Source organism: Hermetia illucens, chromosome 1 (assembly GCF_905115235.1).
Source record: "Hermetia illucens chromosome 1, iHerIll2.2.curated.20191125, whole genome shotgun sequence".
Taxonomy (NCBI): domain Eukaryota; kingdom Metazoa; phylum Arthropoda; class Insecta; order Diptera; family Stratiomyidae; genus Hermetia; species Hermetia illucens.
The window spans coordinates 136,677,494-136,748,895 of NC_051849.1; the positions used below are offsets into that span (position 1 = coordinate 136,677,494).

Sequence of the window (71,402 nt, forward strand, 5' to 3'; positions counted from 1 at the left end):
TTGCTGCTTTTCTATGAAATTGGTTAAAAATAAATGGCCAGAGAGAAGACAGATAACATTTTTACAAATTTTAGTCGTTCAGAAAAATATAGTTTATAGACTTCGGTATCTTTCACCGCCTCGATATTGGAGGCATACTGTTCAAGTACAGGGCCTGCTATACGATCAATTGGGTTCCGACTGATCTGCAGCAAATTTGGGAGTTGTATAATAAAAAAGGAAAAGGAACTCGTCCTGGAAAGGAATCATCATCTTATGAACACTTACTTTAGCTTGCGTATCGTTACTTCGTCTACCCGCGGAGTAGCAGATTGTAGGCCCCTGCAAATCCAATTGGCGCCGCCTCACGAAAAAGTTTTCAAGTGGTCGTAAGCCTTTCAGTGGTCCTGGAAAGGAGGTTCTAGTTGAAGAGCTGGAGGGAGCATGGTAATAAATCATAGAAAATCCGGTAAAGTTCCACTTTTTATGGATGTTCTGGTATGCGTAACAAGCGAATGCGGACTACCCCTCTAAACAGAAGTGAAACTGTCCTCGTAATCAAAGCTCTCAAACTGAGTAAAGCTGCCAGAGACTAGCCGGTCATACAGGGTGCGGCAGCATAACTTCCTTTTTTAAAATGCGCGCCACTCAGTTAGTTGATGTCATAGCGGAGCGCTAGTGGTCTCGTTCAAGAGGGGATACTGTAAAGTTTTGCCCCGACATGGTTCAGTCGCCATCATGCGTTGGAATAGTGAGGAGCGTGCCTTTGTCGTTGAGGTTTACTTTTCAAGCGGATGTTCGGTTGTTGCAACACAGCGTGCATTTCGGAATCGATTTAATTTAGCCCCGTTGGCTCCCGTCCCAGACCGCAAATCAATTGTTACATGGGTCACTACAATTAGACAAACTGCAAGTGCGACAAAAGGAAGAACTGGAGTCCCTCGGCCCGTTAGATCACCTGAGAACATTGAAGCAGTGAGAGCGTGAATGTTGCGATCGCCACGGCGTTCTGCGCGCAAACACGCATCTGCCCTTGGACTATCCGATCGTTCTGTGAGAAGAATTCTTCGTGATGATCTTCATTTTCATCCCTATAAGATGGCGATAATGCAGGAACTTTCAGAACGTGACTTCAATTCTCGGATGAACGCGTGTGAGCTTCTTCTTGATGTCGTTCCCGAGGGTGCTATTGTTTTTTTTAGCGATGAAGCCCATTTTCATTTGTGTGTTTCGGTTAACAAACAAAACATGCGCTACTGGGCTGACACCAACCCTCGAGAATTGCATCAAAAGCCTTTGCATTCACCCAAAGTCACAGTGTGGTGTGCAATTTCCTCAGCTGGAATTATTGGTCCCTGGTTTTTTGAGGAAAATGAGGTTACAGTGACAGTGAATTCGGACCGGTATGTAAACATGCTACAGAATTTTTTTTCCCACGGCTAGAAAATTTGGATTTGGGGGACACTTGGTTCCAACAAGACGGTGCAACAGCACACACTTCAAAGGCATCGATGGCTGTTTTGAGGGAACACTTTTCAGAGCGCCTTATCTCAATCGATTGGGAATGGCCGGAAAGTTCTCCCGATCTGTCCCCTTGTGATTTTTTTCTATGGGGTTTTTTGAAATCCCGTGTTTATGTGAACCGTCCAAGAACCCTACAAGATTTGAAGACCAACATCCAAGAAGAAGTTGCCAACATAACACCTGCTATGCTAACAAGAGTCATGACAAACGCCAGAAATCGGTTTACGCAATGTATGGAGAATGGGGGACGTCACCTAACAGATTTGATCTTCAAAACAATGTAAATAAAAACTTTAGACATGTACCTACATTATAAAAAATAAATAAATATTTTCCGATGCATACAGTGGTTTTTATTGAGTTTTGAAAAAAGGAAGTTATGCTGCCGCACCCTGTGTTAACACTTTTAGGATCATTGGTGAAACAGTGTGCGGAATTTAGATCACCGTCAATAAAACTAAGGCTCACTGATGGATTGGCCATCGAAATTTTCATATTTGTATTAGGGCGTTGATGTGTTCATGAGAAAGAAAAAGTAGCAGTGTATAGGTTACAAATCAAAGAAGATTGACCACTTCATTGCAGGTTATGCCATGGGAACTCACTATCCTAGGAAGGCTGAGAAGAGGATCGCCCTAGAACTACGTGGCGTAGAACAGTCGAGGATTAGTGGAAGCTTTTCGGCAAATCATGGAAGGTTTAAAGCACCTTACACTGATAACAATGACGCATAGATGTGGCTGGTGCGTCGTTCTCAAAATAGGCATTTATGGCAACAGAAAAAGGTGAAAATATTGTAAAGTTTTTGAAAACTATTATTATGGGAGGGCTTTAAAGCTTACGAGGTTTCAAATACAATTTATATTGTTTAAACGAAGAAGATTTCTGCTAGAAAAACTCCGGCTCATTTGGGTATCAAGTTGTGTATTGAAGATACGAAAACATTAAATTTGGAGCCTTTTATTTTTTATTTATAATAATATTTCTTGTGGCTTTTTCCTTCGGTTAGTTTTCCTCTATTGAGTACTCTCAATGGGTAACTACCTTGTACTAATAGTGTTATGGTAAAGACTTTTGGCTCCCCATAGATTTCATACAACTCATTCTTGTGCATGTACCTTTCCACAATGTTCGGTGTAACACTTTTCTCCCGAAGACAGAAGTATTTTCATTTTTATTTTTGTATTTTAATTGCTGCTTGAATTAAAGTCCCGCTGATGATCTATGAATAGCTTTATCATATTTTATATCCGAGGTAAAAATTTGGCATAAAACTTTATAGTAAAATATTGGAAAAATTCTGAATTGGAAACGGAAAGGTCTGAACTTGAAATGGAAAATTCTGAAACTGAGTTGGAAAAGTCTGCAGTTAGTTTGGAAAATTCTGAATTGGTTTGGAAAATTTTGAATTTTCACTTCACCTACAATAGCGTCGATGTCTGTACCCTGTAGAATTCCGTGTTAAATCTGTCACACCAAAATAGCCGCGAACCAAGAAGACTATACACATGAGCGGAAACTCGAATGAAAAAGCAGGACAAAAAATGAATCATCCGGTATGAGACCGAGACAAAATCGCAGTGGATTCTGCCCATCTGTTAATGTATTGTGTGTCGTGTTTCTATCATATATCTCTTCTGCGTATGCGAACCCATGTAACCAATCAACCAGTCAAAAACAACGATTAGGAAATTGATAGGATTGATTGATTTAGTTACCAATTTGAAAAACAAACAAATGCCATGCGCACCAACCTCATCATCAAAATGCGGACCAATACCACAGAAGCACAGAACGTAACTACGGTCTTGGTTGAAAAGTCCTGCCCTCCACACGCCATATTTTTTGTCCTGGAAAAATTCAAGACCGCGAACAATAAATTCATTTAGCTGATTTGTCCAAATCACACGACGCGTACTTTTTCGTCCCTGGTGGTTGACTCTGGCGTTGTTGAGCGACTCTCAACCGTGCTGGGTAGGAAAATCAAATGCGATGATAGAGAGCATGCAAACACCCCCATTCAATTGTCGCGCACAGAACAGGTGCGTTCTCCAGGATTTTTACGATCGTCGATTCGATCATTTCTTCTACTCCCTGGAAAAGATCTGATTCTTAGGAGTTACATATAAGTGGTACTAGTAATTCTTCAGAAAGTGCAAGGGCTTAGGGAAACAATTAAGGACCCTCAAGGACAGCCATATAGCCCACTATCGTGGATGGGAAACCTATTGTTAACGTCCATTACAAGACAATGGGATGATCGCCTGCAAGCTCTTTCGTAGTATGGTAATTGGTAGTGATATTGTTATTATTTGCTAGAGCTTCTGCTCTTCTAGCCGACTTAATAGCGAAATTCCTTTTCCCACGCACATGATTGCTACACATCTCGTACTTTGTTACGGCAATGGAATTCGAACGCGTCGCGCTCATAACCATTCACTGCGGTCAACATAGCTCTATAATATTTTCAGGCGGATTGTTCAAAGTTGCCTCCGTCCGCCTATCAAGAAAGTTTTCCCTCTGCTCACGACAGACGAATTGCGGAAGCGGTGCATATTGAATTTTCGGGTTCGAGGCTCTGTGATGTGTACGCGGAGGTAGGAAATCATGCCGGAGCAGAGCGATTATAAAGTCTTTAAGGTAGTAGTACAATGTGACGATTTTTAAGGTTTTGTGTAAAACAAAACCTTCTCAAAATCAATTCAATGTCCGTCTGTCTGTCTGTCACACGCATTTTTCTCCAAAACGGCTAAACTGATCCGAACGAAATTTGGTGTACAAATGGGAACTATGAAATCCCACGCATAGAACGAGTGGCATAAATTTAGATGGAGTTTACAGGAGGGCTCCCCATACATGCAAAGGGGGATTCAACAATTTTTTTCACCGGATATAGTCGCGTAAGGTATGGGTATCAAATGAAAGGTCTCAATTTGTACTTCCCGAAACTGATATTAGTTTTGGCGTGAATTGCAAAGCGCGTGAGTAAGGAGTCAAAATGTACGCACTTAAAGTGAGACAGGACTCATTTTCGGAAACTACTCAACTTAAAAATCCGAAAAAAATCAGGCTGGTGCGCTTAGATGAAATCTAGGCCTCAAAATATGTCCCATTCCGATATCTGCTCAAATAAACTTACTAATAGTATATTACTACTTTTTAGAAATTTACTGAAAAACCCCCCTTAAATTCATCCTAGGACTTCCGAATTGTACCAGCATAGAGGATAATATTTCGTATATATGTGCTACATTTCGTGGAAATCTGGCCATTGACGCCAAAGTTATAGCAGTTGAGGCTTAGAAATTTCGCGCGAATTTACTGCTTCCAAAGCCATGCAAATAAGACGCTGACATCATAATTAACCGGAATAATTGACATTCGCGTGAAATATTAAGGAATGAAGAATCTAGCCCTTTTTAAGGTTTTGTGTTAAACACTTATGTGAAATCTAATCTTCGACAGATGCCCCAATCCGGTATCTGCTCAAATAAATTTACTAATAGTATATTATCAACTATTAGAAATTGACTAAAAAACTCCCCTTACGTTTATCCTAGGTGTACCGTTGAGTGCTCCGACATAGAGGACAGTCTCGTGCATACACATGCCAAGTTCCATGAAAATCCAACTACTAGTGTCAAAGTTATAGAAGTTCAAACTTATCAATTTCGTGCTAATTGACAGAATCCTAAGCCATACAAATAAGATGCTGACGTCATAATTAACGAGAATAATTGACATTCGAGTGAAATATTAAAATTCTTTTCAAGAAGAATCTATTTCTTCTTTTTATACTTTTTTGATGTTGGTTAAATTCTTGGCATTTGCTAATAATATTAAACTCAGAGTGTGAAGCGTGTGAGGTTGACGATTATCAATACAGGGCTTTCCATCAAATGATTGATTTAAATCGCTTTCTAGAAAACAGAGGGCAATGGAATTTTTGGCTATGTGACATGGAGCTGTCGCGCACTCGCCGGTCCTTACCTCTTTTTCTTTTTCTTCAGCCTTCAGTTCACAAGCGGGGTCGGCTCTTCGTGATCGCAAAGCGCGTGAGTATTTAATTTTATCAAATGCCTGATCAGGATGTAATCGCGAGACCTATAAATCCTCATCCAGTGTATCAAGCCACCATTGTTTTGGCCAGCTTTTTGGTTGCTTACCATTGACTTCGATGTTCTGACCAATACTGGTTATTGAATGACGTGACCACACCATTGAAAACGCCTCTCTCGCAGTTTTTCCACGATCGGTACAAACCCATATCGATCGCGGATATTCTTATTTCAGACGTGATCAAAACGTGTCACGCCACCAATGCAATGCAACAACTTCGTCTCCATTACCGCAAGACGCCGTTCATTGTCCTTTATAGTCGGCCAACACTCAGAACTATAGAGAGCGGCAGTCGGACGGCATTGCAGTAAATTTCAGATTTGGGACGTGCGCTGATACGTCGATCACAAAGAACACCATTTGGGGAATGCCACTTCATCCAAGTAGCGTTAATGGGTTAAACCATTTTCATTACGCAGTTCTCCATTGGCTGATAGCATTGACTCGAGATATTTAAATCGCTGAGTTCTGGCAATGGCAGTAACCTGCCCCTTGAGATATTTAAATCACTCAATTCTTTCAATGGCAGTAACCTGCCCAGAACTGAGCGATTTCAATATCTCGGGTCAATGCTATAAGCCAATGGACAACTACGTTATGTTCCTCACATAGGGAAACACAAAACCTTTTATACCTGAAGCGTCAAGCTTCCGGTTTCCCGATTTGTTTTTCTTTACTTATTTCGAAAGTATAACATATTGAAAATTTAGAGTCAAATTCCCAGATTAAAATACAAAATACAAGTTATAGTACAAAGAATGGGGCGCGCCGCAGTAGACATAGAAATGGAAATCAGCCAACTGTTCAAACTTTAAGGAAATTTCAAAATCAATTTTTCATCTAAATTTCAAAGTGCAATATTGAACGGTCCTTTAAACTTACAAGTCTGTGACAAAAGTTATCCCAATCTATTAGCTTCCGAAAGACATAAAATGATGGGCTTAATTATGAAAAATTCACGAATATTCGAAAGCACGTTTTCAAAGTTTCGGGTAAAAACAAAAAACTACTTAGCCGATTTAGTTCAAATTTGAATTCCTTGTTCTACACACCTACGCCCCTATGTGAGATATTTCATTCTCTAATAATAATTATGTTCAAGTAGAATAGAAAAGAATACAAAAAAGAATTATTTTTTTATTTTCGGTTCACCACAGAAGGCTGTGTACTTTCCCGAGTAAGAACAGCTTTTTTGCAAGGAGACTGCTTTGTTCATAAAAAACATATATAGATCAATAAAAATTAAATAAAAAATAATTCTGTTGTTAAGCTTCCATTAAAGTCAAAGCGTAGTATAAGTCCCAGGGCGAAACGTGGATTGGTCCACACGATGGAGCCACCGGCTCTACTCAAAGCCCGTCCCAAGTATGATATCAAAATTATACTTGGAGATTTCAACAGTCAAGTAGGGACGGAGCCCGAATTCAGGCGTCGGCCCCCACAGCTGACACAACGATACCAACTATAACGGACTGCGGATTATTCAGTTAGCAGTATCGCACGAAATTAGTTATTGGAAGTACCTGGTTTTTGCGGAAAGCGATCCACAGACAAACATGGGCCTCTTCATACGGCATCACTTTCAACCAAATTGACCACGTGGTGATCGAACGCCGCCACCTCTCAGCCTTGATGAATGACAGAACATATAGGGGGGCCAATATAGACTCGGATTACTATTTCGTTGGCATCGTGCTCCGAGCTCAACACCATCTACAATCCCCTCTGGCAATCAGGTGAGAGCGAATAATGAAGCCATTCACAACACAGTCCTTCGTAACACCTATAAGGGGTAAATGGATGCAGCAATAACCGTAGCTAACAGATATCCTGAAAATGAAGCATCAACAAATGATCATTCCATTCCATTCACAACCACCTGAAGAACGTTATCATTAATACGGGCACAGATATACTTGGCCCCAGCCGCGGAGATCACGAACTCCGACGAACAAAGAAGCGATTTCATAAATGGAAAAAGGAAGCTTGGGACAACCAACAAGTCAGTGAACTCGAAAGTACAGGGAGCAACTGCACCAGGCGCGGAAATTTTACCAAAAAGTCAGCAGGGTGAACCCGTATACACCTCGATGCTCATCCTGCCGAGGCAAAGAGGGAAATCTGATTTCCGACAGAATGGGCATATTGGTGCGATAGGTTGAGTTCTTTGATGAGTTACTGAACAACCAGAACATCGGCGAGTTGGAGGTCCCGCCAACTGAAGACGACCGACAAATGCTGCCACCACCAAGCATGGAAGAAACATTCCGTGCAATTCATCGGCCTAAAAATCATAAGTTGCCAGAAACCGTTGGAATTACAGCCGAACTGGTTAAATATGGAGGCGACCCATTACACCAAGTGGTTCATCAACTGATGCTCAAGGTGTGGGGTAGCGAATCAATACTTAACCACTGGCAACGGATCATTATCTGCCCCACATATAAAAAGGGGGATATCACACAATGCAGCAATTATAGATGTATCACGCTCCTAAGTACCATCTATAAGATATTCTCCGCTATCTTGCTAGGCCGGATAGCCCCATACGTCCAGAACATAATTGACCCATACCAAAAAGGCTTCACTCCACGCAAATCAACAGCAGATCAGATTTTCTCTCAGTGGCAAGCGATGGGAAAACTGCTGGAATATGGCCATCAGTTGCACCATCTTTCATCGACTTTAAAGCCTCCTATGATAGCATAGCCAGGGTAAAACTGTACGCGCCCTCGAGAGAATTCGGTATTCCAACGAAATTGATAAGGCTGACTAGGCTGACCCTGACCAATGTGCGAGGCCAGATAAAAGCAGCAGGATCACTCTCAAGACCATTCAAAATCAACAACGGTCTAAGACAAGGGGATGCCCTACCATGCGTCTTCTTTGACCTGGCCCTGGAGAAAGTGATTCGCGATGCAGATGTAAATGCCAGAGGCACCATTGTCTTCAAGTCCACTCAACTACTAGCCTACGTTGACGATATTGGCATCATGGGGAGAACAACCCGAGATGTACAGTCTATCTTTATCCAGATCGAGCAGGCGGCCATTGGCGCGAGATCTTGGGTTGCACATCAATGAAGGCAAGACAAAATATATGATGGCAACGCCAGCGCCAAAAACAAAAGAACGAAGAACACGATTCGCACTGGCCAAACGAAACCAATAAAGATAGGAAACTACAACTTTGAGATCGTTGAAATTTTTTTTTATTTGGGGTCGAAAATCTCAACCGATAACAACTATGACGATGAAATCCGCACACGGTTGTTGGCTTCCAACAGAGCCTATTTCAGTTTACAAAAACCGTTTCGCTCGAAACGTTTCACCATAGGGTCAGAGCTCTTACTGTACAAGACAATGATCTTGCCAATCCTTATGTATTCCTCGGAGACCTGTGTCCTTAACAAAAAAAAACTGCGAACTCTTGGCCGCGAAGAGAAGAATCCTCCGAAGAATTTTTGGCCCCCAACATCAGGATTGACGATTCCGTAGCCTACATTACGACGAAATCTATGAGCGATACCACGACCGTCTGGTTGTGGATAAATTCCGGCTGAACAAGTTGCGGTGGGTGAGATGGAGCGATGGCGTGGGTCAGGACGCCAAACAGCTTTTAGGTATATCGAATTGGTGGACCTCGGCACAAAACCAGGGTGCCTGAAGTTCCTTATTAAGGCAGGCCTAGACCGGATACCGGTTGTTGCGCCGTTGATGATGATGATCAAAATCAAAATAAAATTCAAAATAATCGTGTATTGTGTTATAACGTTGAAATTTCGAGCGTCACACTGTGTGCTACCTTAAGAAGCCTCTTCACAATCTTATAAAGAACGTCCTTCTACTTTATATCGGAATACTTCCTCGTGAAATCTATTTGTAATCTAAAGACAGCCTTTGAAAATGTTAATCATTTGATTCACTCCCAGATTCATTATACATGGTTGGATAAGCAACCACCTCTCCCATATTGTCTTTTCTATTAAAAATGCGTATTTGAAGAAAGAGCATCAAATGCATCGTAGTTCTTTTTGGCTTCATATGTTAAGCACATTGGCTTCGCAGTAGGAATGTTTGTTAAAGGAATGGTGCCATGCACAAAAGTTTCTTACGACGATTTATGCCTAGTGGGCTTCAATATGAGAGCTCAAATAGCCGGATTTGCAAGTGAAACTAAGCAACCTGACCGAGTTAACACTATTTACTTTTAGGAAACGGGTTTTCTTCTTTATTATTCATTTCTCCTTCCCTAATTTATCCTTGTGAAATTCCCATCGGGACGAATTAAACTGGCAGCAACCCCATGTCATCAAATACTCATCAAATGTTTACACACGCCAGCGCAATTTATCACATTTGCCATGGAACTTGAAAATCGAAAGTCAACCGACTCTTCTGGTCTACACGAGATTTTTCAAAAACTGGATATTATCAAATTATTACACTTATCAGCGTCATCATCTAGTTCCGCTCTTGAACCCACCAAACATTCGTCGCCTACAGTCATGTCTGTCGAAGGATTTTCAACAAAGGTTGAATACACTGAGATTCTGAAAAAGTTAAAAGTGGAATTTTTCACAAAATATGACTCAGCGAAACCATCACCAAAAATAGACTTCCAAGAGTTCGAGCCAGTTATTATTGTAGGTAGTGGTTCGTTCGGTACCGTGGTAAGTGAAAATCAGGGGAAAGAGGCACAGCCCTTTATTATGGGATTGAAATTACGTTTTCGTGTTTGATTTTATAGAAATTATGTAAGCAGAAGAAAACGAACAAGTATTACGCGGTTAAGGTTCTTTTTAAGAGCAATATTGTTAAAAACAAGCAAGTTGAGCATGTTGTATCGGAAAAGAAGATTCTGGGAGCACTGAATTTCCCATTTGTCATCCATATGGAGCTCTCCTTTAAGGATAACGATTGTTTGTATTTAGTGATGCCGTTCATCAGCGGTGGAGAACTATTTACATATCTTCGAAAGTAAGTACTAACGTTTAATTTTTTCAGGGTCTAGTCTGTCCGGTTCGTTATATAATTGCTAGCTTCTTACCGAGAGATTTTAGCTTTATTTCACACATTACCGTGCCATCGCATACCATATATATATTATAACTATTAATTTTTTTCCAATTAAAGTTGCAGACTTCAGCAATAACACCTTATATGAGTGAACCTTGCATGGTGGTGCAAGAAAAAACGCTATATAGCCTCTAAACCAGTGTTACCAGTTTAATGGTCTAGATTAATCTCACGTTTGAGTTCAGAACAGGGATGACTTTATTAGCATTTCGAACTGTCTTTTATAAAATACCAGCTGAACCCGAGAGACATTGTTCTGGATGTGTTATATAATAGCCAACAACACATCATTCAAAATCATACATGAAATATATACATAAACGATGCTTTATAATTGATGATCTGTAGTGAGTATCAATCAGATCTTTAATTCTTGCACCGTTACCGAATTTAGATAAAGCTAATACTCCACGTCACTGTTTACAATCCTGGTTCCTCTGGCGTCTTAATCAGCGGTGGATAATTAACCTGGCCGGTGCATTGCACAATTAAGCCATTAGACCAATGATATCATCTCATTTCCATTTTTTGAATCATATGGTAATTGAAGGATGCTTTATTGAGGTCGATTCTCATTATTAATCGAATCTGCCATAAGCATTCAAATGTTGCAGTAGTTCTCAAAGTAGCTTTTGTTTGGAAATTTGCAATTTCGACATCATGTTGTTGAAATGCTTCGACAGCTCTTGAAGTAGAAGCTCGCAGTCGCAGGCTTGAGGAAATTTAGTGTTTCTTGAAATAGAAATATCTTGCTCTTCTGATTTTTCGGCAGCTCCTGAAGTAGAGGCTTCGATTCGTTTTGTTTCCAGTCGCGATATTTCAGCAACTTTACTGGTTGACACCTGCTGCACCTATCTGGTTGATGTTCCAATATTCGGCTTTTTATTTGGCATTTTAAATAGTTATCAGAATATAAAGTCTGTATTTAGATAACAGTAATAGACCAAATTTTTACATAGACGATATCCTTAAAACATTAAGCGGGTTTTCCCTCGATATTTTTTAAATTCTTCTTCTTAGCGTCTTGAATTATGATACAAAAATTTCATTTAAGATATTTCATAATCGTTTGTATTTGTTTTTGTGTGGGTTCCTTAAAAAGGTTAGTGGCTGGTGGGAAGCATTTATCCATTTTTAGTAATTTGGAACCAAAAATTTAAATATCTTCTTATTCTCTATACTTGCCGCCATTGTCCCAAATACGTTTATAGTTTTTACCTTAAAATGGTGGAATTTTAAAGCAAAATATTCAAAAATCGAGTCTAGTTTTCATTGAAAATACGGAATAAAAATAAGAAATTTTTTAATGAAAATACATAATCTTGCTTCCGATGATGGTTACAGCCACTGACACCAAATTTGGTAGAAAGCTGGGAACTGTGAACGCTCATGCATACAGTGAGTTTCATCCTTTTACAATGAATTTAAGGGGGGGGGGGGGGGTCCCATACATGCAAAAAGGGGGTGTACGTTTTTTTCCATCAAATATAGTCATGTGGGTTATCAAATTAAAGGTCTTGGTTAGTACCTTTTGAAGCCGATCTTAGTTTTGACATTGGTTGGAAAGGTATGGAGTGCGGGGTGTTGAAAATGATCATTCATTTCAGGGGGCCATTCTCAGAAACTACCCAACCGAAAAATCTGAAAAAATCAGGAGCCTAACTTCCATACTGATATCTGTACAAATAGAGTTAATAATAGTATATTACTATAATTTTTAGTAATTGGCTGCAAAACTATCCTTAAGTTCATGCATCCACCACGAAATGTAACAATATAAGGTATAATATAGGGCAAGATCTTACCAAGTTTGGTGGAAATCGCACTATTGCTAACAAAGTTGTAATACGTCAAAGTTGTCGCTTCTTTGCGAATTCAAGACTATGAATGTCAATATCATCCGAAAGTGGATATTCTCAAATAATATATGCATATATTACGTGCTACGTACTAAGAAATACACAAAACCTTTCGTACTTGAAGCGTCCAGCTTCCCGAGTTGTTATATAATAGATTAGCTGAACCCGGCAGACGTTGTTCTGATTGTGTACATATATTTGCAAAAACTGCAAATTTTCTTCAGATACTGGAGTGAAACCATTTGATGATGCACCTGTCCTTTCACTTTGAATCTGGGTGTAAAATTACCACATTTCACAATATTCGTTGATCCAAGCGATACCATTTGAAAGCATGCATTGCATTGACGAATATGATGTAAAAAGTGTTTGGATTCCCAAGTAGCTGCTGGATTTTCTTGCTTTGTAGATAGAGAAAAATTCCGGGTCATTATCGATGGGGATTTTTTCGGTGAGATTGCGAATAATAAGATCTCATCGTCACACCTAGATATAAGAAGTACTACTACTAGTTGTCCCTTTGGAGCATAACCCACAACTTCACCCGTACTAGAGATAAAGATGCTTTTAATGTCAGCCCAATGCTTATAAATATTCTCGAACAAGTTCTACAGGGTTTGTATCATTTATGCAAGAACAAAGTTTCCCCATTGCTAGAGGACAGCTGCGGAGAAGTCCGATATTACAGTGCGCGAAAGTAAACGACCATCAGAATATGATCCCTTTTGAGACCAGCGCAAACAATGCTTTTGTTACGCACATTTAGAAGACAACTACTAAACCTCTCAAATGCTCATGCATGCATGCAATCATCTAGTGTTGGAAGAGGTTACGGTAGTATATTACGCGCAGTATTAGAATCATACTATGTATATTGGAGGACTACATCAATGCTGATAAGCCTGACACCAAAGACCTGAATGTGACGCTACGCATTAAATTCTAAATGCTATCTTCAATATTTTCAGGTCGAAGCATACAAGACATTCATACATAGGTAGGTCTCTAAATATTTCACTTCGCTAACAGCGAAAAGGTGGCTACTTCATTGCTGGCTGTGATATATAATAGACACCATAGAATCCGATATATCCTAAGGAAAGTTGAAGCACGTTGGTGGCGAGAGAACTTGACAGAGGAAAAGTATTCCTTTTGTATAATGAATGCAATTTTGGTCAAATCATCTAAAAAGGACATTGAAAATTGACGAAGTAATTACCTAGTCTTTGAAAAAATGAGGAAAGAAAAAACAAGTAACTCAGTAAACAAAATTAACAAAGTAGTAATTAGTAACTTACTTTAGTGGTATTAGCATATATGGTAACCGAAAGTTCGCCTGAAATTCTGCTAACGGTAGTAAAGAAGTAGTTAATTGCCGTAGTTGACTTTAGCTTGGAGACCTTCGATTTAGGGTCTGGCAAAATGTCAGCATATTCTTTGAATGCTACTTTGGAATGCAGTCGACGCCTCATAATAGCTTCGCTGTTTGATAATACTAAGTTTCTCCAATGCCTACAACTTGTTTACTAACATATATATAATTAGTGTCCTGAAGTTTAACACAGGGGAAGGGAAGGGATTCAGAGGCTACGTGTATACATGTACAACAAATTTTCAACAATTTGTTAGACATTAAGTTCATCCGGGCTGTTTCCCCTCTGGAATTAATACAGAATCTCTTTCACTTAATTTTTCAGAATAACTCGTAAGTCTTATTATTATTTCTTAATTTTTCTTTCGCTTTTAGGATGAAACGGTTCGATGAAGTCCAAGCTAAATTTTATGGTGCTCAAGTATTTTTAGCCTTTGAGTACCTTCACTATCTAAACTTAATTTATAGAGATTTAAAGCCTGAAAATATTTTACTCGATCAATTGGGTTATATTAAATTAACTGATTTTGGCTTTTGTAAGGTAATTACGGCATCTAACAGTACACATGTGAGTACCATCCAGAGACACATTTAATATGCATATGCCTTTTAGCACATTGAAAGTCGGACTTGGACATTATGTGGGACACCTGAATACATCGCTCCGGAACTCATAAAGACCAAAGGTTACGGACAGAGTGTAGATTGGTGGGCATTCGGTGTACTTATCTATGAACTAGTGGCCGGTGTATCGCCCTTTTACACTGCCAACACCGATCCAATGGCACTATTCCGCAAAATAGTTGATTGCAACTATAAAATACCAACATTTTTCAGCCACGATTTACGACATTTGGTCTACAATCTCCTTCAAGTTGATACTTCTCGACGGTAATGTTCGGTTTTTGTATATTGCACACATTTGGAAATTTATTTTCGAATCTAAAAATCACAATAATTACAAATTTTTCGCATTGATTTTAATATTTTATAGTTATGGTAATTTACGAAACGGTGCTCAAGATATTAAGACACATAGTTGGTTCAAGAACACAAATTGGATTGGCCTTCTTAACTATGAGATCGAGGCTCCATATGTGCCCAAGACGAAAGGTAGTCATGATACAACCAATTTCGATAAATATCCAGAGCAAAAGTTCGTTCCATCCAAAACGAATCAATATGAGAAGGAATTTGAGAATTTTTAATTTTTATATAATTTTAAAAGTTCATTTTATAGTTTGGAATAGACAATATATGGTATTTATGACAATTGTAATGTTTGAGCTATCTAGAAGACCATCAAGTCAATATTATACATTAACTATTAATGTGCATGTCTCATACAGAGCTTCTAGAATTATCACATAAAAAACTTCAAAAGGAATGAATTATTTGAGAATATTACAGCTCATCTTTTGCGATGTGGTTGCTCTCCCGACAATCACACTTTACGTCTTGCTTGACACGCTCCATTCCAGGTAGAACGGTAACAGGACTCACCAGTCTTTTACTCCACTCCTGCGCGATAATGGACCAAACTTGCAATCATCAAAAGGTTAAATAAGTTCATTTGTTACTTACGTTAAATAGCTGTACATGGTAGCAATATATGTTCACTGGCATCAAATTATCTTGTACGAATTCTCGTGCCGTCTCCATTATTTCTTTTGCACGATTATCATGCGCCTTAGCCCATCTCAACTTGTCCACTAAATCAGACAAATCACGTTTGAATGGAACGAAATGCTTGTTCGGAACCAATTTATAATAGAAGTGTTCATAAAATGGCGAATTCTGCTTGAAGACAAGCGAATTTCCACCTAGAAGATAGGGTAAACGGTACGCCGCCACAGTGCCGTCAATGTTCAGCTGATATTTGTACTGTAAAGAGTAAATATATTTTTTAACTTTTTTGCGTTCACATATATTCTTTACCTTACTTTGAAAAAATCGAGGAATGAAATGTGCTTAACCGTCGGTCCGAATTCATCCTCTCTATCACGAAAGAAAAAGAAGTTGGTTATAGAGGCATTAAATAAATCTGGGTGCTTTCTTGCCAACTCGATCAGATGCAGTCTTTCATATCTAGAGTCCCGTCCCCGCCAAAACGCCTTTTCTTTCTTTTCAATCCATGGATAAATTTCTTTCTGCACAGAGATCATGTCCAACATTACTCTTCCCATGTTTTCTAAAGTCGCCTCAGTTATATCATGAGTTGGCAGCACAATGTCATATGAGTCGTCACTGCCACACCAAGAAATTATAGGGTAAGGCCCGGAAGTTCTTTGGTGACCACCTTTTTTCGACAGTGGCCAATCTCCAAGGTTGAGGAAAAATTCAATATCAGGCAGCTTTACCACTCGTGTCAGTGATAACAATGTTGCATCCATAAACATACTGTAACCCACGTACTTTCCGTAGCATTTTCGATAGATTTCATTGTTTTTCACCACATAATTGCAAATCGATACACTTCCAGGCATATCATACTTTTTAATCAGATTCTCACGAATATTACTGAAATTGACTTGTTTGAATGGTTGTAAATCTAGCTCAATACGCTGATCATTGTTTGAGCATTCATTATTATACAACCAGGTGGAGAGGTGCTGTGGGCAATAACATTTTTCCGGATAGATTGTATTTTCAATTATGTATGGTGACTTTGCGACATGCGAACCATTATATTTGATATGAAGCTCTATTTTTTCACATACTCGTACGATTTTATAACGTACGATTGCAGATCCGTCACCTCGATCGATGAAGTTGATAGTGGCCGGACATTTTCCAACTCCTGATTGTCCCTCTATGAATACCTGGTATGCATACGGCGGGGATTTTCGAAACCTGTAATATGTAAAAAACACTTATAGTTTCATCCCTCGTTTACTAGATGTTCTAAAATCTGTATTAGTTTATATTAGGATTAAAAAGAACTTCTGTTAATTCCTGGCCTGCATTCGGAAGGATAAGGCACGGCATTGACTATACCGCAAAGAAACTAACCCATAACAAAAGGTATTGAGGAGAATTTTGAATGTGCTTTAAAATATAGAATATTCACAAACGTGCATCAATCCACAGTAAATAATTCAAAAAGGTTTATTTCATCTGGTTACCCTCATCTTACTCCTGCTAGTACCAAATTAATCTAATGAATATGTTCTAACATGTCCCTATGTGGGGCATAAACCGTCAAGCACACCTATGTGAATCTTGCACTTCTCTGGTGTACACCACGTATTTCTAGTGCAACCCACTCGTCGACCATCCTAAGGCAGTCAGTCCGTGTCTAAAGAAGATCGTGGGATTATGCCTATATGGCAGGTACAAATGTATGTATGTATTGTATAAGGTCAGAGTACCGCGATGACACAGTACAAAAAAATATTAATGCAGGTTTGGAGCTTCCGTCTCCAATGTACTACTCCCACATAGAAACACAGAAAGGGTATTGGCACGAAACAATCTCAATTTCTTTGTTGTTGTTGAGATAACTGCATTCTAGGTTTTTGGACAAAACAGCGAAAGCAGGTTCAGCGTTATATGGTAAATGCGTTGAGAGACATTGAATTCAATGCGGTTGAAAGCAGAAGCGATGTTTCAGGGACTCGATAATAGAACAAGTAGCTACCATTAGCGTTATTGTGTATGAGAGAAGATGAAATGATCAATTAAACACCTTCGCCTCCTCCGGATAGCGCGCACACTACAGTGAACTTCCCGAGACTCCGTACGCTATTGTGGCCCAAGCACATCACGCTTCGCAACCGCTCGCAACGATCAATTAAATTTTCAATCTCTCCCATTTATCGATCACGATCACAGCCCATGATTCCCCTATCAGCAGGATCTTGTGATGCTCTTACGGCACGCGGTCGACGATCTGAGTAGCACCCGAGAAAAGAGCATTTTCAATTTTCAAATGGATTAGTCAAGACATCTACCATTTGATTGGCACGTTGTCGAACGATGGTTGAATTATATAAGTGGTTAATGTTGAACTGGAACTTGGACAGCTCTCCAACCCTGCGAGAAGTCCCGAGTGCAACATGCAAGCGAAGGTAAGCAACTTGTTACGCATATCCAGAAGATAGCACCTAAATCCAATATTGATCGCAATCCGGTCGGTTGAATACCTACTGGCCCTATAGCAAACTCTGTGTTTGAGCATTGTTTTACTAATGACGAAACTATCGAAGCTGTAGAAATCGACAAACGTTCCACTCCCATCGTAACGGTCGCCAAGCCCGTTAAGCTATGTTTGACAACTTACATAAACCGTGCAAAACTCTTCAATAGTGATGACATCTTCAATAGATTAAATTCTAATAAATACTGTTGTGGAAACTGATAGAAAGAAAGAATGAGTTTATGGGCTGGAATGCGGCAAATCTCAAAATTCATTGCATTAGTGAAGCGGATAAGGACGAATTTTTCTTTACCAAAGAAGCACGAAAATGGGAGTTTCGTATGTGCGCACTTTCCTCAGCAACGGTATTCTACAGCGCTTCTCTCCCTCGTGTGGCATTGCATTGTTGAGTTCTGGTAAGCCTTGCGATAGGAGACGCGTATCGCAACGCTTACCACGACGCTGTATATCAACGGAACTTAGGAGAGAATGATGCTTTCTATAAACAACTGCAAGCATTTCAGGAGGGGCTTTCTAAAAACAGTGCTGTGATCGTAATTGGCAACCTGAATAGCAAGGTAACCTCTGACAAAGATATGGTCTTCGTAACCGTAACAATAATGGTGTGCGATTTGTAAATTTCTGCAACTTTCATTATTTCATCTTTCGCCCAACTTTGTTTGTGAGACTAAAAGCACACTTGGTATCTATACTGGATATATCAAGTCGTGGTAAGACCTGAACTGACCTATAGAGCTTGAGTATATAGGTAAAAATTTGACCAATATATCATCTTCCTCAAACACCTCGACTACACTGACATCTTGACCAAATGGTTCTGGATTTAGAGGAAAAGGCAAGCAGAGTCAAACTGAAATGAAGACCAACAAAATCAAAGTTCAGGTAGTCCCGCGCTAAAGTTTTTTCTGTGTTGCTATACGCTATGAGGGACTACTTTTTTCACCAAATAATCTTAGTTTTGATATTTGTAGGATAGGCGGGGAGTGTGAGGAGTCGAAATTGATCATTTCTTTCACGGACCCATTTTCAGAAACTACTCATCCCAAAAATCGGAAAAAAAATCGAGAGGCTGCCACTATATGGTGCCTAGGCTACGAAATACCGTCCATATCGATATCTGTTCATATAAAGATAATAATAGTATATTACTATAATTTTTGGTAATTGCCTACAAAACTAAATTCATCCTAGAATCACCGAATTTCCCAGTAGGCTTTAAGATAGAACATGATCCTAGCAAATTTGTTGAAAATCACATATTACTAACAAAGTTATAATAGGTCAAAGTTGTCGCTTCGGTGCAAATTCAAGACTATCAGTATCACGCAAAAGTGGGTATTTTCACATAATATATGCATATATTACGTGCTAGGTACTAATGGGACAAATGTCCATCCAAATGTTTTTATAAAAGAAGTACACAAAACCTTTCATACCTGAGATGTTCAGCTTCCGGTTTCTCGACTTGTTTTTCTTAGATAATGCCCCTATAGCTAGCGGTAGAATGTACCAGAAGAGGGTAGTCATCGCAATCTGATATCAATAAAGAAGGCACGCAGCCAATCGCGAATATTTACCACATGAGATAACTTCTCCTCCGGTATGTGTAGCTTATTTTGAGGTTTTGTGTCAAACAGAACATTATTAAAATCGATTCACGATCTGGCTGTCTGTCACACGCACGTTTCTTCAAAACGGGAAACTATGAATACACTAGCCGCGTTCTATTTAGCGCTCGCGACGCACGCTACGTCTATGAGAGACGACCACACGTAGCTCGGGACAAAATATCTCTGCATGAAGTTTAGGGGTCCGGTGCGGTTTCGGACAATTTGAAAAAGTTTGTAATATACAATTATTAAGTTTATTTGTGCAGATATCGAAATAGAACATATTTTGAGAACTGGATTTCATAAACGCTCATTGCCTTGATTATGTTCAGATTTTGGATTTCGGTGCCCACTTGCCCATTTTATATTTTACGACAAAATTAAAATACTAATTAAGACCTTTCATTTGATACCCCACACGGGTACTTTAGGTGATAAAAAAGTTCACCCCTCTTTGCATGTATGGGGAGCCTCTTTTAAACTTCACGCAAATTTATGTCATCCACTGTACACGTGGGATTTTATATTTCCATATGACTACAAAGTTTCGTTTGAATCGGTGTAGGCGTTTTAAGGAAAAGTGTGGGTCACAGAATTATTTTCTGATATCAATAAAGTTTTGTTTTACACAAAACCATCAATCCGGGAAGGATTGACCCACGCCTTCTCCCTGAAACACATGCGACTAGCACCATTTAGAATGTAGTGATCCTTTCTTCTTCTCTCTCAAACAAGATTCACGTGCATCGACCACATCAACATCCTGCACATCATCCTCTTCATCGATTTCAACATGGATTGCTCTGCGAAGGAGGGACAGTCCGCAGAAGCTAATTACGATAGTGATATATGATGGCGCAAAATGTAATGTACCGCATCAAAGTAAAATTTCTGAGGGGTTCGATACTACTCTTTCTTGTTATCGGCGACGTTATCCATACTGCCTTGTGCGGACGGCATGGAAGACTTCAATGGATCATAATATCTTCCTTCAAACACATCTCTCTGATCTCCCGCCGAGTTTTGGACCTTAGCCAAATGGTTCTGGAATTCGAAAGAAAGGCAATTAGAATCGAATCGAGAAAATAAACACCGCACCCTTTCTATCTGTGTTAAAAAGCCGAACATCGGTCAAACTGTCTATCTTCGCAGCGTTGTTTCTGCTCGCAATGGCATTGAGTTTGATGTCACCCGACGGGCTAGATTTACCTTCACTGTTTTGACTAAAATTTGGAAATGCTGATATCAATTACAGCAGATTGTTCCGCGTCAATATTTTCGGTGTGCTGTTAAATAGGAGCAGGATATAAAAAGTAACCATCTCTACCATTTAAAGGCTTCAAGACTTCATTAACACGTCTCCCCGCAGAGTCATCGCTGTTCTCTTTCGTGAGAAAATCACGACCGATAACCTACGTCAGCGTACGTGTTGATTAGAGGGCAGAAATGGCAGTGGATAGGTCACACTTTAGAAAAGATCGACGAATACATTGCCGGCTAAGTAATACAATGGAATTCACTTTCACACTCCCCGACGAGTGGGTTGCCCTAGAATCACATGGCGCAGAACAGAAGAAGAGAAATTTACGCTTCGCGGGAAAACTTGAAGAAAGTTAAGCACATTTTCTCGACCCCCATCTCACACACACAAACATTCGCTGGTTAGGTTAAGATTGGGTTAAGTAAGTAATTTTAGGCCTTCGCAAATTTGTGGTCCGGTCGCAGTTTTAGAAATTGTTATAGTTGAATTTTAGCGCGCTTAATAAAATATTGATCGCCTGTGAATAAAATTATATTTACGTATAAGCCGCCTTTTTTGTCTTTTTGCAGCGATGAAACCTTTATGGTGTAAAGTGATTAGGGCGCGGAATCCCTGCCACGGCCATGGGTCAATTATATTTGTAATTGTGTAAATTCTGTGCACGTTTTTCCATTCAAAATATTCCTTCGCATTTTTTCAAGCTCCTTCTCCAACTTTTAAAGAAGACATTACAGGGATTTGAAACAGTGCAGAACATATGAGAACGATCAGCAGATTCCTGATAAGATGCGTTCGAAGAATTGCCATGGCCAAATATTAAACAAAATGAAATCCCAAAGCTGGCAGCCCTATGTTTTGTGATGGTAGGTACGCAGCCTCTTGCCCACGTTCGAGAGAAGAATCCCCCTGAGAATTTTTGGCCCCTATATGAGAATCGACGATTCCGTAGCCTACATAACGAAGCAATCTATGAGCGATACCACGAAGGTCAGGTTGTGGATAAAATCCGGCTCAATAGGTAACGGTGGGTGGGTCAATTAATCCGTATGGATGAGGATGATCCAGCCCGCAAAGTCTATAAGGGCAATATCTATGGTAGAAAAAGAAGACGAGGCAAAGCCTGCCTGAGATGGAGCGATGGCGTAGGTCAGGACGCCAGACAGCTTTTAGGAATATCGAATTGGTGGACCTCGGCGCAAAACCGGAATGTCTGGGGTTCCTTATTAAGACAGGCCTAGACCGGATACCGGTTGTTGCGCCGTTGATGATGATGAGCTATGCAGCCATTAGCAACAACACTAGCGCAACTCAACTCAGCCATTTGCTTTGTTATTTTCTCTGATGTCTAGTATATCACTCTCATTGTTTTGTGTCAAAATCAACAATTTTCCTGCGAAAGGAACGTGCTCGGTTCACGTTAACATTGTTCATGAGATTAAAAATAACGAACAATATCCTTATCAACTTGCAATTTGGGGTCCACGGTGTTTGTAGAAATATCGCAATGCTTTTCTGTTGTGCAGTTCCTTAGAGCAGAGCCTGCCACAATCTGGAGATTTTTAATTAGCTCCTGCACTCAACTTTTTTCTTTGGAATTAAATAAACCCAGATAAGCTTATCATTAAGACTCACTGAGAAGTTTTTGTCACCTTTTTAGCACAATAGATCTTACGTTTCAGGTAACACAGCTTGAAAATCTTCTTGACATTTTTTAAATATGAATAAATACCTAGCTCTCAGGAGCTTCCTGTATTAGCACTAATTGAAGCATTTTTTCGTAAATAGTAAACACACTTGTTGACTTCTAAACAATTTCCAATATTTCCAACATCCGAACCAGACGGTAACCGTGAAGATGGCTTAAAATTAACCCGACTCTTGTCGCCTCTGAAATTGATCAACTTACCTAACTCCATCGCGGTCCACGGCATGAATGAAGATGTACCTGGCGGGCAAAACTATTTTATCTGGTTTCAAGCCAGGTCCCCAAACTAAACTTTTCGATGGATCAACCAGCTTTGAACTGCTCCCATATTTCAGCAGAATGAACAAAATGAGCAACTTTATAGACGTCCTGGCACATTCATTCATACTCGTAACTTCACTGAAAGAGACTTTATTCAACAAAGCACACGCCTCGCATCCGGAATGTAAACATGAAATATGCGAGGAAGCTGAGAAAACTTGTCAACTGTCACTGCCGCTTGTCCCACTTGTTTTTCCTTGGAAAGTAGTGGAATTCTCGTGTTGCTGTAAACAGTGGAGAATTAGTGAACATTTCCAAATTTCGCTCTTGCTGAGAGCATGAGAAAGAGTGAAGCGAATGAACTAAAATAAACAAAAGTAAGGAGAATAACGTCTTGCCGTTACTGCCGGTTGCGAGGGCTTAGTAATTAGTGGTATTCCTTGATTCCAAACCAACGAACTGGGATTGCTGGTATTCGGACGCAACAAGATAAAAACTTGCTTTCCTTTTTGTTATATTTAACGTGCACACAAGGTGACATTCGTCGTTGTTAACGGTTAAAGGTAAAGTATGGTCGGACCTTCTATGACAGAATAAATACGATTCGATGGGCCTTTCGTTGTCAAATTCTCGATACCCATTTATTCTGGATGACGATGCTTGCCTGCATATTATCTTAAATGTTCTGAAGGGGTTCCAGGATGCTCTGACTAGACATCTTCTATAAATGTAGGCCTCACCTTCCACCTTGGCACGATTTCAGTATTTCGATAAATTTGCGAGCTAAGCAGACATGTACTTTTGCTATTATCTGTTGCAGTGATAAACCATTTAGTAGAAGGAGCTGCGTCGTCCTCTCTATTGCATTGAATGCCGGGGTTGGTGACTAGTTACATTTATTACCATCAACAGTTTATGCCACAATGTATCTAAGAGACAGTATCCACACTAAATGGTCCGGACTTGTGAATGATTTGGAAAAGTTCAGCCCCTCAACATGCAGCCGTATCTACATGTGGTTTAGTGCCCAGAGGGTGTGTGGATAAGCTTCCCCAAAACATTCGCAAGTCCGGTCCATTGAGTGTGGGTACTACTTATTAGATGTACTGTGCTCTATGCCTCGCTATCTGTTTCAATATTATTTCGTTTTTGGCCTTCAGAGTTTTAAGACCTACCATTCAAATGTCGTTCAGATCTGCTTGAGGTGATGCGATAGTTTTTAGTCGCTCGACTAACAGAAAGAATATGAATATTAGTACGTTTGCATTTGTTTCGTATTCCACCGGGCCCGTAATAGCAAATTCAATAAAAGAAGAATTATTGGAGGACCCACATAATTTCTACCCCGCGTCCAGTTTTTACGCATAATTTTCACCATGGACGCGGATTTTCTCTCTACAGCCCTGATCTTAGGATAATGGAGGGCTGCTTCTAGGTTCGTGAGATGTCCGACAGGAGTTGAACAAATTGAAGTCATCAATGGTGATGGGTAATTGTGGTTAATACAATCCGTTCGATATGCGGGCTTATGGTAACAATATATTGCCTCCGCTCCTCTTTAATACTATATATTAGCCTTCTTGGTCGCCATACTTGTGCTCGGCGATCATGCCGTCTTGATTTGTGCAGTAAACCATGTATGATTTCAGTCCCCATGCCTTACCTATTGCTTTTCATGCCTTGCCTTGCTCATTCGCTGTCACTTTCAGATTTTTTGCCACACTTAATAATTGGAACTATTCACATTTTGGACACTTCACCGCCTTACACAACATATACAAAATTGTAGTAGGAGTGCGGCAATAAAAAATGGAGCACGTCCTCATCAGAGGTCTCTTGTGCTTCAAGAGTTGACCAGTTACTGCTTTTGGACTTTGCTTCCTGCATCGGCATCTAGTCACTCCGGCGAGAATTGCATACTCATCGCCGGAAATTTTCTTTTATAAATACTCAAACATAAAAATATCTAAAATTTGTGTCTCAACAGCTTTCACAGCCAGAGTAGAACAGTTGGTGCTGTCCGACTTGCCGGTGCGTGTATGGTTTTTTTCAGTCTCACAGGCGACCGGATGGATTTTGGACTGTTTAGGTATAATTGAGAGGCTTGCCAGATTGTGTAAGGCACGCTTAATAGTTCATCCACTGCATTGTCTGACGGTAGAGGTGGCAGAACTCCACCAGTAGAGCTCGTCTGTATATGCCGCCGCACAAAGTCACAACACATAGATATGCTTGAGCCAACCTGCATCTCAGTAAAAGTGTGCATTTGTACATGCTATATTATGCTTTCTGCCAGCTAATTGCAATGATACAAGTGGAAAATAGTCTCACGTCTGCTATATGTATTATGACTACGATAGCCATCTATTTCATGTTCCATTCTTTGTCATTCTTTAATAAGGTCATAGAATGTCGTCTCACAAGATTTTCCCGATTGTTAAGAATGCTGATTGTGGTGCAGGAAGAAAAGTATTAGCCTTTAGACTTTGGCCTGTGTTTGACCCCGTCCTGGCTTTGCTAAAAAGGCTACCATAACCTGCCCCCAAAATCGTTACAGCTTAATCCATTGCTATAGAAACATGGGGTCGATTTCATTTCGGCAAGGCAAATTAACTGTTTCAAATGATGATTTATGTACAGGTAGGTAGGTAAATATTACCCTCAGAAAAAGGGAGAAAAGGAGGAACTTTACCCTTAAAACGTTAATGGAGCCGGACTAACCTGTATTGCGAGAGATAGGTTACAAGGCTCCCAGGCCCGGGACCGGTGATGGGGAAGTAAAATTTGAGCGAAAGAATCTCCGAAAAAAATTGCACTAGGGGCTCTTCACATTCAGAACGCGATTAGTAGTGTTCTTAAGAATGTGATTTCTTAAAAATGAAATAACATATTGATTTGCATTTTTTCGCCATTTTGAAGATAAAGAATGAAAATAAAATAATACAAGTAGGAAAATCGGAAGCTGGATACTTCAGGTATGAAAAGTTTTGTGTATTTATTTGATAGAAACATTTGAGAGAACATTTGTCGCATTAGTACCTAGCACGCACCATATGCATATATTATGTGAGAATATCCACTTTTGCGTGATATTGACATTCAAAGCCTTGGATTTGTACCGAAGCGACAATGTTGACCTATTATAACTTTGTTAGTAATAGTGCGATATCCACCAAACTTGGTAGGGTCATACTCTGTTATAGCCTTCATTGCTGCAATTTGGGGATTCCAGGACGAACTTAAGGGCGTTCTGGAATCAACTACTAAAAATGATATTCATTTACTATTATTATCTTTTTTTGAACAGATATCGGTATGGAAGGTATTTCGGAATTTAGGCACCATATAGGGGCAGCCTCTTGATTTTTTTCAGATTTTTCGATTGAATAGTTTCTGAAAGTGAGTCCCTGAAAGAAATGATCACTTTCGACCACCCTCACTCCCCACCTTTCCTTCAAATATCAAAACTAAGACCGGCTTCGGAAAGTACTAACCGATACCTTTCATTTGATATCTCGCATGACTATATTTGGTGGAACAAAAATGTACATTCTCCTATTGATTATACGGGGAACCCCACCCCCTTCAAATTCGACGTAGAATGATATAACTCCCTGTATACGTGAGAGTTCACGGTTCCCACAAAACAAATTTGTTTTACACAAAAATTTACACTCCCCTTCTATATGTATGGGAAATTTACTGAAAAACCCCTCTTAAATTCATCCTAAGACTACCAAATTTCTAGCATAGAGGACCATATTTCGCACATACGTGTCAAATTTCATGAAAATCTGGCAATTAACGCCAAAGTTATAGCAGTTCAAACTTAGCAATTTCGGGCGAATTAACTGCTTCTAAAGCCATACAAATAAGATGCTGACGTCATAATTAACGAGAATAATTGACATTCGAATGAAATATTAAAATTCCCATTCGTGAAGAATCTACTTCTCCTTAGCCTTTCTAACCTTATTAAAATCGGTTCAATGTCTGTCTGTCTGTCTGTCAGTCTATCACACCCGATTTTCTTAGAAACGGCTGTACCGATTGACACGAAATTTGATGAGAAGGTGGGAACTGTGAACGCCTAGACACGTAGTGAGTGACATCCTTCTACGTTGAGGCTTAGGGGGGGGGGGAGGGGGGGGCATATATGTAAAAGGGGGGTCTACAAATTTTTTTCACCGAATATAGTCATGTGGGGTGTCAAATGAAAGGTCTCGATTAGTACTTTTCGAAGCCTCTATATGGTGTCCACGCCACGAAATACTCTCCATATCGATATCCGTTCAAATTAAGTTATTAATAGTATATTACCATATGTTTGGCGAGATTGAGTAAAATCCCCCTTAAGTTTATCCCAGAGTTACAAAAGTTGGTAGTAGTATAAAAAGCATATTATCCCTAAGTTTGATAAAAATCATAATGTTAGTAAAAAAGTTACAGTAGCTCAAAGTTGGCCTTATCTTGTAAATTTACTGCAACTGAATATCAATATCACACTAAAGTGGGTAGTCAAACATGCTAAATGCATATACATAACGGGCTACGTACAAATGAGATTGTGGCGCAACAGGATTAACAACGTTCGAAATTTATTTCGAATGTTGTTGATACGAGCGGGTGGACGATGCCACCGCCGCTCTCCGTGGCTTTTCTAGAACTCGCCACGAGGGTGGAGAGCCAGCGGTGAAGGAGTCCGCATCTCTCTTCTGCTCTAACCGCCGGCATGATCACACGCACTCTCGCGTAGTGAAGTTGAAAAAATGCGATATGAAATGAATTTGCGAATGAGTCTGCGTTAAGAGTCAAGAAACCATGGTATAATTATTTTGAATAGTTTTGTTGCATTTTTCTAGAGAAGCTAGTTTGATAAGGATTTTCGTAATTGAAAGTAGCTGCACTATTGTAATAATTGTATTCATGCTTAATCTTGATATGGACATACAATTTTAAAAGAAAGAATTTACCCAGAAAAGGAATTTCCATTAAATTTACCCGGAAAAGGGATTTATTTTAAAAAATTTAAAGTGTTCATTAAAGGATAGTTCTATACTTAAATATACTCACAGAAGAAGCAAACAAAACCTTTCATACCTGATAACTAGAAGGCAATGGAATTTTTAACTATGTGACACTGTCATGCGCTCGTCGCTCCTCACATCTTCTTGTTTTTCGTCAGCCTTTGTCCCGTTCACAAACTGGATCGGCTCGTCGTGATCGGTTTCGTCATTTTATTTTATCAAATGCCTGATCTGGATGCAATTTCGAGGCTTTTAAATGCCCATCCAGGGTATCAACATACCGTTGTTTCGGCCGGCCCTTGACTTCGATGTTCAGAGCAATCTTGGTAAGTGATTTCTCGTTAACGCAAATTACATGATCATACCATCGAAGACGCCTTCCTCAGAGTTTCTCCACGATCGGTGCAAACCCATATCGATTGCGGATATCCTCATTTTGGATATGAAAGTACTGGGAGTCTAACGTGAGTACCTGCCGTGTAGGCATAATCCCACGGTCCTTTTCGGACACGGATTGATTTGGGGACCACATTCAGAGCCCCGCCATGACTGGCACAGTGGTACTGGTTTATATTGAGTGCAGGCTTAGCATTTATACCAGTGGATGCAAGACCTATCTATCATCTCTGCACTAAGGGGTACGGCACCTGAGTTGTACAGCGCAACTCCACGCTTGGGGTCCAGGAATTCTCCTGGAGCATATGCTCTCAGAGGGCTGTCCGGGTTCCCATGATACCAGATAACCTCCGGTGAGGCTTCTTGGCCAAAGCCACTTCAGATGAGTCCCTTGCAGACTCGGGTCTGATCGCCCACCTCGAGTACATGGGGACGGTACTCCCTAACGGGTTAACTGGAATTATCATTTTCCAAAACTATGCTATCAGCCAATGGAGAAGTGCGGTATGGTCCTCACAAAGGGAAACACAAAACCTTTTATACCTGAAGCGTCAAACTTTCGGTTTTCCGACTTGTTATATTGTTTCATATTACGGAAGTCAGTGTTATTGCTTCTCTGACTAGCGCAAAGGTGAAATCCCTTTTATTACACCATAGACTGCATGCAGGTGCATTTCTGGTACTTTCTCATGGGCACGGAATTCTTAGTCCCTGGCATTCATCGATCCGGCCCTGTTTTGTTAGTTGATCTCTTTTTGAGGTTTGCTCGGTTACTTAACTCATGTTAAAGATGAAGGTGCTTTTGATAACAATGCTCATGTGCCGGATGTTCAATTCCTGTCGTCTACGAAGCAAGATAAGTTTCCCATGGTAGCCAAATCGGTAGACTCAGCTGCGAGTTGAATGTTGATTTCCTTTGATATCAATGTCAACGCCCTTTCTTTTGTGCACATTCGAAAGAAAATTTCTGGATCTACTGTCGACTGCGATGCCGATGAGTTGAACCCCAACTGACCTTATGGCAGGCTCTGTGCTCGAACACTATACTGCCGCGAAAGTTGCAGAAATTTACATGTATTTTATGGCCGCCGAGATCGTGCCTTTCTTCACATGTATTCAGATCAGTCATCACAATAACAATATTGCCTTTAGGAAGCCTAACTTGAATTCCGTACAGTTGTTCGTAGAAAACATCATGCTACTTTTTGTGGGAAATCTCCGATTACAATTGTGATACTTCTTAATCTGTACTCAAACTTCGCAGTGGAGATCTTGCTCTAAACCAGATGCGCCTCCACTGCTTCTAGGATTACCAGAATGAAATACCGGAGTCTTGCAAAATTAGAGTATTCCACAAAGGTGCACCATCTTACTTCGTTGAGGTTCAAAACGTCAAAGCGATGTCGCCAAAATTCCCGCTCGAGTTGAAACATTCAGGAGTTTCCAACATAATTGTCGGGGAGCATGCGCACATTCCAGAGACCGATCGTTTTTGGGTTCAATAATCAACGGCCGATTTATTTTTTCCCTTTTTTAAATTATTTTTATTATATTCACATATTCATGAATAGGTCGTTTGTCTTTTGCTGAATACATACACCCACTTGACCATTTGTTTTGTGGTTCCCTTGCGAAAATATTATTTAGCGGAGATATCAACCTCTCGTAACAAAAATTATTAATCTTTGAAATAAGACTGTTTTTGCTTTTCCGCTAACATTATTTATTATATTTGCAAATGCGATATTTCGGGAATAAGTTCTATAGAGCATTCATGCAAAATATTGCTTTACGGGGGTAATCCCATGTGAAGGCCGTTTTTTCGCTTTTTGTGAAGAACTGGATGAAGATAGAAATGCGTTTTTTTCGCAATATATTTATAATATCTAAAGGATACGTAACAATTTTTTAGACCAATGTCATCATTATTGAAGTACGCGGCAACTTATCCACCCGTTTCCAAAGTGTTCGTCCTGCCGATCTTAAAGAAAGAAGAATTAACGGTGTTTTAACGTGTGGAGCATGCCACGATTCGCAAACTAGGATTATTAAAAAATATTGAAAGTAAATTGTTGGTGCCTTGTTAAACTTTTTTTGTAAATTATGGTGTTTCGCCTTCTTTAATGTATAAACAAGTCGGAATAACGGAACTTGCCACTTCGGGTTCATCTTGTGTGAGAAACTTTCTACACACATTTTTCCATTCGTATAGCTAAAAACCCAAAATATTCTGTCATATTTTTTTCAAACTACAATATATACGTAGGTATTGCAGACGTCAATATTATGCTCACCCTAAGAAAACATTGGGTATTATCGAATACTATACTTTTATATGCACTTATAAAAATTGATCTTACACCTATAACGGATTTACTTCGTACTAAAAGTATACATATGTATATATTGGGTTGGGGGAAAAGTAATGTCGTATTTGTGATCGAGTTTTAACGCTTTATTTAACATACTTAGAATTATCCGATTTAAGTCAAATATGCGCCGTTTTGTTCGCAAACTTGTTGCCATCTATAAGGCAACTTCATTATCCCCCGCTTATAAACCCCCCTCCTTATTTACAAAAAACTCAGACAGTAAGTTTTCGTAAGCCTCTTTTGAGGCCAACTTAGTAACACCAAAAACTTTTTGCATGGACCAGAAGAGATGGTAATCACTTGGTGCCAGGTCCGGACTATACGGTGGATGCGATAGAACATTCCATCCGAGTTCACGTAGGTTCTGGCGCGTTATCAAAAATGTGTAAGGCCGAGCGTTGTCGTGGTGGAACAGAACACCATTCGTATTGACCAATCCTGGCCGCATCTGATCAATCGCCTGCTTCAAACGGTCAAGTTGCTCACAGTAGAGGACCGAATTAAGGGTGTGACCATAGTTGAGCAGCTCATAGTGGATGACTCCCTTCCAATCCCACCAAACACACAGCAAAGCCTTCCGGACCGTCAATCCGGGCTTGGCGATGGTTTGGGCCGGCTCGCCGCGCTTCGACCACGATCCTTTTCGCTTGAGATTTTCGTACGTGATCCACTTTTCATCACCAGTCACCATCCGCTTCAAGAATGGGTCGAATTCGCTCGGTTTTAGCAGTGCATCGCAGGCGTTGATTCGGTCCAAGAGTGTGTGGCGCCCAAACATCCAGCTTTTTTTGGAATCCAATCTTCTGCAAATGGTTCCAAACGGTTTTATGGTCCTTACCCAGTTCCTGGCCAATCGAGCGAATGCTCACATGCCGGTCTACTTGGATGATTTCGATTTTATCGGTTTCTACGACGATTAGCCTACTAGTACGGGATGTATCTTCGACATCCACCACACCAGAACGAAATCGATCGAACCAACGCTGTGCTGTGTGGATCGTTACAGTATCGGGGCCATAAACCTCACAAATTTTTTTGGCCGCCTTCGTTGCATTTTTATTTCTCAGGTAGTCGTAAAATATGACGAATTTCTTGCATGGTGGACTCCATCTTTGACGCGCTATAAATTGAGACTGAAATGTACGATCATAAAACTGTCAGAGAGATACCTGTAGCCCACATTGTCGTATGATCCGATATGATAAGTACAACACAAGATATGTTTGAGTGTCACCATCTATTGACAAAATACGACATTACTTTTTCCCCATATATAAAATGATTAAAAAATTAAAACGAATTGTCTCCCTGCGCCCCCCATTCATATGACGTTTTAGAATGCACGAAATTCACATAAAATGTGAAAGTTTCACCTTCTACAAATTTATTAATAATAATTGGATTTCATTCAAACTATTCCCAAATTTGTGTCTTATATTATCCCTTATGCTACTGCCAAATTTTTTAGTTCTAACATGAACTTAAGGGGGGTTTCCGGCAAAATTTCTAAAATATGCTAATATACTACTATTAACTTTATTTGTTCATATATCGAAACGGGATGTATTTTGAGGCCTAGATTTCGTTTAGATACATCAATGTGATTTTTTGGTTGGATAGGTCTGAGAACGAAACCTGTTACACTTTTTGAGGATCATATTTTCAGCCCTCACTATGTTTCACCCGAGTTTCAACATGGGAGTTTTCTAAAAGTACTAATTGAGCCCTTTCTTTTGAAAACCCCACATGGCCACATTCTGTGAAAACATATTGACAACAGTCCAGCCGTTTCCGATTAAATCGGGTGTGACACGACGAGCCGACCCCGCTTGTGAACGGGACAAAGGCTGAAGAAAAAGAAGAAGAAAAAGAAGAAGACAAACAGACATGACTCCATTCTAATAAGGTTTTTATTTTCACACAAAACCTTGAAAAACGTCCCAATGAATTGCAATTATCCTAGTTTGCGAATTGCAAAAATATGTTTTGAGCTATGGTGGCACCCAATTTTCGATATGCAGTTTCGAGAAAAACGTATTTAAAAATTAAAATGTGACTATTGACCATAAAAACTGAACTGACAATTAATCTGCTATTAGTAGTCCATGAAAATTCGGTTTCTTAAAAAAACACATGTAAAGCTTTGGCTTCAATATGCGCTGTTTGAGCAACGTCATTCGAACGTCATTCGGACCGGTAAATTCGTGCTTCATTGCGGCGAACGACATAAACCTGACGACTTCACCTGTTTGATATTGTAATTTCCAAACGACCGGAGTATTGAAAAATCACTCTGCTCAAATATTCTACACTATGTCTAGATACAATCGATGTAAAAACCACGGATCCGGCACACGGCATGACCCCCTTAAGCTGCCAATTTATAATTTACATTTATTAAAAATATTTCCATACTCCTACATTCATTATTTGAAAAGAACAATGACTTCTTCATCGCCTGAGAACAATTGTCCAATAAAAATGCACATTAAATTGGAAAGGAGATTGGCAGACAAAGAAAACGACTATAGCTCATATATAGCAACTAGTGATACAACGAAACAACAATCCTCAAGTTCTGTTTCCAAATCAGCCGAATCGACTGATCCTGATGAGAAAAGTCTTTACATTTACGACGCTATTTGGAAAGAGGTAGGTAGGCTTATGTGTAACCATTTTTTGCTATATAAGTTACATCTGCAATTTTTATAGAATTATTTCTCGACATCAATTGATTTACACGAGCCACGTGGTCCAAAATATTTGTGCATGGAATGTAACGAATACTTTGTAACAAGGTTGAGTTTATCAACTCATTCGCAGATGCATCGAAAATTTTTCTGCATAATTTGTGCCATGTATTTTGAGAATAAACAAGATATGGTAGGTACTTATATTCTTAAATACGTAAACATTTGTGCACTCAATACAGCTTGAGTATTCCTTTAGAAACCAATCATTTTAATTTTCCCCATATCCTGATGTTCAACAGAACAAACACCTTACATCTTCGCATGCGAATCTTGTGAAATTGATCATGCCAGGAACAAGGACTCTTTTGGAGGTTGTGAAGCCATCAGAAACTATCTGTGCACTCGATGATGCGAGACCAATAGTGCAAAAGTCGGTAAGTGGTCGAAAGTTACCAATTCCAAAGCGATCTCTTTCACAACGTAAGAAAAACAAAATCGAGGCCATAGAATCTGCTGTTGAAGTACCAACAAGGACACTGAAATCCCGATTTGGTCGATGTATTACTGTAAAAATGCCAAATTATTGAAAGTTGATCTTCACTTCACTCATCACTTGTCTTTATGATGATACGCTTATTTTGAATTGAGAGTCTTTATTTTATTTTATTTTTTGTCTTTTTTTGAATTATTTTTGTAAAGACCTTGTGAGTTGAATTGATTTCATTCCATATATTGAAGTAACATGAAGTTTATTTTTTACTTATTATTTTGTTTGTGATTTTGAATAAGTTCAAAACATCTGAAATAAAATGAACGTTCATGTCGTTTAAAAATGCTTGTTGCTTTTAATAAGAAACTATGAGGTTTTGAAAGGTTCAGTAAAATCGTATCTGGCGCAAGGACCTGACGAGCTGGGACGTGGAAAAGGACGATACCCCTCCGCTCCGGGTTTTTTGGAGGATTTGGGATACCATATTGTCTCTGACTAGCAGAGACTCCTCCACAAGATGATGCTAATATTCAACAAAACATATGAAAATCAAAATGACTTGGGATACAAGATGAAGTTCTTCAGAAAATTAACGAAGAAGCTGAATAACCCCAGTGATGTGTTTTCCACGAGCACATCTAATGGTACGAGTGTTACAGCATAATGTTCAAAGCATCTCTAACTGCAAAGATGATGCTATCCACTTGTATAATACAAGGGAAATAGACATTATAGCACTCCAATAAATATTTATTTAAAGAAGTTAAATACGATAGTGACCAAAATGTCATTATTGCGGAAACGTGTAACGTTCAGCCTAACATGACTGTAGCATCGGTCTATTTTCTCGCTCAAAAGAACGCCTCGTCCTTTAAAAAAGAAATTAAGAAACTAATTACGTTTCTATCTAACCGTCCCAATCCAGTGATCCTTGGCGACCTGAACGCCAGCTCCACAGCCTTTGGATATGCTGCTAACCAGGCAAAATGTGGCATACTATTAAGCGAGCTTTGTAATTGTGACTTTCGAGCACTAAATAACGGTGGTAAAACCTTTGCAGTAAAAATCCCAACGCGGAGTTTTAGGTCCTCAGTCCCGGATATCTCCCTTACCAAATCTCGGGTACTATCCTGGCACTGGAAAACCTTAGATGACACCTACTCAAACAGTCATCACAAGCCAATTCTCCTACAAAGCAAATCATTCATTCATCCAACCAGGTTTCAAAATTGCCAGAAACTGGAAATTGGAAATATGCAACCACAGGACACCATTGAAGGTTTCACTCATAGTATTCAAGAGAAAATCAAACTTGCGGAGAGGTATGAAACCTAAGACTTGGTGGGATGCGGACCTAAAACCATACCTATTAGAAACAAGTCGGAAAAGCGAAAACTGGACGTTTCAGGTATGGAAGGTTTTGTGTGTTTTTATTTTATAAAACCATTTGAGTGTGCATTTGTCCCGTTAGAACCTAGCATGTAATATATGCATATATTATGTGAGAATATCCACTTTCGGGTTATAATGAGATCCAAAGTCTTAGATTTGCATAGAAACGGCAACTTTGACCTGTTAGTTGTTAGTAGATTTTCACCAAGGCAGGATCATGCTCTATACTACCGCCTACATTGCTACATTGCTTGGTGATTTTAGGATGCCCCTTCAGGTTCATGGTTTTTCAGTCAATTACTAAAATTTTAGTAACATACTATTATTAACTTTATTTGAACAGATATTGGTATGAAGCGTATTTGGGAGTCTAGGCACCATATAGTGACAACCTCTTAATTTTTTTCAGATTTTTCGGCTGGGTAGTTTCTGAGAATGGGTCCGTTAAAGAAATGATCACTTTCAACCCCCGCGCTCCCCACCTTTTCATCAAACGTCAAAACAAGGCCCGGCTTCGGAAAGTACTAACCAAGACCTATCATTCGAAGCCCCACATGACCATATTTGGTGAAAAAAATGTGCAAATTCAATGTAAAAGGATGTAACTCACTGTATGCGTGAGCGTTCATAGTTTCCACCTTTCCAGCAAATTTGGTGCCAATCGCGACAAATGAGTGTGACGGACTGAGAGGCAGACAATAAACCGATTTTAATAAGGTTTTGTTTTACACAAAACCTTAAAAATGAGTGTGCCATAAGGGATTTCAGGCGGGGGCCTAACCCCAGGAACTTACTCAGAACAAGAAATGCCTTAGAAAACTGGAGGAAAGAAATTAAGAAAGCAAAAAAGAAATATTCGGATGAGTTATGGGAAGAAATGTGTAACAAACCAGACATTTTGGAATAAAATAAAGAATTTCAGGAATTTCCAGAAAGAGCAAACAGCTAACAACAGAGGATAAGGAAACCAAAGAGAATTTCTTATAGGAAACCACAGCACAATACAAGGAATGTCCCACGTTTCTGAATACCGAGCCGCCTTTTACCAACAGGAAGATTTCTCAATGGGAGTTCGCTTGTGTCCGCCTAAGCGAATGGTTCCTTCTACCAATTGCTGTCGCCTGTGTTCGGATCGGGCTTTTGCGCCGTTGCCAAGTTTACGAACATCGTTATTCAGTTGTTTAAGCGTGTTTTGTTTAACGGTGAAACAGTACCACGATAACAAAGTGAAACCGGTACAAGCCTCGCGCCTCGAGTGCGGAACTCATCCTTACTCGGCCATTTCATTTGGCCGACAAGACCGGTATGGCCGAAGAAATGATTAGTGACGACTGGCCTGTCATAATCATCGACGACGACCAGAGCTTCCCTCCTGGGGACCAGCCCGACGCTCGGATCGGTGAAGCAAATTCCTGTGTCAATTACATACAAGGATTCCAAGACGAATTCAAACTTGCTTCAGGTAAGTCTGTCATCAAAAGAAAACAAACGGATTTGGGCATCACGGACAACGAGACCCCAGCGAACAAAAACCGCTTTTATCTTTTCTCTGACAACGAGCATCGCTCCGAAGCGACGCACGCACGTCCCGGGAAATCGAAATCTGTTGACACGGCCAACCCACCGTTAATTAAAGATAAGAATACAAAGTGAGAAAACTCCGAGTTTCTTGTATGGATTGACTGCCAGGCTGACTAGACCTTATCATCAACAACATAGACAAAAATGCCAAATTTGAAATTACCCACCTACTGGCCACCAGACTCAAAGTTCGGCTCGTTTGCCCCAATATCCATAAGAAACTATTCCACCTCATCAAAATCACCAAACTGGAAGGTCATTCTCTTACGCTGAAAGAGGAGAGGAAGCCAACCCTCATCCTCAGAGAAATCTCCCCCCATGAATTCACTCCTGAAGACGTGACTTCGGAAATTAAGGGGCTAACGCAGATTACGCCTGTCCGTGGTAACAAGCAAATCCAGCGCAAAGAGAGAGCCAAAAGCATCCCGCACTCCCGATCTGCTTCGTTCTTCCCCAAACTTGACAGACCCTCGTCTGTTCGTGTATCTCAGCCTAGCACTTTGCCTCATGCCAACTGGTCCGCCCCATCCTTTCTGACCCCGTCTTTCGCCGCAGTGGCTAGGGGTCGAGCAAGAGAAATATCTGGCAGTCACTCAAGATAAAAAACTTCTTTGGAACAAACATGTAGAGGTGAAAATGAAACGAGCTCTCACAACTTATGAACTGTGCAGACGTACCTTTGCTTCGACATGGGGACTCAGGCTTCATGTGGTAATGTGGGTATACGTTTCCGTTCAAGCCGAAGTTTATGCGATCCTAAGGCGGTTGAAGGGCAGGCACATCGCAATCTGCAGTGATAGGCAAGCTGCATTGAGGGCGTTGAATAGTCCTTTGGTCACCGCGAAAATCGTTCATGAATGCAGAAACCGTTTGAACTCTGTCTCTAGATTCAATACGGCTATATTGGAGATCGTCTGCGAAATTGAGAGTTCGAACATCCAAGAGACAAAAGTCATATGGGTTCCGGCAAAGAGTGGAACCCACCTAAATAGAATGGCGTACTATGCGGCTAAAGGGGCCACCTATAGTGGTTCCCAACTAACAACCATCAGCCAAAAGGAGACTCCGCAGCGCAATAAACGCAATAAGCAAAGTTCGCCACTGGCAAGATCTGGTCGACGAGGTGAATGGGGATCCGTGGGGACTCGGTTACAAACTGGTAACCCGAAAAATCAGGCCTCTGCGGAAACCCTGTTCACTTAAGGCCGAGCAGATGGACCACATTGTAAGGGCACTATTCCCTGCGCACCCCGTATGGGATGATGACGTCGGCGCGGAGAGCGCAGAGGACTGTCCACTTTTCTCTATAAATGAGTTGGCCAGGCGCCAGAGCCCGATGGTATTCCAGCAGAGGTATACAAACTGGTATTCGATCCGCGGCCAGACCTACTGCTTGGCGCATTCAACGCTTGCCTGCAAGAGGGCATTTTCCCTGCTCGTTGGAAGGTTGCGAGGCTTGCGCTGATCCATAAAGGGAGAGGCGACCCCGAATTGCCGTCTTCATACCGCCCACTGTGTATGCTTGACACTGCTGGGAAAGTGCTCAAAAAGCTCATCAGAAGTAGACTCGCTGAAGCAATACGCGCTGCCGGAGATTTATCTTCCCCGCAGTTTGGTTTTAGAGCAGGGAGATCGACAATTGATGCTGTCATGCAAGTCGTGGACGCCGTTCGACGAGCAGAGGCACATAGCCGCCGAACTCCACGGGTGGTGCTCCTCACTCATTTGACGTCAGAAACGCCTTTAATTCCATAAGATGGAAAGACATTCTAGGCACACTAGATAATACTTTCAACGTGTCGAACTATCTCTTACGGATATTGAGGGACTATCTGAGGAACCGCTCCCTGCTCTATGAAACACTAGAGGGTCAAAGGTGGATGGAGGTCACGTCGGGGGTAGCACAGGGATCCATCCTAGGGCCGGGCCTCTGGAACGCTACCTATGACAATTTACTTAAACTCGACATGCCAGAAGAGTCGCGCCTGGTCGGCTATACAGATGATGTCGCAGCGCTTGTTGCTGGACGCACTGTCGAACAGGCGCAAAGCAGACCGGCATATTAATGCGATGGATAAGTGGATGGATGACTGCTCATGGTTTCAACCTTGCACTGAAAAAAACCGAAGTAGTCATCTAGACTAAAAGGAGAATTCCGACCCGGCGAGTCGATAATCGAGTCAAAATCAGCGGTAAAGTACTTCGGGTTGACTCTTGACTCAAAGATGAGCTTTTCTGAGCAAATCAAAGAAGCAGTGAACAAGGCTGCGGCTGGAGTTTGGGCGTTAAGTAGGCTAATGGCAAACATTGGGGGTCCTACGTCAAGCAGGCGACGTCTCCCGATGAGTTCAACACAGTCTATCCTGCTATACGGCGCAGAGGTATGGGCTGGGTATATCGTAAACGCCTCGCGCAAGTACAGAGACGGGCAGCTTTGCGGGTGGCGTCTGCCTATCTCTGAACCGGCCGTGATGGCGATCGCGGGAGTGATCTACGTTGCTCTTCTTGCTAAGGAGCGTCAAGCCATATACAAGCGCAAGGGAGATGAGCCAAGGGAGGTGGTTGCTCGCGAAGAACGGCAACGCACTCTAGATGAGTGGCAGCTCTCGTGGCAAAATGAAATTAGAGGCAGATGGACTGCGCGGCTCATCGGTAACTTAGGTGCGTGGCTGAATCGGAAGCATGGTGGGACTGACTATTTTTTTACCCCCTTCCTTACTCCTTTAAATGGGCATGGAAGTTTTCAGTCTTACCTGCCCAAGATTGGAAAGGCGCGATCTCCGGATTGTGTGCTTTGCAATGGAGTTGTGGACGACGCCCACCATACTTTTTTTCTTGTGGAAGGTGGGAAGGGCTTCGTCAGCAGCTCTATTTAAACACAGGGGATCTCTCTCCAGACAGCATTATCGAAGAGATGCTGAGGACTGCTGACAGGTGGAACCGTGTTGCCCATTACGTTCGGGCCTTTCTCGTTGCTAAGAAGATAGAACTCGACCGGTGGAGGAGCCGGATGGCAGGGGGTTCCTTGAACTGACAGTTCCCTTCCTCCTCTCCCCTCCCGTTGGTGAAATGAATTCCCTGATTTGAAGGCTCTGCAAGGCTGGAGAGTTCGGGGACTACCCCGAAGTAATGTGACAAATACATAGTTCCAGGCTAGCTCTCTGACGATGGGGAGGTGTTTAGTTGGTAGTCCGACGACGTACCGAACCGGGAGACCAACACTGTGTGCGTAAATGCATTCACTTACCCAGGCAGGGTTTTTGCTAGCTTCTTCCCCACACTGTCTCTGAAACTACCAGAATTCATTGATTCGCAAACAGCTCCCACAATCAAGACTTTCAATAGACTCTATTAAAATTAGTAAACTAAGCAATGACTTACCTCCAGAGACAGTTGATCACATATTCTTCTCATGTCAGATCTTTGCCGCTTTTAGGAAGAATTATAATTGAAGCAAAGTTTTCAACTCTGTAAACATCGAAAAAGTTGACTGACGGTTTCGTCCAGGGCAGAGGCAACTCATCAAAGGCTGCCTCACCTCTGCCCTGGGAGCAGCGTGACCGAAAGTAACGACAGATGGTAATCGCTCCATTTAAATATAATCGCAAAATCGTAATGAATACGAATAATATTCAAGTGAAATCCGTCATAAGTTCAGACCTAAACAAGGCCGAAGTAATTTTTTTATTGTGGATGCTAGGAGTCCTCAGTGCGCACCCCCTTGGTAAAGTAAACATGTTGCTTAGAAGCGGAAGCAAGAACCACATTGAAGATTTAATAGACTTTATTAAGAAATCAGGAGTTAAATTGTCTCGAACAGGCACAAACATTTGTCTAATTGTGTTTTAATACGCGTATCCTGCCAATATATCACGCAATATTCTGTCGTGCATTTGTTATAATTTCTTTCACTTCCTTCTACTGTTGCGAATCATAAAATTGCAATCAGAATTGTAAGTTAGAAAACATTATGTAAAACACTTCTTCTCTAAAAAAGGAATATTTTTACTTTTGGCTTTTAAAAATTTTGTTACGTTCCGGAAGGGTTTGCTTTCTTTCTTCACATCACTCCATATTATATTTCCATCTTTTATTCCTGAAGATTAGGAGCATCTGAACTCATTTGTTTCCACCTAACTTTCGAGTAGTGTCCCCATTCCTCTGCCAATCGCTTATACAGACATTTCTTGAGAATATCATTAACTTTTCATTTTTTACCAGAAACACTCAGTCCAGCCAAATCGGCCTCAGCCTCAAATCTATTTAACGGAGGTCTTCGTCCGTTTGCCATAGTTCCAATTCCACGTCATATACAATGTTGTGTCCTATTGTAATTTACAACAAGTCCAAGGTTATAAATAATGAAATGGTTGTAAATACTACTTTCTATCAAGGTTGTGTTTAATGTTACTACAAAGACCCCAGAACTGAATACCAAAACCGCAAACTTTTCATTATACGCTCTTTAACCAAGGCAGGCCTTTTCTCTCGGTTTTCTTCTGCTCGGACTAAGGAACTTCAAATAAAAATATTAACAAATTTCAAAAAAACTCTCCAGTCTTACCTCGTAAATTATGTACAGAAATAGTGTTCAAAATTTGAAAAGGATCGGTGCAGTAATTTTAGTTTGAACAATAAAACAAGTCGGGAAACCGGAAGCTGAGCGCTTCAGGTATGAAAGGTTTTGTTTGCTGCTTGTGTGAGTATATTTGAGTGGGATAGTTTTATCCCATTTGTACGTAGCCCGTTAAGAATATCCATTTAGCATGTCAGATTTGGGTCCGCAGGTCCCACCTTCTCACCAAATATCGCGTCAATCGGTATAGCCGTTTCTGAGAAAAGAGCCTGTGACAGACAGACAGACAGACGGGCAGACAGACAGACATTGAACCGATTTTGGCGTTGCGGCACTTGTTGCCGGACGCACTGTTGAACAGGCGCAAAGCAGACTTGGCATATTGATGCGACGGGTAAGCGGATGGATGATTGCTCACGGTTTCAACCTTGCGCTGGAAAAAAACCGAAGTATTCATCCTGACCAGAAGGAGAATCCCGACCCTGCGTCCCATATCGATCGCCGAGTTGACTATAGAGTCAAAACCAGCGATTAAATCTTGGTTTAATGCTCGACGCGAAGATGAGCTTCTTCGAGCAAATCAAAGCAGCAGCGGACAGGGCTGCAGCTGGAGTCGCGGCCTTGAGTCGGCTAATGGTAAATATATCGGGGGCCCTATATCAACTAGGAGACGTCTCCGCATGGGAGCAACGCAGTCCGTTCTTCTCTATGGTGCGGAGGTATGGGCTGATGCCCTTGATAAGGAGGTGCATCGTAAACGCTTCGCTCAAGTGCAGAAGCGGGGAGCTTTGCGGGTGGCATTTTCAAGTCCGTACATAGCTAAGCTAAAAAATATCTACATCTCCCTTAAATTCCATGTGGAACGATGTGGCCCACTATGTGCATGTGTGTTCACAATTCTCAGCTTCGCACCAAATTTGGTGTCAATAGTCATAACTGTTTCCAAAAAAATGCGTGTTGTAAAATAACATAAAGTCTATAAATCTTCAACGTATCGAAGTGAAGTTTTTGAAGATGCAAACGTGAATACCCGAATCTAAAGCTGAGTGGAAATTCAAAGAGCGCCTTGGCGTGGCAACAGTGACGGACACATTTCTTAAATATTTGGGGTCCATAGAAATACCATGAAAAAGTGGATTTTTGCAGGAGGAAATATGGAAGATAAAAAGAGATATGTGGAGGATAAGAAGAGAAGTCCGCGGAGCCCGGTAAACAATAACCGAGACAATTTGCATAACGGTACATTTGGTCAGTTAAATGGGGACAATAGGGCTATAGTCAACTTGTGAACCCTTTACGTTCAGCAAAGATCATCCGCCATAAACTTCAAAACCTTGGCTTCGCTGACGATAACGCCCTTGAACGGGAGCGGCGTGCAAATATCCTGTGTAAGGACGAGTGGTGGATTCACCTACATCTGATGCCCAATAGACAAAACAGAAAAGTGAGAACGAGCAATCCTGCGAGTATTCTTACAATAGAGTGCCTTTACGTCGAATAAAGGCTATGATGCACCATCTCTTCATCGACTTTAAAGCCGCTTATGATAGTATAGCACGGGGAAAACAGTACACGGCCATGAAAGCATTCGGTATCCCGACGAAATTAATAAGACTGACTGGGCTAACCCTGACCAATGTGTGAGGCCAGATAAAAGCAGCAGGATCAATGTCAAGACCATTCGACATCAACAACGGTCTACGACAAGTGATGCCCTATCATGCGTCCTCTTCAACCTGGCCCTCGAGAAAGTAATCCGTGATGCTGAGGTAAATGCAAGAGGTACGATCCTCTTTAAGTCCACCCAACTACTGGCCTATGCTGACGATATCGACATCATGGGAAGGACGACCCGAGACGTACAAACTGCCTTCATCCAGATCGAGCAGGCGGCCATTGGTGCGAGATCTTGGGATGCACATTAATGAAAGCAAGGCAAAATATATGGTGGCAACGTCAGCACCAAAAACCAACCAACCAACAACATCAAACCGCACTGGTCAAACGGGAAGAATAAAGATAGAAAAATACAACTTTGAGACCGTTGATAATTTCTCCTATCTTGGGTCGAAAATCACAACCGATAACAGCTACGATGACGATGAAATCCGCACACGGTTGTTGACTGCCAACAGAGCCTATTTCAACTTGCAAAAACTGTTCCACTCGAAACGTCTCACCATAGGATCAAAGCTTTTACTGTACAAGACAATGATCTTGCCAGTCCTCATGTATTCCTCGGAGACTTGGATTCTTAGCAAGAAAAACTGCGAACTTTTGGCCGCGTTCGAGAGAAGAATACTCTGAAGAATTTTTGGCCCCCTACATGAGGATGGACGATTCCGTAGCCTACATAACGACGAACCCTATGAGCGATACCATGATCGTCAGGTTGTGAATAAAATCCGGTTCAACAGGTTACGGTGGGCGGGTTACTTATTCCGTATGGATGAGGATGATCCAGCCCGGAAAGTCTATAAGGGCAATATCTATAGTAGAAAAAGAAGACGAGGCAGACCCTGCCTGAGATGGAACGATCGCGTAGGTCAGGACGCCAGACACCTCTTGGGGATATCGAATTGGTGGACCTCGGCGCAAAACCGGGATGTCTGGAGTTATTAAGGCAAGCCTAGACCGGATACCGGTTGTTGTGTCGTTGATGATGATGAAAGGCTATGATAAATGGTAGTCGCGGGAAAGGATCATCCCACTTTGTTGAGGAGCAAACCTATGTCGTGGAGAATACTAAAAAGGAAAAAAATTGTTTCGATTTTTTTTTTTATTGATGTTTATAGAATAGTAACTCAAGCATACCTGATTGAAATTTCGACACAATATCTCATTTTGATTCTAAAGCCTACCCCCTACATTCTATCATACTTGCCGGAGCGTAAACGGCTTGAAGAATCGTGTTATATGTAGTATGTATGTGAATAATATATGCCCCAGAATATATATCCTCTAGTATTTATCCAGATTCCGGTACATAAACATTGCAAGAACTGTTCGCAACGTTCAGTTCTGTGTTACTTATTTTGCTCGGAAATTAAACAATATTGCAACGTATGATATTACTACAGATCCAACGATGTCATATTGTATTACTCTCCTTTGTTAGGTGCGCTTTAAAGTACTTCAAATTTTTTTGAAAATTTAATTGTGAATACTTTAAACGCATTTTACTCCAACGTGGTTTTTTGGTGTGCGGTGCAAAAATTTAACACTATGGAACGGATTTATTTCAAATTTAGCACACATACTTATTGACTATTTAACTATTCTATTGACCACAATTTAGAACAAGTAATTAATATTTATCAGTTTGCAACCTTTTTTCAAACAAAAAAGGATCAAAATAGACACCCGTGTTCAAAGGTGTGTCAAACTGAAAGTGGTCAAGGACGTTTCATAGTCGCAGACACCGTTGTTGCTAATCTTTTAAAATAAAGACGAAGCGAATCTATTCAACCTACATACGCAGCATAGTTCACCCTTGGCACAAGATCGTAAAATAATGTATTGCAACTTGTTGGAACGCCTTACCATCAGACGGGAAAATCCGACCCTCATCAGCGATAGCTTAGCTCTGGATGATGTTCTTGATCTGTGACTTTCATTCCTAGCGCATGATTCTGAACATATCCTTAATTTATCATTTACCGCAGAGCCTTTCTAACAAACAAGATTATCAAATTGGCGATTAGACGCGATTAGGTGCGTTTTCACAGAGGTGAGGGCTCGGTACAATAACGCAAAGTGACAAGGTGCAGCGAATAGGATGAGGTATATAAGTGCGCATTCTCTAAGCTGTTGATAGGACGGATCATTGCTTGAAATCCGTTATTCTGGTGAATTTGGAAAAAGCTGAAAGGACCATTACAGTTCTCGAGAAATTTCGATTCGAAGGCTAGATGGAAAACTCAGTTCTAATTTCGACGCATAAACTTTTATTCAAACCACTAATCAAAATAATCTTCAATGTCAATGTCGGGATTGAGAATGTCATCACCATAAGGCGTGAGGTCCAGTTGATTCAAAATTAAGTTTTCACTGGTCTCTTCCAACCCTGTCTCTCCAATCAAAATAGCCCCCTGCAGTCGCCCATCAACTAAAACGTATTTTATATATTCTAAATCGGGAGTGACGCGAACCAGCATTTCATATCTGTTCCCGAGCCCTTGTCCGTTATACTTCCCCAGCAGAACCACTTGATACCCGAATAAATTCGTCACATGCCCGAACAATTCGAAACAGAAGTCTTGAGTGATCTCTTCATTCCGAAGGGCAGCCACCATGCTCTTTCCGGCCATCGCGCCCATCTGTCGAGCCTGTGTCCACAGGCGCATCTGAAACCAATGGTGAGCACGGTCCCAGCTGGCGTAACAAATATCGCCGGCAGCAAAAATGTCGGGAATGTTAGTTTTCATTAGAGCATCGACTGAAATCCCTCCATCAGGTCCGAACGTGAATGGCTGGTCGTAGGTGAAGTTCAGAGAAGGCGCTACACCAGTCGCCGAGACTACGAAGTCGCAAGGGATTGATTCTCCGTTAGTCAGGAGCAGTTCAATTGGGAAGGCACTGTCCGCGGTGTTTTTGATTTCCTTAATTTCGGTTTCATAGTGGATTCGCACTGAATCTGGTATGTCCTTAACCTTCCCTTCTATATTGATTTTACGATGCCAATCTGGCCCCAGAGCAGCTCCACGCTGATTTGCAGCCGATGTTTGACCTTCTTCCGTATAACGCATTCGTTTGATTGTCGCCTTCTCGGGCTTGGAATCTTTAGCCTTCAGTCTTGACTGGAAGAATTTCGCAGCTCCTGCGTCAACGAATGTCGAGGAAATGTGGTCATCTTTGATCACCCAATCGATTCCGATGCCGTTCACTTCGTAGGCGATTTCCGATGCTATTCCACCGTTTCCAATCAATGCAATTTTTCGCGAGTTCTTAATACGTTTCTGGAATTCGAGAACTGATTCGGTATCCCGAATGCCGATGATGTGCGGATTATTCGGTTCGATTAGCTTCGGACGGGCGCCGGTGCATAGACACAGATAGTTGTAGTGAATCGTTCGTCCGTTCTTAGTTCGAATGGTTTTTGCCTGCGAGTTGATGCTTTCCAGGATGTCTACTAGGACGTGCACGTGCCTATTGATGTTCTCGGCGTCTTTCTCTTCAATATCGAACTTGGTCAGAGATTTGCCGAGCGGGACCAGGTTCGTAACGGTCTTAATGAGCGACGATTCGGTTAGGAGATAGATACTTTCATCTGGACAGAGGAAAGAGATGGTTTCAGCACAGGACACTCCGGCAATCCCACCCCCAACGATGACAAAAGTTGCTTTAATTTGGTTCGCCATTGGTTGCTAGTCTTAAGCCTAAAGGATTGTCTAAAAACTACTGTTTGGATTTATTTCTTCGACTCGTTTTTCTCGTTGTAGTACTCGGAGTAGTCGTACTCCCTGAAAGGAACGTCGAAGGTCAGGTAACCAAAATCACGTGCTCGTTCAACAGAAATAAGGAGTTCCTGGTGCCTCTTCTGGCACACGCCTGTCTTCGAATAACTAATGACTTCGCCGCTTTGCGGTGAGATGAATTGCTTTAGCAAATCAACGTTCCTATAGTCCAAAACGAGGTACTCGTCACGGCACACTGGGCAGGGATTTCCTGTCGACAGCATTCCCTTTCGTATGCAAGTTTTGCGGGTCTTTCGAGGTGGGAACATTCCCTTGTGGTTACGTCTGTAATTCAAAGATGGAGCTTAGTCTCATCCGATACTACACCGAGTTATCTTTCACGAGCTCACCTGTATTGCTCCCATACTAGATACTCTCCATAGGTTTCCTTGTAGGCAGCACTTTTCAGATAGCGGATGCTCGTTTCGACAGGAATAACTTTGGTTCGGTCGCGAGCCTTTTCCTTTTCCGACGGCTCACGTGTCACGGTTTCCGGTGCCTCTTGTACCTCAGGAGGTTCTTCTGTTGAATAATTTGTTGTATTTAAGGAAAAAATTCTTGAGGTATTTCCTTTCAGAAAATTGCGAAATATATTCGGCCTGGCCAAGAAAGCGAAGTTTATGACGGACATGGTGCGGGAATGAGGTTATGTGAAATGTCACAGGTTGACGGGAGACCTACGACTTTGCAGACCGAGTAACAGTGAAAATCTGGTTGAACTTGGCTCAAGTACTTTTCGTTTGAGCGGCGATAGTTTGTAGCTGCAAGAAACCTGAAGCAAATCATCGTGAATATTAATTATGAAAAATTTACGATTAATAATTAATTAATTAATTCGTAGTTTTACCATGGGTGTAACCCCGTTCAATCTGCAATGCCTTGGATGTGAATTCGTAATGCAGATTCAATCCGTTCAATTTCTAGTTGAAGAGGGAGGGCAAAGTGACGTAGCATTGCAATCGCTGACAATTGTCAGTATATTTGGACGGGGCTTAGGGAGTAAACAATTCTTGCGTATTGGGCTCCAAATTCGACGTAAGGGGTGTTTGTTGTGGCTATTGATAAGTACTTTTTTGATAGTTTGCCTTGCTTTGAATTTGTATAGTTGGTTTATAGCACTTGTCACCAATTGGAAAACAAGTATAATCCAACATTGATGACGTGATAATTTCGAGTGGTTGGCGTAATTATAGCCACTTAACAGTGTTAATTGTTCGTAATTAGAAAAGTGGCAGAATTGACGTTAAGAGCAGATAACGACTACAGTTTGCCCTAGCTAATAATGAAAGGGGATGTACACACAAAGTACCGGGAAAAAGATGACACCCCTGGTCTCAAAAAAGTCGTGAAAAATAAAACGATCCACAGAAACTATGTACATATGTATCTGAGGTGATTGCATCGCATTACTTTTTCCTAAGTTAATTCATGATAGGCTCTGCACAATCATCAACAAACCAGTCGTTTCAGCTTTCAAGGTTTTGTGTAAAACAAAACAAACAAAATCAGTTTACTGTCTGTCCGTCTGTCACACGCATTTTTCTCGGGGACGGTTGTAGCGATGTACGCCAAATTAAGTAGGAACTGTGAACGCTCACGCATACAATGAGTTACATAATTTTACATCAAATTTAAAGGGGGGTCCCCATGCATGCAAAAGGGGGGTGTAAAATTTTTTTTCATGAAATATAGTCGAAGTATCGCCTAATTACAAGCTCCGTATCTATTTGTCTATTAAAATCCCTAAGTATGATTAATATATATAATACCCAATGCTTAATATATATAATACTTGGAGCAGGCTCCGATGATTCTTTACACTGTCTCGTGGAAGGTATCCTTCTCCGACTCTGCAGTCTCCTCTGTACGGGCTTGAACGTTTTCAAAGCCGATAACAGCAAGCTTCATTTTTTGGCTGACTAGTAAACCAACTCCGAACATATGGCTACTATATTTTATGGTATAGTGGCTCTTCTCCAGAAAACCGGTACCTTTCGAGCGTATTTCTTGTAACGCGGTGACATGAGCCATATATTGACACAGGATATGGGCTAGTTGCTGAGCAGCTTCCGATCTGCACAGGGAGCTTACGTTGTTTGAGAAATGCAAAAATTTACCCCTTTTTCTTTGGGCTTTTTGTTATATTATCACTCCAACCTGAGGTTCCTTCTGTGGCTTCGTGGCAGGTGGCTACCTTACCTCACCAGCAACCTGAGGGACCAGCTGGTATAGTGTAGTGTACGCGGCTTTGCGACATGTACAATATATCATTCGCCTTTTCCATTAACAATCTGACGAGATGCAGCATTTCCTTTGACTCTTTTCTCTCACGTTTCTCCAATACACTTCTCCCAATTCTCCAATTCCCATTCTGTCATTCATTTGTATGAAAAATTTAATTTAATTTTCATGATTTTGTTTACAAAGCCAAACCACCTTGTACCTTCCCCAAAACTCCAAAACCTATTTTCATTCAAATATTTCAATTCTAACATAATAATTCCCTAATATTGCAAAATAAACGTTGACCTTTCTGCTTGCACATAAGCTTACCCAGGCTGCATATTATTGCATACAATCATACCGTTTTTGTTGCTGGTTGGGGCGAATGGAAATTTGTTGTTGCAACGAATTCGCTAGTGAAAATTGAATGTTTTTGCTTTTGCCATCGGCAACAATGAATTTGAAGTTCATGGTCGGAGTGAACAAAAGCGAAAATTAGCGGAACTTGGAGCGACGGAGGAAAGTGGACCGGCCAACAACTAGACACAATGATTCTGTGAATAGCTACTGCCGGTCGTAGATGCTCCAAAATTTCAAACGGCCTATCAACGATCCACATATAGTGTTTTTTAAAAGAAAAGTAATTAAATTGCGTCCGTTAAAGCTGCGTGCGGGACTAGTAATTAAAAGAAATTTATTAGAGGTTGTAATCAAGAAATTAAATTTAGAGGACTCGGGGTAAAATGCGGAAAAAAAAATTGGTAAGTGGTGTCGCTGAATATTACACTCAGATTATTTTATTAGAAAACTTTGTGCTTATTACACTGATTACTTTTCCAAATAACGAATTTGAGAAGGAAGGTGTACCGAACATATTAAAGAATTAAGAGGATTTTATTGCTGAGGTATTTGCAGCACATTTCCTAAGTTGGATTTACAAAATTCTTTATTTTTTATGCAGCAAGTTTAGCCAGCGCTGTCTATGGCGTTCTTTATGGAATACGGGAGGGTTCTTGATTCTACGGAAAACACGGTCTCTGACTACAAAAACCAATAGGGAAACTGCAAAAAGGTATTTGAATTGATTTATCTATATATGAAAATTGAACTATGAACTTGAACTATAAAGGCGAATTTTTGGAAAAGATTCACTGAAAGTTCCCAACAAATACAAAGTTTATCAAGTGGAATTGCAATATCTGTACAGAGATGTTATCAGGAACTGTATGCGCGTACCCAACATAAAGTAAAGACTGTATAAGGAACAAAGTGCGATATCTCTGCAAACCAACTGTACAGTTCTGGCTGAGGGGTATGCAATCTTCTGCGGATATGTCTATCTTTTATTATTTCTGATTTATTTTATATTATTTCTCTTTTTTAAGGTTTCATGTAAAACAAAACCTTATTAAAATCGTCACATGCACTCTCTCTAAAACGGCTAAACGGATCCGAACGAAATTTGTTGGACATATGGGATCTATGCATACAGTGAGTGACATAAATTTACGTGGAGTTTAAAGGGGAGCTCCCCACACATGCAAAACGGTGTGTAACTTTTTTTCACCGAATATATGTGGGGTATCAAATGAAAGGTCCTGATTAGCATTTTCCTAGACTGATATTAGTTAAATTGAAAAGTGTGCTAGTAAGAGGGCAAAATATTCAAACTTAAAGTGAGACAGGACTTATTTTCGGAACTACCAAACCCAAAAATCTAAAAAGAAATCAAAGTCGTGTGCTTATATGAAATCTTGGCCTCAAAATGTGCCCGATTCCGGTATATATTCACATAAACTTACCAATGGCATATTATTGACTTTTAGAAATTGACTGGAAAACTCTCTCAACTTAATCCTAGGAGTACTAAATTTTGCACCAGCATAGAGGGCGTATCGTGCGTAAGCATACCAAATTTCATGGAAATCCGGCTATTAATGTCAAAGTTATAGCAGTTCAAATTTATCAATTTCGCGAGAATTTACCGCATCTTAAGCCATGCAAATAAGATAGTGACGTCATAATTTATCTACATTCGAGTGAAATATTAAAATGCAATTCTTGAAAAATCTACTTCTCCCCAGCCCCCTTTTGTATCTGTTATAGATTAACTTCTTCACATTTGGTAATAATATTGAACTCGTAGTGTGAAGCGTATGAGGGTGATTATTATCAATACAGTGGTTCTCAAATGAAACTATTTGTGTAAATAGCCTTAAAAAAATGGAGAGAAATTGAATGTTTAGCTTTGTGCACGCGGAACTGTCATGCATCCATCGTTTTCAACACATGCAAACACAAAACCTTTTATGCCTTAAGCGTCCAGCTCCCGGTTTCCCGACTTGTTTTATTTATTTTAATTCATTTTTTGTTTGTTTTTTTTTCATTTGTGCCGAATTTTACCTAATACAGAACTAAGTGCCAAGTATTTAGGCTCGGACGATCCTTCCTACTTAAAAGTTAAAAGGGGCCTGTTGGTGGCCGATGGTAGGCTAATGGGAGAATCCGTCAAGAACTCCCCGCAACATCGCGCACGTATGCAGAATGGTATATTTCTGCATGGTTTGAACGAGACTGTGTGAAAGCCCCAGGATATCAAGGGAAGCCGCGTGGGATTTAGGTACAATACTTGTATCTGACAAAATTAAGTACAACTACTTTCTCAAGACGTCTGAGTGAAACTTCTTAGCACTGATGAAGGGAACAAGTGGTTCCCGAAATATCGGAATTTGCAAGAATAAATATCCACACCAACGAAAAAGAAACAACAAGTTTTTATTACTTCAATTTCTCAAGACTCCAAATTTCTTTGACTTACCAAACCAGTAGCGTCTTGTCACCTAACAGCACGTCAGGCATGTTGTGCGGTGTATGGGCCGATCCCAATACATGCTGTAAGCAGGACTATCGACCATTGCTTGCAACTCATACCGGTAAACCGGACATGTTCCCGTGATCAGTCTATGCTTATATGCAAGGTTTTTGTGGATCATCTTATATACAGCATTATACCGGCGCCATAACAGTGCATCTAGAAATGAGATGGTCCAACGTTTCTAACGTTAAACTACACATTCTGCACTAGTCGTTCCCCACCTGCGCTTTCATTATGAATTTTTCATAAGCTCGGGTGGCGGAAGAATTCCTACGTAATTGTAGAAGTTTGTATCGGTCATAGCTTGAATGTGGAGGTCACCAATGCTATGTCCGGCATGGGGCTTGTGATGACCTTTGCAGATGGCTTGAATGCGGCATTTGTCTAATCTATCCGAATATCATGGCTAAACATGTCTATTATTCGCAACAGACTTCTAAGTTGGTCATCAGAACAAACATACAACTTGGTGTCAACTAAGTTCATCAAGTGTTTCAGCGCGCACTTAGCACGTAGGCCATACTTTATTGCGAAACCATACCCTCTAGCATAATTCATTAAAGGGGAAATAGGAATTGAGGGATTCTTAAGTCCGCCCTCCACTTAATGGCGGACCGGACCAGTTGGAAAGTAACATGCTTTCGCGGTTGTGATCCACGGAACCCTCATTCTTGGGCAAGCACCCAAAATGCAAAATTTAAGACTTGCGGTTTCGTCCAGGGCAAAGGCAACTCATCAGACGCTGCCTAATCTCTGCCCTGGGAGCAGCGTGACCGAAGTGGTTATATTTGCTCTCTTTTATTAATTCAAAAACACGTCATGTGTATGAATTATAACACAAAATAAGCCGGCCAAGACTAAAATAAAATTTTTTTTTGGAATTGAGGGATTCCTCCTCCGCCAATGGCGGACCGGATCAGGGGATTCAGTGCCATGCAAAATCAAAGGGGATTCGACGAATCCCTCTGGAAGATGCGATTTCGTATACGGGCGGGCTCTGAGGTGTTGGTGCCCTGAGATGAATGCATTGATAAGGTGGTCTTATATGACTGCCGCCAAAAACTTGATTAGTGTCGGATCAATGCGGTACAGATGTAGAACATCGATTAACCAGATGTACTGGACGCTGTCAAAAGTCTTGTCATAATCGGCATAGCAACTAAAGAGATTCGTCGACCCCTTGTCTTACAACTACCGAATTGATAATGTCAGCCCCTTGATCCGACTAGACAACCCTTCTGTTCATCGAACAGAATGTTACTGGTCTCGAGGTGCGCATTGACCATTTCACTAATTATGAACGTTATAAATTAGTAGAGAGCTGGTAAGCAAGTCTGCTGGTCTGCACAATCTCGTGCACGTATTGCGGGAGATGCTCGTCGAATTTATGGTGGAACACAGGGTGGTATCTCGTAGTAGCAGCGGATGATAAAGCGGTTATCTGTACTGGACCTTAAATTTCTCCGTCTCCTAATTTTAGGTAGTGCATTTTATACTTAACTGCCAGATGCTGTGATAGCTTCCTCAGTGAGTAATTTGCAAGTTCCTGCACTTTCCTCATATGCCCGCTGAGACCCTGCGGTCACGTACAGCCATTCTGACTGAAGCTATCCATTCCTCCCCCTCTCGCAACCGGGGTTGGGACCAGCTACAGTGTAGTTTTATTTAATATCTTTTAATTTTCAATACTTTTGTTTACCTTATTTCATTATTTTTGTTTGAATACGCTAGCATGAACTGCCGGTAAATTTTTATTGATTTGAGGACTTTCCCTTATTGTCTCTAACCCCACAAAACAATTCAGGGATATTCTTCAATTCTTTTTTTAGGCTTTAGGGTAGCTCTCCCTTTTTGGTCGGTTCCGGCCACTCACGATGGTTGTTACACTCTTGCCCAAACACATTATCCCTTTACAGCAGTCTATATCGTTTTTAGGCGCGGGATGTTCGCGTTCATGCCGCTCCGTCTTCAGTTTTCTGTTAGGGAAGAACTACCAGCGGCACGCGTGAAGATGAGGATGAGGGGGTTTGGTAGCAGACCTGTTTGAGTTGCCATGAGATCTCTACTACGCTCTAACCACCATTGTAAAGTTTAATTTTAATAATACTGTTTATTATTTTGCCCAGTGTATTTATCATAAAAGGGAGTTTTATTCTGTTTATTATTTCTATTAGGTGAGCGTTGGGTAGCATTGTGAATTAACTATTCATTTTCGAGATTTTTTCTAAATTTTATTGTAGGTTGTCCTCGTTACCATGTCAACAGTATAATTCTTTCTTGCAAAAAGAAAGGGAATGTTAGCGCCTTTTATATTCGAAACCTATATTTTTGTTTAACTAAGATGGGATTGAGTCAGAGTAAAAGGTATAGCAGGAAGTTGAATTTCGACCGAAGTGTTACTAAAACTTTGTTTTTCCCCAAGGTCTATAGGGACCGATTGTGGCCGCTTGGAAGAATGGATGACTCTATTGCGAAAAGATATCAGAGAACATGTTCCAATCATACATTTGGCAATACCAGGTAAGAAACTCCCAAGAAATACGAAGGTACCCTTCTTCAGAAACGACCATTTCAGGTTCTCATAATTCAATGACTTTCAAAATAACAAGGAAATCGAAATTGGCGCCAGACGCGGAAAAAGTTGTACAAAGAGTTTATAAATGCTTGCCGTGGTTCATTGCCAAGTGGGCGAAGACACAAAGTTACACTACAACGGATCAATTGAAGTTCGGAATACGGTATATTTAAAAGTACTTTTAATTTGTTTCGTCTCTGAATTTTGAAGTTATAGATTCTTCGATTTACGCATCAGCCAAAAAGAGACCACCGACATAGAGGATCGCTACTACATTGTTCATGGTCTCTTCTCGACGCCAATGGAAAGTGAAATGCGTGAAATTAAAACGTTCCTTGATCAACATCCAGGGGAACTGGTTATTTTAGACTTCCAGCACTTTTACGAAATCTCATGTGATGATCATGACATAATTCATACATTTCTTACGAATTTGTTTGGCGATAAGATCCTCACTATGAATGACGGTCCCCTGACTGAATTAACCCTAGATAAAGCGTACAAACTGCGAAAGCAACTACTTATTGTGTATCGATCTGCTTACAATTCAATCTACTATTGGCCGGGAGCTTATTTTCCAACGCCTTGGCCAAACACGGCGAAGTTGAAAGTTCTGAAAGAGTTCTTAGTCAAATCGCTGCAAAATCGATCGATGGACTATGGTTGGATCACACAATGTGTTTTAACGCCTGATTCCAAGTATATCGTGCTCCGGTAATCAACTCCTTCATATCGTCTGTTTAGAGTGGAATTATTTAATTTCTTTTTCTTTATAGACCACGTTCCAATCTAGAATTGACTGCAAAAAAGGTATGGAATTACCTTGACGATTGGATAAAAGCACAAACGCCTGGATCATTGGACAACGGCAGTACTGAATGCGTGAACATTTTGATTGCGGACTTTGTCAATATAAAAAATTCGTCGTTCATTTCTACTGTAGTCGACCTTAATAATAAGATTCCTTATCAAGATGCGCCAGCAGAGAGGATTCAAAAAGATTCTAAGATTTATCCAGATAAGGAGAAGCTACTGAACGGCATAATAGAGGAATACCTGCCTTATTAACTCAATTTAACACGCCAGCTTTACTAATTTTTTACAATTATTCTATAAGCTTTTAATACGCGCATTGTTATTTCGAATTTTTGTTATTTAAAAAAATAGTTGCTTTGAGAAATAATGTCCACCTGTTTTTGGTTAAGAATTACAGCATATTCCTAGGTATCTGAGACGAAGTATTCTTCAGAAAAGTATACAACGAGCGAACATGCTTCAAAATTGATATAACTTATTTTTGGATTGTTTGGAGTGCGTGCTTTTTGTGGAAAATTTGATCTGGGAGTTTACTAATTTACTAGTAGCATACGTCCAACGATCTCAGGACCTGTAAGTTTTCCTGTTCGAATGTTACTTCACGGCTATTTTTCACTTCGGCACGACGAGAGATTTATAGTATGAGTTTCGAATTTAGAGAGCTGACACCCTTTCCTCTAGTTCGCTCTCTTCTCGTTACACGTTACAACTTCAACTTCAATAACAATTTCATCTGGTTTTCTTCATTTATGTACTTCGTTTATTATCCATAAAAAAGAAAGAGGATTTTGGGGTTGCTGAAACATGCTCGAACCAATATGACCAAATGGATTCGCAATTGGAAAGATTTATGAAACTGGAAAAAATTCTGGCTGGTGCAACTCGTCACTAACGAGTAGCTTTCTGCTTTGTGGGACCTGGATGGCAAACTATAGCAGGTTATCTGCTGGTCCGATTCTGAATTTTTTCGGACTTCGCTGCGATCGCCTTCAGCGATCTGAAAAGCCTACGTCGCTAATTGCGCCAGTGACATCATTATGCTAATACTAAACTTAAGCTAAAGATACATATCATCAACTCAGAATACTGCAAATTTGAGTACGCGTAACTGAGACAGAAGGAGGGACGAATTAGTTTAGTCTGAATAGTCGTGTAATACCTACAGTGTAGAAAATGTAAACCCAACCCGAACTAATATGGAGATCACTCAAAGTATTTCCTGCTTATCATAAAAGACAACTGAAAGGGATAGAGATGTGTGGGCTAGCAACCGCAAATTTCGTATCTTATTTGTGCTCCGGGAAAGGATATGCCTCCGAGGCGGGCTGATTTCGGGTTGATGTTTTGATTTGGTCAAAAGAACGTGGATCCTGCATTTTGCGAACGCTCCTCGACGACAGTACCAAAGCTCCCCGGAAAGTTCGATTACTACAACTTTAGCGGGAATTGTAGCAATATATTCTGAGATTAAGACAGATAAGGTAGTGAGGCCTTGAGGAACTCTCCTCTCCTTCTTGTGGCACTGGCAATGCCGGACTAATGCTGAACGTATTCGATCGCCGCGCTCTCTGGCCAGGGAATCAGTACCAGAAAGAATATTAAATGCGGGATTCTAGTCCCGAATAGTCAACATCTCAACAGTGCAGTATTACACACTAACGGAGACTTCCGATACAGTGGGGAAGGGGATTTTGCGGTCGTGATGAACCACCTGAATGCCAAAATGAACTAAAATACCTTGGCTGGATATGTAGGGACCATTTTGACAACGGTAAGATGTATGCGGATATCTGGCATTTCCAAAGCCGATTCATAAGCGCCATATTGTTCAAGGACAAATATCACTTTGGTTTCAACAAACTGGGAAAGAACATCTAACCAGATAGGTCAGCAGTAAGCTTAGAAATTATTTTCTGGACGTTTGCAGGAAGAGAAGCCAGAACTTGCTGCAAATAATAATGGATTTAGTACTGTATACTGTATCACGATAGAACTTGGTTGACTGACATTTAGCGCAGCCCTAGATTTGCTTTCGCTTTGTCAAAAATCTAGAAAAGCAGATACCTTAGCAACACCATCAGACCAAATTATGTACGTTCGTACAATATGGTTGTCATTACACAATAAATAAATTACATCACTGCCGGTTCGCGGAAATATGTTTCAGCTCCCTCCAAGTCTTCCCGAGAAGTCTACATTCTTTTTCTATCGTTCTGCGCCACGTGTTTTTAAGACGATCCACTCTTTACATAGTGGACGCCATTGCATGGCATAGTCAGCAATCCTGTTGTTTTTCTTCCTTAGATTCTCATTATTTCCGTATTCTAATCAACACGTCTACCGATACCTGGTTCGCTCGTCCACCTAGCTTTTTTGTCTTTCGAGATTATGTCGGCCAAGGCAGAGGTAGATATTATAACATACAGGTACCACACTCCCCCTTGCCTCTCAAAGCAACGGAATAATACTACTACATCGCACGAAATCAAATCGCTCTGGGTTTGAGCATAAGCGAGATATAAAGAAAATTAAATCAGCTGTGAAGGCCTTTGTAGCAACTTTTGATCGTATGGGTAACCACAGCAATTCAGTTGCTGTTTTCATCTCTATCTTATCAATAAGGTAAAAAGTTAGTCTTGTTCTTTTTAAGGTTTTGTATGAAATAAAACCTTATTAAAATCAATTCAATGTCTGTCTGTCCGTCTGTCTGCCTGTCTGTAACACCTGATTTACTCGTAAACGGCTTAACCGAGTGTCACGCAATTTGGGGAGAATATGTGGTTTGTGCGTCCCTTTACATGTTGTGAGTGGCATAATTTTGCATTGAGTTTAAGGGGCTCCCCTCACATAGAAAAGGGGGATGTAATTTTTTTTTCTACAGAATGCGGTCATGTGAACTATCAAATCAAAGGACTTATACTTTGGTACATTTCAAAATTGAATTTATTTTTGATATTACGTGAAACGCGGTTGAGTGAGGACTTAAAATGTGTACCCCGGCCAATAAAACAGGTCTCGTTCTCAAAACATATCCAACCGATAAAACTGAAAAATACACACTGGTGAACCTATATGAAATCTAAGCTTCAAAATACATCCCGTTCTAATATCTGCACAAATAAAGTTAATAATAGCATATCACCATATTTCATAAATTTACCCGAAAACCCCTTAAGATCGTCGTAGATGTACAGAATTTGGCAGCAGTATAGGCGATAATGTCGGACGTAATCCTGGAAAGTTCGAAGGCAATCTAGTTACTAATTGTAAATTTATTTATTATTTCTAAGATATGTATGTTGTAATGTCATCAGCAAATAAAGTGAACAGCGGATTCCATGAGGACTTTTTGATTTCCCTTAGTTTTTTTTTAATTATAGGAAATAATTAAGACTTGACTTTCTTTTCACTGGTAATATTTACTAACCTTGCAAATACCGATATTTCGAAAAGTCGGTGCCAGCCGTAGCAGTGCTGTGCTGAAACCAACCGCAGTGATCTCCCAAGCGAGATGGCAGCTTGTAATCCACGGGTTGAGTGTAGCGAGTACAAGTCATAATATTCCTAACCCGAAACCGTCGACGTCGGCAGTCCTTAAAAGCAACGACTAACAAGAATATCGGTCAACCGGAACCGACTAAGAAGCGAAAGTCCACTAAAGTCCTGTTCAAAAGCCAGTATCAGAAGTCGTTAAATACCAGTCGATTATTGAAGAATATAACAGCAAACGCCTTGAAGACGAGCAGAAGGCGAAACCCACCGCTTTCAAGTGCAATCGATCTCAAGACGAGTTCGAACAACACAAGCGGAGCAGAGTGTGCAAGAGTTCAGACGTTAAGTTACCTGTGTAAAAAATTATACAGCAACAACCAAACTGCGAAACCCTTTAGCGACGTGGTCAATAGTCTGTTCCGTGGGCTGCTGAACGGCAAAGGCGAAAACACGGGGTTCATCCCCTGCTTCGAGCCCTCTCAGGTGAACTATCCACATTATAGCATGCGACGACCAATTCACCAGGTACATTCTCAGTTCATGCGTCGCTAAGATTAGCGACACCTGAGAGTGTGTAAAGTTCAAAGTCATCCTCTACGACGAGATCTCTAGGAAACCGGTCGCTCGAATCGGTTGCTGAATTTTCACACGGGTAAAGACAAGCTCGTCCAATCCCTGCACCTTCAGAGCCACAGGATTCCCGTGGACGACTGGGTAGTTATCAAGGAGGAGGAACCTCAGGCGAATAGCAAACCTTGTCTGATCCGTATAAACGGAAAGTGCCTGGGAGGATTACAAAGTGCGGAATCAGGAACGCAAAGATGAAAGTGTTTCGCGCTACGAAACCGGGCGACACCCTATATTCAGTCGACGTCGCTAACGAACTGTTGGAGAAGATGAAGATCGACGAGGACTGACGAACCCTTCTACACAAGCAGAGGTAAATATGTAGCACTCGACTTCGCACTAGTACTGGAGCCCTGGGTCGTAGGCAAACGAACCATCATCAGATTATCAAATCGGTAATTAATAATAATCGTTTTCGCAACAATCCATATTGGATAAGGGCCTTGAAGTGTGTTAGAGCACTTCATTCAAGACCGTAACGGTACTCTATAGTACACTGTAGGAGGCAATGAGGTCAGTATTGCGCTCACCCGAGATTGTTACCCTGATTTGACTCAGGTACTCATTCACAGCTGAGTCGACAGGTATCCCACGTCAAATTATGATATAAATCCCACTGCCACCAATAAGATTTGAACCGCGACCGCGACTCAGCTATCGGGACACGATAATTACCGAGGATAAAATTAGCTGGGGTACCAACAACTTCTGCCAATACAAATCCCCGGGTTCAGATGGCATAATGCCAGTCATGCTACAAAAGCAGCTAGAAGCAGTGGCTTGCTAGCGGGTTTTGTTTCGTAAGAGAGTGATAACTTTGCGTTGTGTGTACTTCTCGTAAACGGAAAACTTTCCCCAACTCATCAAATTTAATTTACGGGAGTTCCATGTGTTTAAAGTGACTATTGCACGTGCGAATACAAATTAATCGTCTAAAGTAAAAGCCAGCGTACATAATATCAGTGAAAAGTTGATAGTCTCAGGGCTACATAGTGCTACATCTTTGATTTAAGCCGCAGATTTGGATGAATGCTTTTGTATGGTCAAGTAAATACTCCTACGTTGTATCGATAAAATATACAAGACAAGGCGTCGTTATGGCTTCAATCATTGTGTGGCCGGAAAAGACCAGAAGAAGTCCGCAAGGGATCAAGAAGAAGGCTCAAAATGCAATACATGTTCTATCGGAATTGCAGAGTCTTGCTGATATAGTTTAAAGAACATAAATATAGTTCTGCACCTGGCATAAAGGGTAATAACCTCGGGTGAGCGCAATGCTGACCACATTGCCTCCTACAGTCTACTGTAGTGTACCGTTACGGTCTTGAATGAAGTGCTCTAATACACTTTAAGGCCTTGATCCAATATGGATTGTTGCGCCAACGATTATTATTATAATTCAAACTGATAGAATTAAGTTGGAAATATTTTACATGCATAGTACACAAAAATACATATTGCATTCTGACTTTTTTCGCATTCGAACTGTGTAGTCAGTGTTATATTATGCAAAGTATTATGTTCAAAAAAAAAGGAAAATAAATGTAATCAGCTGAAAAATAAGAAATATATATAACCAATGGTGAACGGAAATACATACCAAACTGTGGAAATATGATTGTTAACATTTAAAAACAAGCGAAAAACAATATTTTCACCTTCTAGCCAAACTGGTAAAACGAAACCGATTGCCGCCTCTTGTGCGATTTATATTTTCCTCGGTAGTAAGTATGTATATTAGATTTAAAAATGGAAGCAAATGAGAGAAGTATATATATAATATATATAATAATAATAATAAAACTCCGCCGAAGCCGGCCCCAAGCGCGGTTGTGAAAGGAGGAGGGATGGATAGCTTCAGTCTCAATGGCTGTACGCCACTACAGCGTCTCAGCGGGTAGGTGAGGAAAGTGCAGGAACTTTGCAGTCTTGCAGATTACCCACTAAGGAAGCTATCTCAACACCTGGCAGCTAGGGAAAAAATGCACCACCAAAAATGAGAAGAAGGAGAAATTTAGGGTCCGGTACGGATAACCGGCGGGAGTCGTCTGACATGGTGGCTGGGTCGGGCTCTCGTAATGGACAGCACGGCGTCGAAACCGCTAGTCGTGGGGCGGTTCAACGTCTAGGCGCCACGACGACCAGGAGCACAGCTCCGCCTGCTGCAGCTGTTTCACCACAATCTGTGGCGACCACTTCGGCAGGTTCGGGTAGGAAGAGGTTAAAATGGACTGAAGAAATTAACCTCTTCATCATCCGCTTCTACTACGAAATAACGGCGGGGGCGGGTACAACATCTTACCGCTCCTTGTTGCACCAGAGATTCGTCGAGCGTTTCCCGCAATTCGCGCACATGACTGTGAAGCGAGTCGCAGACCAGTATCGCTTTATTACTCGCAGCGACACAATTCCGACCGCCATCAGGGAGCGTATTCGACTTGAGGTCATCGGGGAAACTGTTGACCGAGAGTCGATGTGGGCAGAGGCGGCGGCATCAACAACACCACGCCGCACTGCAGGCAACAGGTTCAGTACTCGACAAAATACTCTTCTCCACCGTCCAGCTGAGGTTTCCGCTGAGGTTCGGGACGAATTCCAAAGAGCGTGTATAGAATTCCCGGACATGGATCCTTTGCATAGACCAGGTATTCTCAGGCTCTATGCATTTCCTGCAACTCGGGGAATTCTATCTCAAATCAATGATGAGATTGCATCTCGGTTGTGTGCTGGTATGTCGCTGCTGCAACTACATTCACTTGCGTATTGTGGTGCAGTTGCGGCTATCAGATTGCACGGTCAGAAGATTCGCTTTCGTGTTATTGGTTTGAGTGACCAAAGAGATCCACCATGGAGAATTCGTCTGGAACGTCGGCGGGACTCACTAAGGCAGGACATTGCTAGACTGATTCAGATCAGCACTGGTAATGCCAGCAGACGGGTGAGAAATAACGTGCAGAGGGTTTATCGGAACTATCACATCCCCATTGAGACACCCGTAGTTGAAATTCTGGCCACACTAAAACAAATTTTCTGTCATATGCACTCGGTTACGACGATATGGCGAAAGTTATTGCAGACGTGTCCAGAATGCAACATACGCGAGGAACCAGCGGAGCTTTTTCAGATCTCTCAACGAATCCCAACAGAGCGTCCAGACAATACAGTTCTCGGTGACGAAAGTGAAAGAGTATTGGGGTGGACTTTGGGGGTTACCCGCCCAGCATGCTGAGTGGATCCCCGTCGAAGGCACCCGATATGCCAATACGCCTGGCATGAATTTTGCGGATGTTACCGAAGAGGAAGTTCTACGAGCCATAAACAGCTCGAAGAACTGCAGGGGTCCAAGTCTGGATTGGGTGCAGAATTTCTGGTATAAGAAATTTACCAACGTATACAGTCGGTTGGCACGCAGTATAAATGAGGTCATGAGTCGGCCGGAGGAATTTTCACCCTTCCTCACTGCGGGGATTACCTACCTTATCCCTAAGAAGGACACGGTGCAGGACCCCTCCGTATACGGAGGGGCATCTTCCAGGGGGATTCATTGAGTCCCCTTTGGTTTTGTATGGCACTGAACCCTCTTTCATGGCTACTGAATGATGCTAGAGGGCATGTTTTGCAGTAACGTATGGCTTACGTGCTAAGTGCGAACTGACACACTTGATGTACCTAGATGACATCAAGCTGTATGCTGGTACTGACAACCATCTTAGAGGTCTGTTGCGAATAATAGACATATTCAGCCGTGATATTCGGATGGAGTTTGGATTAGACAAATGTCGAATCCAAGCCATCCGCAAAGGTGATCATGAGCCGCATGCCGGACATAGCATTGGTGACCTCCACATCGAAGCTATGACCGAGACAGACTTCTACAAGTACCTAGGAATTCTGCAAGGAACCCATGCTCGAGTTGGTGATCTGAAGGAAGCTCTGCTGTCCGAAGTCCAGGCATGTTCAACCGTGATATTCGGATGGAGTTTGGATTAGACAAATGTCGTATCCAAGCCATCCGCAAAGGTGATCATGAGCTGCATGCCGGGCATAGCATTGGTGACCTCCACATCGAAGCTATGACCGAGACAGACTTCTACAAGTACCTAGAAATTCTGCAAGGAACCCATGCTCGAGTTGGTGATCTGAAGGATGCTCTGCTCTCCGAATTCCTGCGACATGTAAAGCTGGTGCTGAAATCGCATCTCTCGGGGAAGAATAAAATGAGCGCGTTGAATGTATTCGCTATCCCTTCACTGGCTTATGCATTCGGAATATTGCCGTTGACGAAGACCGACCTGGCAAACGTCCAGCGGCGGATACGAACAACTATGTCCAAATTCCGAATGCATCATCCAAAGTCTGCCGTGGAGCGGATGAACCTGCCTCGTGACATCGGAGGTAGGAGCGTGGTTGACGTGGCGGCACAACATCATCGCCAAGTCGGCTCGCTGCGCGCTTATTTTTACAGCAAAGAGCAGGCGAGTTCCTTGCATGCAGTGGGGTGAAGTCGGACCAAGAGCGGATCGATGAATGGAAGTCGAAGGCAATGCACGGTAAACACGTGAATAGTCTTTGGCAGTCATTTGTCGATTTGCATCTGTCGAACAGATGGCTGTGTGCTGGGGAGCTCTTTGCTGAGACGGAGGGGTTCTTGTGTGCCATTCAGGATGGCGTGGTCGCCACCCGAGCTTATAAAAAACTCATCATGAAAGAACGGGTGGATAACGACCAGTGCAGAATGTGTGGTTCGGCGTTAGAGACGTTGGACCATCTCATTTCTGGCTGTACTGTTATGGTACCGGTGCAATACATCACCAGGCATAATGCTGTATGTAAGGTTATCTATGAAAACCTTGCATATAAGCATGGGCTGATTACGGGAACATGTCCGGTTTTTCGATATGAGCTGCAAGCAGTACTTGATAGTTCTGCTTACAGCATGTATTGGGACCGGCAAGTTCTGACTGATCGCCATACCGCACACAATAAGCCTGACGTACTGTTAGTTGACAAGACGGTTCGCTCCGCGTATATTATTGATGTTGCTATCCCCCATAATAGCAACATTGAACGGAAATATGTGGAGAAGAAGGTGAACTATGAGCCATTGGCTCGGGAAATCAAAGAAATTTGGCGGCTCGAGCGGGTGGTTGTAGTTCCCATAATATTGTCAGCTACAGGTATTGTACCTAAATCCCTCACGGCTTCCCTTGATGTCCTGGGACTTTCGCACAATCTGGTTCAAACCATGCAGAAGTACATCATTCTGCATACGTGCTCCATGTTGCGGGAAGTACTCGACGGATTCTCCCACTGACCTACCACCGGCCACCACCACCAGTGCCCCTTTAGTTTTTAAGTAGGATCGTCCGAGCCTAAATGCTTGGCACTTAGTGTTAGTATTAGGAAAAATCCGGCATCTGCCGAGATTGTGATAACTCGAACTTCGAATCTTTACTGTGAATTTTCCAACCAGGGCGGAGTAGAAGACTGGTGTAGGTTACAAGGCTATGACACAGTATTCTTCACCGACGGATCAAAGATGGTCTGTGGAGGTGGAGCGGGAGTTTTGTCGGATACACACAATATATCCGAGTCGTACCGTTTTCCCAGGTTTCACCAGTGTATTGCGAGCGGAAGTACTGGCGATACTGGAGCATAACATAGCCATTCTGATCGATAGCCAAGCGACCATTAAGGGCTTGTACTTAGCAGCGACATCCTCCAGGCTGGTGGGGGAATACAGAAACGCGCTGAACAGTTTGGGTTGCATGCTCAAAATCATTCTGCTATGGGCTCCCGGTCATAGGAACAGAGAGGGGAACGAGCGGGTTAACGGATCGATCGGGACAGTCCTTCAGCGGGTACAGTCTGTTTCCCGCCGGCAAATGCATACAAGATTACAAAGGCGTGTAGGGGACCATGTCGTCAGACTTGGCATACCCTACAATTCTCATTGCTAAAGCTGTGGAGGAGAGTTGCCTGGACTCTGCTTTCTTGCTCTCACAACAACGTTCATGGTCTTAGGAGTTTGTGGAATCAAAATAGCGCACCAAAGCGCTAATTGGTCTCTTCGGAGCCGCCACTTCTTGTAGCTTGCAGTAGATATGAATATGTATGTGTGCGAAGTGCAAAGCAATCCTTCACAGCACGCACATAGATCATCCGAAATTGAATATTTGGTCGGTTGTTCGTAATTTGTAACCAAAGCGTGTTGGCTGCAAGTCGAAATGGCGAATTGAGATGCGCACAAATATATGTGTGCACTGTGAACTGGAACAATAGTTCGATCCATTTGGGAATACCCAAATTATTAACTAAAATATTTATATATACGTATTTCGTAAGTGGCAATTGTTTATATGCCCATACTGTGTGAGTCAATTGTCCAATACCTGTTGTCTGACACAGACTGTCTGATGTCTACGCGGACTCAGACATTTGTCTGATACAGAAGTAGACTTTATCTAAAACAAACATTTATCTGACACGGACATTTGTCTGTCTGATGTCTGATGCAGGCATAGATATTTACCTGACACAAGCACAGAAGAAGAGGGAGATGGCTTTGTTTTAAGTGCTTTCACTTCACAAAATAGGCTTGAAAATGTCTTTTGAGTTGATATGTACATACATACATATTAAGTCCGACTTCTCCATACATATATTCAACATGATCAAATCATTAAAGCGCTAATATTAATATTTCATTACAAAAGAATTCGTATTCGCACTCGTAAATACGAATACCTTTGTATTCACTTTCGGAAGTAAGAGTCCAGCCGTATTCGTATTCACTTATGTGAACATGAAAATATTCATTTAAACGAACAGAAATGTATTCGTACTTATATTCATAGAAATTCATCGCACGAATATATTCATATTCGTATTTACCAATCCAAACATGCCCAAAACTACTACCTACAGCACAGTACATGGAAGACGTAATATCCACACTAAATGGACCGGACTTGCGAATGTATTGGAAAAGTTTATTTGTACACATAATAGACACTAAACCACATGTAGATACTGCTGATTGCCGTGGGTTTGTGAAGTGTATGGATAAGCTTTTCCAATATATTCGCAAGTTCGGTCCATTTAGTGTGGGTACTGCCTATTAGATATACTGTGACCTACAGAACGAGGTACTCCGATGACTCGGCGGTGACAGGTAATAGCGATGGCCTGGAAGTTTTTAGGAAAGCCTGCCATCCATGTTCAGCTCGGCTTGTCACTTACGCCGGAGGATTTCGTAATGCACCGGGCCGCTAGTTGCACTGAAAGCACTATCCACGTACTGCCACGCCGCAACATGGAACTTGGAACGCAACGTGGAAGGCTTGGCACCAAAATTTGCGGAATTGTTGTGTGTGAACATGTATCAAAATTATTCACCAGCGATAAAGATACACAGCCTAAACAAAAATGAAATCCTCGTCCAGAGGCTAAATAAACATGAACCGATCACCGGCCGCCTGAGCAATCTCTGGCGCTTCGTGTATAAAGGTTTTGTGTTCATCTTACGAGAAACTTTCTTCGCACATTTTTCCATTGGTATATGGCTAAAGACCCAAAATATTCCTTAATATTTTTTTTTTTCAAACTGCAAAATGTACGTATATATTATAGACGTAGATATTATGCTCACCCTAAACAAATATTACCGAATACTGTATTCCATAATATATGCATGTATAAAAATTGAACGTATACCAATTTCGGGTTTATTTCGTGCATAAAACTATACATATGTACATATAAAGTACGTACGTACGTATATTGAATACCGCTTGTTCAATGCACAAATATAACTATCAGAATTATGATAGGTACTACCCCAAAGCTTCATTTACTTACAGATACCATATAAGGACATATATACATTATTATTATTATTCTGTTAAGGGAAAGTCGCACCGCGTCCTCGAAGAACTATTGTGCCCCACATACATACATACATACATAAATGACTAAAAAACTAAAAAGAAATGTTTGCCTGTGACCTCCCATTCACGTGAGCTAACTTTGCTGTGGTATAGACGAATTGATATGTTATAATGCACGAAATTTACACAAAATGTAAAAGTTTCACCTCCTATAACTTTTTTAATAATAGTTGGATTTCCTTCAAACTTCCTAAAGTTATGCCTTACGTTATCCCTTATGCATGTAGTCTTATTATTTATTTATCTTTATTTTTATTTAATAAACATTCAATAACTTTTGCTGCGTTTTGTTTTGTTTGTCTAGGATTATTCATGCGCTGGGGACATCAATCTCAATGCCTTCATCTGCGGAAACAATCTTTCCTAGAATTACGAATTTATCAACGCTTTAGTGCTGTCTGTCTCTGCTTTGCCTTCTGCTATAATTTTCGGCACCCAGATTCATTTGTCCAAGGTTCATGACCCTCAGTGAGAGAGCAAGCAGATATCATCAGTTAATTAAGACATTTGGGGAATGACGTCATGTTCCATCGAACTTTTCCACGTCTTCCGCACAATATCGTTTTCCATAAAAAGAAAAATATTATTAACTATCGGATGCAATACTAGCGGACCTCACTTTTAACTTTTAATCTTTCCGAAATTCCGAATTCTATGCAGTACGTGACATTTTGTTCATCATATGTTGCTCCGATAATAACCATTAGTTTCTCAGGAACACCTACCTGCGTAGAACATTTAGGATATACTCCCCGTTTACGCTGTCGAAAGATTTCTTCCTTTGTTTATTCAACTTTCCAAAGGTAGGAAGCTAGCACATACCTCTCCAATTATTCTTCTAGTTCTTTGTCTTTAGCGTTAGTCCAGTTCACAAGCGAGGTCGGTTCGTTGTGATCGGTTACGACATTTTGTTTTATCAAAGGCTTGATCTACATGCATGCAATTACGTGACCATACCCACAGTAGATCTACTATAGGCAGTACCCTTACAAAAATGACCCCACTTGCAAATGTGCTTGCAGAAGCTTATCTGTACACATCAGAGACGCTAAACAAGGAAAATGCATAATCTTCGTCAAATCGTATTGGTAAGAGAGAGATCGGTGAGCTTTTGCTATTCTGGTATTACGGCGTACTCACCCTTATAGGAAAAAGTTGTTTCACGTATTCACTTATACATAAGCAAAAACTTGCCAATCTCACCAATACATTGGCAAGTCCGGGCGGTATGTCAAACACAGCTGATCGGGTTTTCGACACATCTCGCTCATGCTCAAGGGCAAAACAATTTGAAATCGTGTGTACTCGCATTGATTTCCCCCCTTGAGGGGCAAGGGGGAGTGAGGTAGCTGTCTAGTATATAACTGTGGTATCTAACTGTGACCATACCATCGAAAATGTCTCTCTCGTAATCTTTCACGATCGGGGTAAATAGGTAGGTCGCAGATGCCCTCACTTCCGATGTGATCATGGGGCATTACGCCACTGCTCGAAAGCTACATCTTCGTCTCTATTACCACAAGGCGTATTTCATTGTCTGCGATAGTCGACCAGCGCTAAGAATTACATAGGGCGTCAGGGCGGCTGATACTGCGGTCAATCTTGATTTGAGACATTGATGCGTCGATCATAGAGAATGCCAGTCCATCAAAGTTGCGATAATACACTAATTGACTAGTGCAATTCACCATTGATCTGAGATAACTAAATCGTTCAGTTCTCTGCTTTATTCAAGTTTTTGCATGAGGCGATCATTCCACTTTCGGGCATTGTAATAATGTCCACAACAACAAAGCGCACGCAAACTCAGCGCACAAGTTGCTCTGCCACTAGGTGTTGCCGTAAAGCATACCAGATTACCAGGTGTGAAGTGCGGTCAAACGGTCATATTGATCGCGGATATCCTCATTTCGGATGTGTAATACGTCTTCAATTGTAGTTGAGCTTTTAGAATCTCATACTTTTCATTTCAGGATAGAGCTGGAGGGTATCTGACGAGAGATCTTTTGCGGCTCACGGCTGGATACTTTTCCTTCTGAATATCGGTATCGTGGTACTTCATCTTTTCAGGGACCTCAAGAAGAACCGGATAGCTGAGTGGTTAGAGCACAAAGCTGTCGTACGGAAGGTCGCGGTTCAAATCCCACTGGTGGCAGTGGGATTTGTATCGTGATTTGACGTCGGATACTGTGAGCTGTGAATGAGTACTTGAGTCAAGTAATAATCTCGGGCGAGTGCAATGCTGACCACATTACCTGCATTGTTACTGCACTGGACCGTTACGAGCTTGAATGAAGTGCAACAACACACTTCAAGGAACTACAACCACCCGCTGGAAACGCCAAATTTCTTTGAGTTCCCGAGCCAATGGCTCATAGTTCACCTTCTTCTTCAGGTATTTCCGTTCAATGTTGCTATTATGGGGGATAGCAACATCAATAATATACGCGGAGCGACCTGTCTTGTCAACTAACAGTACGTCAGGCTTGTTGTGTGCAGTATGGCGATCAGTCAGAACTTGCCAGTCCCAATACATGCTGCAAGCAGAACTATCAAGTACTGCTTGCGGCTCATATCGGTAAATCGGACATGTTCCCGTGATCAGCCCATGCTTGTATGCAAGGTTTTGATGAATAACCTTACATACAGCATTATTTTTTTTTTTTTGGGGTAGGGTAGGTGAATGCATTTACGCACACAGTGTTGGACTCCCGATTCGGTACGTCGTCGGACTACCAACTAAACACCTCCCCATCGTCAGAGAGCTAGCCTGGAACCGTTTGTCACATTACTTCGGGCCAGCCCCCGAACTCTCCCGCCTTGCGGAGCCTTCAAATCAGGGAATTGCTTTCACCAACGGGAGGGGAGAGCAGGAAGGGAACTGTCAGTTCAAGGAACCCCCTGCCATCCGGCTCCTCCACCGGTCGGGTTCTATCTTCTTAGCAACGAGAAAGGCCCGAACGTAATGGGCAACACGATTCCAGCTGTCAGTAGTCTTCAGCATCTCTTCCACAATGTTGTCTGGAGAGAGATCCCCTGTGTTTAAATAGAGCTGCTGACGAACCCCATCCCACCTTCCACAAGAAAAAAAAGTGTGGTGGGCATCGTCCACAACTCCATTGCAAAACACACAATGCGGAGAACGCGCTTTTCCAATCTTGTGCAGGTAAGACCGAAAATTTCCATGCCCACTTAAACATACAGCATTATGCCTGGTGATGTATTGCACCGGTGCCATAACAGTACAGCCAGAAATTAGATGGTCCAACGTCTCTAACGCCGAACCACACATTCTGCACTGGTCGTTATCCACCCGTTCTTTCATGATGAGTTTTTTATAAGCTCGGGTGGCGACCACGCCATCCTGAATGGCACACATGAACCCCTCCGTCTCAGCAAAGAGCTCCCCAGCACACAGCCATCTGTTCGACAAATGCAAATCGATAAATGGCTGCCAAAGACAATTCACTTGTTTGCCGTGCATTGCCTTCGATTTCCATTCATCGATCCGCTCTTGGTCCGACTTTACCGCGCAGCGAGTCGACTTGGCGATGATGTTGTGCCGCCACGTCAACCACGCCCCTACCTCCGATGTCACGAGGCAGGTTCATCCGCTCCACGGCAAACTTTGGATGATGCATTCGGAATTTGGACATAGTTGTTCGTATCCGCCGCTGCACGTTTTCCAGGTCGGTCTTCGTCAACGGCAATATTCCGAATGCATAAGCCAGTGAAGGGATAGCGAATACATTCAACGCGCTCATTTTATTCTTCCCCGAGAGATGCGATTTCAGCACCAGCTTTACATGTCGCAGGAATTCGGAGAGCAGAGCATCCTTCAGATCACCAACTCGGGCATGGGTTCCTTGCAGAATTCCTAGGTACTTGTAGAAGTCTGTCTCGGTCATAGCTTCGATGTGGAGGTCACCAATGCT

General features: G+C 41.4%; 6 protein-coding genes across 14 annotated transcripts; 3 read left to right on the plus strand and 3 right to left on the minus strand.

Annotated features, from left to right (window-relative positions):
- The first annotated feature begins 9,992 nt into the window (after positions 1–9,992).
- On the plus strand, positions 9,993–15,204 carry LOC119661311 (cAMP-dependent protein kinase catalytic subunit beta-like). Its single transcript, XM_038070603.1, has 5 exons — positions 9,993–10,294; positions 10,372–10,601; positions 14,307–14,472; positions 14,545–14,822; positions 14,926–15,204. Exons 1-5 carry the CDS (start codon positions 10,130–10,132, stop codon positions 15,137–15,139), a joined length of 1,053 nt encoding a protein of 350 aa, XP_037926531.1. The 5' UTR covers positions 9,993–10,129; the 3' UTR covers positions 15,140–15,204.
- Positions 14,842–23,170, minus strand: LOC119661310 (protein O-glucosyltransferase 2-like). Its single transcript, XM_038070602.1, has 4 exons — positions 22,868–23,170; positions 15,875–16,784; positions 15,516–15,815; positions 14,842–15,452 (listed from the first exon to the last, which is right to left on the minus strand). The coding sequence occupies exons 1-4, from the start codon at positions 23,050–23,052 to the stop codon at positions 15,336–15,338; spliced, it is 1,512 nt and encodes a 503-aa protein (XP_037926530.1). The 5' UTR covers positions 23,053–23,170; the 3' UTR covers positions 14,842–15,335.
- A 93-nt stretch (positions 23,171–23,263) lies between these two features.
- On the plus strand, positions 23,264–34,244 carry LOC119661312. The gene is made up of 4 exons (XM_038070604.1): positions 23,264–23,416; positions 33,161–33,374; positions 33,435–33,605; positions 33,715–34,244. The coding sequence occupies exons 2-4, from the start codon at positions 33,165–33,167 to the stop codon at positions 34,000–34,002; spliced, it is 669 nt and encodes a 222-aa protein (XP_037926532.1). The 5' UTR covers positions 23,264–23,416; positions 33,161–33,164; the 3' UTR covers positions 34,003–34,244.
- An 11,137-nt stretch (positions 34,245–45,381) lies between these two features.
- Positions 45,382–46,851, minus strand: LOC119648029 (pyridine nucleotide-disulfide oxidoreductase domain-containing protein 1). Its single transcript, XM_038049453.1, has one exon. It carries the CDS (start codon positions 46,812–46,814, stop codon positions 45,414–45,416), a length of 1,401 nt encoding a protein of 466 aa, XP_037905381.1. The 5' UTR covers positions 46,815–46,851; the 3' UTR covers positions 45,382–45,413.
- On the minus strand, positions 46,841–47,613 carry LOC119648070 (28S ribosomal protein S18b, mitochondrial). Its single transcript, XM_038049550.1, has 2 exons — positions 47,261–47,613; positions 46,841–47,195 (listed from the first exon to the last, which is right to left on the minus strand). The coding sequence occupies exons 1-2, from the start codon at positions 47,539–47,541 to the stop codon at positions 46,865–46,867; spliced, it is 612 nt and encodes a 203-aa protein (XP_037905478.1). The 5' UTR covers positions 47,542–47,613; the 3' UTR covers positions 46,841–46,864.
- Positions 47,614–47,743: 130 nt separating this feature from the next.
- On the plus strand, positions 47,744–55,766 carry LOC119648035 (PI-PLC X domain-containing protein 3). Of its 9 annotated transcripts, XM_038049484.1 has the most exons (8): positions 49,464–49,894; positions 49,991–50,038; positions 50,095–50,205; positions 54,249–54,372; positions 54,431–54,528; positions 54,584–54,746; positions 54,800–55,297; positions 55,360–55,766. In XM_038049484.1, the coding sequence occupies exons 4-8, from the start codon at positions 54,350–54,352 to the stop codon at positions 55,649–55,651; spliced, it is 1,074 nt and encodes a 357-aa protein (XP_037905412.1). In that variant the 5' UTR covers positions 49,464–49,894; positions 49,991–50,038; positions 50,095–50,205; positions 54,249–54,349; the 3' UTR covers positions 55,652–55,766. The 9 variants fall into 9 exon arrangements, with proteins under 9 accessions (XP_037905393.1, XP_037905448.1, XP_037905455.1 ...); XM_038049520.1 differs by lacking the exons at positions 49,464–49,894; positions 49,991–50,038; positions 50,095–50,205 and adding exons at positions 47,847–47,945; positions 53,944–54,182; XM_038049527.1 differs by lacking the exons at positions 49,464–49,894; positions 49,991–50,038 and adding an exon at positions 47,923–47,945.
- The last annotated feature ends 15,636 nt before the right edge of the window (positions 55,767–71,402 follow it).

Bases quoted from the DNA above. Each gene is read 5' to 3' on its own strand.
- LOC119648070 (XM_038049550.1), bottom strand. From the start codon at position 47,541: ATGTCCGTCATAAACTTCGCTTTCTTGGCCAGGCCGAATATATTTCGC. The intron at 47,196-47,260 runs GTGAGCTCGTGA...TTTGAATTACAG, and splicing joins CTAGTATGGGAGCAATACAG to ACGTAACCACAAGGGAATGT.
- LOC119661311 (XM_038070603.1), top strand. From the start codon at position 10,130: ATGTCTGTCGAAGGATTTTCAACAAAGGTTGAATACACTGAGATTCTG. The intron at 10,295-10,371 runs GTAAGTGAAAAT...TTGATTTTATAG, and splicing joins GTGGTTCGTTCGGTACCGTG to AAATTATGTAAGCAGAAGAA. The intron at 10,602-14,306 runs GTAAGTACTAAC...TTTCGCTTTTAG, and splicing joins CTATTTACATATCTTCGAAA to GATGAAACGGTTCGATGAAG.
- LOC119648035 (XM_038049465.1), top strand. From the start codon at position 47,759: ATGGGTGTAACCCCGTTCAATCTGCAATGCCTTGGATGTGAATTCGTA. The intron at 54,373-54,430 runs GTATAGCAGGAA...TTTTTCCCCAAG, and splicing joins GGATTGAGTCAGAGTAAAAG to GTCTATAGGGACCGATTGTG. The intron at 54,747-54,799 runs GTATATTTAAAA...TTGAAGTTATAG, and splicing joins CAATTGAAGTTCGGAATACG to ATTCTTCGATTTACGCATCA.
- LOC119661310 (XM_038070602.1), bottom strand. From the start codon at position 23,052: ATGAATGAATGTGCCAGGACGTCTATAAAGTTGCTCATTTTGTTCATT. The intron at 15,816-15,874 runs GTAAGGTAAAGA...TACTCTTTACAG, and splicing joins CATTCCTCGATTTTTTCAAA to TACAAATATCAGCTGAACAT. The intron at 15,453-15,515 runs GTAAGTAACAAA...ATTATCGCGCAG, and splicing joins ACCATGTACAGCTATTTAAC to GAGTGGAGTAAAAGACTGGT.
- LOC119661312 (XM_038070604.1), top strand. From the start codon at position 33,165: ATGACTTCTTCATCGCCTGAGAACAATTGTCCAATAAAAATGCACATT. The intron at 33,375-33,434 runs GTAGGTAGGCTT...CAATTTTTATAG, and splicing joins ACGACGCTATTTGGAAAGAG to AATTATTTCTCGACATCAAT. The intron at 33,606-33,714 runs GTAGGTACTTAT...GATGTTCAACAG, and splicing joins TTGAGAATAAACAAGATATG to AACAAACACCTTACATCTTC.
- LOC119648029 (XM_038049453.1), bottom strand. From the start codon at position 46,814: ATGGCGAACCAAATTAAAGCAACTTTTGTCATCGTTGGGGGTGGGATT.